Genomic DNA, 72089 nt, shown 5'->3' on the forward strand with positions numbered 1-72089 from the left:
TGCGAGCAGAATAACTTCAGAAGTAATTATTCAGACTCGACAGTGAGGGGAACAGACAGGAATTCTGTGACTGCAAATGGGAATCCAGGATGGTGTGTTTCCTCCCACGTCCCAGGGTCCAGGATGTCTCAGAGCGGCTGCAGAACGTTCTCACCGGGTGGGGGAGCAGCCAGAAGTCATTGTGCATGTTGGTACAAAATGACAGAGGTAGAAATAGTGAAGAGGTCCTGCAGAGTGATTACAGAGAGCTAGGAAAAAGGATAAAAGCCAGGACGATGGCAGTGGTAATCTTCGGTTTACGTCCAGTGCTATGTGCTAGTGAGGGTAAGCACAGGTCGTTATGGCAGATGAATGCGTGGCTAAAGAATTTGGACAGGGTAGGGATATAGACCTTTAGATTATTAAGAAGTTTTGTGGCGCAGAGGTGACCTGTTCAAGGGGGACACGTTATACCTGAACTGGAGGGAGGGGGCAATATCCTGGCAGGAAGAATTGCTAGTGCTACAAGGGAGGCTTTAAACTAGATTGGCTGGGTTTGGGGGTGGTATGGGATCATCAACAGCAGGGTGGCAAGTGTGAGGCTGGAAGGAGATGCAGTAATTAGAAACAGTAAAGTGAAGAGACAGGTCAGGCTGGAACATGACAGAGAGCAAGGAATGCCTGTTGGATTAAATTGCATCTGTTACAATGCAAGACGGCTTCCTTGTCGATGAACTCAGTACATGGATACGTACGGAGGACTGGGATGTTATAGCCATTACGGAAAATGGCTAAGGGAGAGATAGGACTGGCAGCTTAATGCACCAGGGTACAGCTGCTTTAGGTGGGATAGTGGTGGTGGAAGGAGCGGAGGGTGAATTGCATTTTTGATTAAGGCGAGTATCACAGCAGTGATCAGAGATAAAATACCTGGACGATCATCCATTGTGGCTTTGTGTGTGGAGCTAAGAAATATGAAGGGGATGATGACATTATTGGGGTTGTCAATGGGGGTTAGAGAAACAAAATATGTACAGAGATTGGGACACTTGCAGGGGCAATAGAATTCTCATAGTAGATTTTAATTTTATGAATATAGACTGGGACTGACAAATAACTAAGTCCTTAGATGGGGTGAACGTATTATGTGTGTTTAGAAAACTTTCATCATGCAGTATGGAGTAGGTCCTGTTCGGGAATTGGCAAACTCAACCTACTCTTGGGAAATAGAGCGGGACAGGTGATGGGGGTGACTATAGTTCTATTAATCTTTAAACAGTTATGGAGAGAGGCAAACCGGTACACAGTGCAAGTTCTAACTTGGGGCAAGGTCAATGTTGATGGAATTAGACAGGAACTTGCAGAGGTTATTCAGAGCAATTTTATTGCAGGCGAAAGGACCTCCAACAACTGGGAGGCCTTGAAAAGTGAGATGGCTGGAGTTCAAGGTTTATATGTTCCTATGAGGGTGAAGGACAAGGTTGACATGAGGAGGGAGCCCTGGAAGGCAATAAATATTGATGAGGTGTGGCTCAGGTCCAGGCAGATGGGATCAAAGGAATCCCTGGAGATATACAGGGATACAGGAATTTACTGAAGAAGGATCTCAAGAGGGCGAAAAGATGGCACGCGATAGCATTGGCTGAGAAGATCAGGATGAATCCAAACAGGGTGTTTAAGTATATTTAAGAAAAGAAAATAACCGCAGTGTGAATATGACCCTTCAAGGACCAAAGTGGATACGTATATGTGGAACTTCAGGAAATTCTCAAGGTTCTCAATGAATATTTCTCCTCTGTGTTTAACGTGAAGAAATACTTGAAGACTTGGCGTGGGAGCTTAGGGAAGTTAGTGGTGATATCTTGGGGACAGTCCATATCACAGCAGAGGATGGGTTGGATGTATTAGAATGTAGGAAGGTGAATAGAAATCTTGGTTCTGATCAGATGTATCAAAGAACACAGCAGGAAGCTACAGAAGACACTACAGGACCCTGGCTGCTATTTTGGCATCATCATTAGCCACAGGTGAGGTCCCAGCTGACTGGGTGGTAGCGAATGCTGTGCCCTTATTCAAGAAGGGAAGGAAAGAAATACCTGGGAAGTATAGACCAGTAAGCCTAACATAATTTGCTGATGACAGTGAGGGAAGTTTTCAGAAATTGCAGCAGGACCATGATTAGCTGGGGAAGTGGGCTGAGAAATAGGGAAACGTAGTTTAATATAGATAAGTGTGAGTTTTACATTTTGGAAAGTCAAATCAAGGCAGGAATTTCATTTTGAATTATATGACGTTAAATAGTGTAATGGAACAGAAGGACCTTGGAATACAGGTGCATGGTTCTCTGAAAGTAAAGTCACAGGGAGACAGGGAAGTGAAGAAGGTTTTTGGCACACTGGCATTCATCAGTCAGTGCATTGAGTATAGCAGTTGGGAAGTTATGTTGCAAGTTTCAGGACCAGGCCACACCTGCAGTGTTGTGTTCAGGTTTGGTCACTTTGCTGTTGGAAGGATTTCATTAAACTGGAAAGATTGCAGACGAAATATACAAGGATGTTCATATGACCCAACAGCGTGAGTTACAGAGAGAGCTTGGACAAGGAAGAACAGTTTTCTTTAGAGTAAAGGAGATTGAAAGGGTGGGAGCGGTGGGGTGGGTTCTTAAAAAAAAACTGTACAACATCATGAGAGGCATATACTGAATGAACTCAGTCTTTCTTTTTCCCAGAGTTTTGGAATCGAGGACTGGAGTGCATCAGTTTACGTTTAGTGGTGAAAAAATAAAAGAGACCAAGAGAGGCAAACTTTACACAGAAGGTAGTACGTATATGGAATGAACTGTCAGTGGAAGTAGTCCAGGCATTTGCATTAACAACGCTTAAAGGGCATTTCGACAAATGCATGGATAGGAAAGGTTCAGAAGCATATGGGCCAAGTGCAGAGAAATAGGTTTTGCGTGGATGGAAATTTATGTCAGCAGAGACCAGTATGGATCAAAGGGCCTGTCTTCATGCTGTAGGATTCTCTGACTCTACAAGTAGGATAACATTTGTGCCAAACTCTCAGTTTTCCTTTTATCATGAGTTCCAGTAATATTTGGACAAAGTTCTTTCAAGTTGACATTGCAGAGACTTTCATTTCCAGTCATGGAGAGGATGAATAAGTTGAGGCCTCTTCCCCTGAACTGGCGGAGGATGAATGGTGACATGAAATAATCTGAATGACCAATGTATTTTTCCCAGGGTAGCGAGTCCAGAACTATACAGCATAGGTTGAAGGTTTGGGGGAAAGATTTAGAGTGGACCTTAGCAGTTTCATTTTCATGCAGAAGATGGTGCGTGTATAGAAAGTGCTGTCAGAGAAAATGTTGACAGCGGGTCCAATTACACATTTAAAATACATATGGATAGGTACATAGGGATACGGTTCAGAGGGATATGGAGAAAATGATGGAAAATGGGACCAGATAAGTTTGGGATAACTGGTTGGCATGGGTAAGTTGGAATAAAGGATCTCTTTCCATGATGTATGACTCTCTGATTCTATCAGAGAGATGGGGAAAATTCTAAAAGGATCTTTCAAGTGGAAATTCTCTACCCCAGAAGTTTGACATTCCTCATTGTTTACATTTATACAAAGCTGAGTTAGTAGAGACGTAATAATGGGATACAGACAGGAAGGTGGAGCTGAGACCACAACCTGATCAGCCACAATCTTAGTGTCTGTTGGAGAAGCCTCAAAGTGTCTAATGACCAACTCAGTCCCATATCTCTGCGTTCCATTCAACTCCTCAAAACTGCCAGACAGGAACAGTTGATGTCCATTTACTGCTACAACCTAGTACACAGGAAAACGTAAGACCATTCAGTCCATGAAGACTGCCCCATACGGTTTGGGTGATCTGGAAAATACAATTGTAAAACTCAGGCTGGTTATGAAAGTCTCCACTCATCTCTCTTTCCAGAGCTTCCCCTCTCTGCAACGTGTGCTCCATTTGTTGTTCATGTTGTAGACCCAGATTCACGGTGAATACAGCCCCAGACCTCACCTAGAGATGGCTCACAGAATCCTCTGGTCTCTCTGACTGCAATATTAAATAACAGACCTTCCAGGAAAATAACACCCATTAACCTTCCAATGACAGAATGGGAGTACATGAGAAACAGGAGCACATCCTTCAAATCCCAACCCTGCCCTTCTGTAAAATCATGGCTGATCTGCTCTAGGCCACAAATCCTCTTTAATGTCCGATTCCTCATAGCCCTCACCTCTCTGACAGGTCAAAATAAATCTACCCCACTCGCTAAATACTTTCATAGTAGATAGAACATAGAACATTACAGCACAGTACAGGATCCTCTGCCCTCGATGTTGCATCTACCTTTTATCCTACTCTCAGATCAGACTAGCCTATATGCACTACACTGTACTATCCTCCCATGTGCCCATGTAAGAGTCGCTTACATGTCCCTAATATACCTGATTAAATACCACTGTAGGCAGTGCACTTCACGCACCCACCGCTCTCTGTGTAAGGAACCGATCTCTGAGATCTGCTTGAAACTTAGCTCCAAATGATGCCCCCTCCTGACAGCCATTTCTGCCTTGGGAAAAAAGTCTCTGGCTTGATATATCTATCAAATCACCTCTCATCCTTCTTCAAGCCAATGATAAAAGCCCTATCTCTCTCAACCTTTCTCCATAAGACCTGCCCTCCAGTCCAGGCAGCATTCTGGTAAATTTCCTCTGCAACCTTTCTAAATTTTCCTTATCCTTCCTGTAATTGGGTGACCAGAACTGGAGAAAATATGTCAAGTGTGGTCTAACCAGGCTCTATAGAGCTGCAGCATAACCTCGTGGCTCTTAAAAACAATACCCCTGTTCATGAAAGCTAACACACCATTTGCCTTCTTAACAACCCAGTCAATTTAGGTCACAACTGTGAAGGACCTAATGATATGGAACCAAAGGTCCCTCTATTCCTCCACGCTGCCAAGTATCCTACCTATAACCCTGTATTCTGCATTCAAATTCACTTTTCCAATTTGTACTCCACACTTTTCAAATTTGAACTCCATCTGTAGAATCGTTAACTCTTTCAGAATGAAGGTATTGTGACTACTGACAGGATTGTGTACAAAGTGACATTCAATACAGTGTCACACAGTAACTGTGCATTCAAGTGTCCAGAGTTCATTCAGAGCCTGTACCTTTCTGTCAATCGAAACGTGGGCTCTGCAGAGGCATATAAACTTTTGGGAATCAAAACATCCAATGAATAGTGTGGAATTTTGACCCTATTCAGATGTTTGGGATGTAATGAGTGTCTGTCCATAACCATCAAGTTTCAACTTCTTATTTTCTCACAGCACAACAAATTAAACACATAGATCCTGCACTCTCTCCACATGGTACGATCATGCCAAGGTTTAGTCTGGTGAAACTCCTTTACACTCTCTCTGTGACAAAGTGATCATTATTTATAAAACAGACCAAGTCTGTACACAATGCACCAAATGTTATCTCAACAAAACACTACCATTGGGAAAGATATACCAACTCTGGTGTTTCAATAATTTTTCATGAAGAGCTACATATTACTTATTTCCTGCAACGTTGGTGACTTATGATCAAGGTCATCCAGGTCCTTTTCAACAACAGCACTTCCCGATCTCTCACCATTGACAAACAAACATAAATGTGAATGAAGATGTTTGTTTACATCTGAATCATTTTTATACCTTGTGAACAGCTATTGCCAAAACACTGATCCACCTGATACCCAACAAACCTCCAGTCGAGAGAAAAATACTACTCCCTTCATTATCTCCAATATCCAATTTTTAATCCATGTGGTATATATTTCACACCTACATACCCAAGGAATTTAACATTCCCCACTCAACTGTATTCAACTGTGTCAAATGTCTGCTGAAAATTTAGATACTCCATTCCCATTGGTCCTCAATTGTTGATGTCACAGCGGACAATCTCCACAAATTACAATAAGTTTATCAAAGATCATTTCCCTTTCCTGAATCTAGGCCGACTCTACAAAATCAGATCACTATTCTCCAAGTGTTAGTTGTCACATTCCTTATAAAAGGTTACAATATTTTTCTCAATCTGACATCAAGCTATTTAGCTTTCTGTTTGCCCTGTCCATCCTGTCTTAAATATTTCAGTTTATAACAGCTGCTTTCCAGTCTGCAGGATCGTTTCCAGAATCTAACCAGCTTTGAAAAATATTCAGTAATTATTTCATTAGCTCTGTCAACACCTCCTCAATACTCTGGGATGCAGCTCAGCAGATTCAGTAACTCATGAAACTTCGATTTAATTAGATTTTCAAAAAGCATACTCTTCAATAATTCTAATTTCCTGCAGTTTCTCATTTTCACTAATCCTCCGTTCCCTAATATTTCTGGAAGTTAGTTTCTGTACCTTCCCCTGTGGAGATGGAACCAATGAATTCCTCTCAGCAGCCAGATGGCTTCTGTCAGCTCATGAATACATCAGAGGACTGCATTTCAGAGATGGTGGATGTATTACCCACTCCTGACTGGAAAGTTCCAGAATCAATCCAGCTCACTTCATGGTAAGTGTCAGTACAGTCCTGTCCCTGATGTGAGGCTACAGGTTATACTGAAGGAGAGGACACAGTTCAGTGACCACCTCATTTTTGAAACAAACTCTTTTGTCACTTTAAACTTGGAATGGATCCAGCTTAGACAAATGTTCCTCGAAATCCCCGGGAGGAATGTGCAGCTCCCAGCCCCACCCTGTTTACACAGCTTCCCTTCTCTGTAGTCTCAGCTCCACTTGTTTACCGTGGACACAGATACACTGAAAATGCAGTATCTGGAGTGGGGTCAAAAGGACCTCGGGTCTCCCTGAATGAACGCAGCAACTGACAATACAAACCTGAGAACATCATCCACAGAAATTCCACTGACTTTCCAATGACAACAGCAAGTCAGTTCCCCACACCAATGGTGCAACCATTCAGTGTTGAAAATGCCTCTGTCTATTCAGTTTCTCTTCCTAGCTGAGAAAGCCATTGCATCTCTGCACAGTCCCACAGTAACAGTTCCATTTTCCAAAGTAACAGTTGACGATATAATATTGTGTTTCTCTGTATCTCAGCACTACTATTGCCGATGGAGTTGATCACCACACTCAGAGAGACACGGGGAACATTACTCAATTCAAGCAGGGACATCCTGAAATGGATGTGATATTCAGGAATATGGGGAAAGGGAAATGTTCGAATAACCTCCCATCCTATTTTCCTTCCAGTCCATCATCAGCAATCCTTTTGTTTGCTTTTCCTTTCTCTTCCTCTCCATCATTCTCTCTCTCTCTTTCTCCCTCCCTCTTGGTGGACATTCCTCCACCCATTCAACACAAACCTCCCATTCATCCTTCCAACCAACCTGATATAAATAATATTCTTAATTTGTTGCATTTAGTTTTGATATGTTCAATGAACTCTAAATGTTATCTGTTTTTCTCCAGTCCGACAGACTGCCATACTTATTGAGAATCTCCAACACTTTTTCAGATGCTGGAGAATGTTATTTCACATCTCCAGCATCCACATTTCCTTGGTAATGTCATCTTTAATATTGTTGTTTCCCGGGATGCCAGCATCACTGGCACGGGCAGCATTTGTTAGCCATCAGTAACTGCCCTTGACCACGCAACATTTGTGGAGGCAATATGGAGCCAACTACATTGTTGTGGGTCTGAAATCACATTTAGTCCAAACAGGGCAAAACTTCTCAGTATCTTTAACAAAGATCATCATTCAAATAAGGAAAAAAATCCTGATGGTTTATGGTTGCCATGAGGGATATTAGGTTTCATTCCAACTTTTGTCATTCGAATTTAAGTTTAGACATCGGCTGTGGGAGGGTTCCAAACGATGTTTTTAGAGTCATAACCTATGCCTCTGAATTACATGGTCAGTGACACTTCTACTCGGATACAAAGTCCCTGTTGTGAAGTAACTGTAGAGACAAGAAAAAGCTTGTGGTCAGAATATTTACTGCTGGAAGAGTGGTCAAAAGAGAACTGGAGCCGTAAAATCTGTCATTAACGAAGGGGTAGATGATAGCTAATTTAGCAACGGCACTGAGGCATAGCTGGAGACTGGGTTGCGGGCAGATTTGATGACAGAGAGAATATAGAGAGATAAAACAGTTCAGGGCAAAAAGGAGATTCAAGGTTCCGAACAGTCTTGTCCCTTCTTAGATGTTTGTGAGTAAGGAGTTTGGATATGAAAGTATGGGACTGAAAGTTCATATATTTCTTAAATATAATTAACTGGAATATCAATAACCTTCACCATCGTTGATAGAATTGACAGAGATTGGCTTACCAGGAACACCAATAATAGCGAGGATGGGATAGTACCCAGCTTGAATAATCCTCAGTACGGCTTCTATCCGCAGCTCTAACCATGCCCAATCCAGAGAAAGCCAGTAAAGACCATCGGATAAACTCCTGTCCATTGTTGGGACATTCCAGTCTAATGTTCTCAGACTCTGATCCATTGTTGGAACATTGTAATGTTGTCAGATTTTGATCTCTTCCTCTCTCTAGCTGCTGATCCCAATCGTGTTGAGGATTACACTGCCCCAAATACTATGGCATAACAAATTGAAAGAATCCCCTAATTATGGACGAGGTAAAGCCTCTAGTGACCCAGTTAGATCCATGAAGACTGATATTAATCACAGTCACTGAACAAACAGCTCCAAGTAACCCATTTCATGATAACCCTGATATAACACAATAATACTTGGTGTGGGTGGGATGTTGACATCAGTGACTATTGGGTTAATGGCTCATCTCCAGTTGTAAAACTAGAGGAGAGGGAGAGAGATGATGCTTTCTCTTCATAAGCTTGATGATTCTACTGTGTTTTGGCAATGTAGAATTTGCTGGGGTCCCGAGACCGTCGGTGTCTGATCACCAGGCCAGCTGCATCCTTTCGTTTGATTTTTTTATGTTTAATTTGATATTTATCATCCCATAATTTAACTGCTTAGGTGGGGTTAGGCATTTTTGAGAGTTTCCGACAGTGCTATAGACAATGTAGATACGGCCCATTTCTTGTGGTACTTGCAGCCAAACGGTGTTTGACTAAATTGTGCTTTGCTTAATTTGAATATCGTGAACAAGCGAATTGTATCTGAAACACAGCACCTCACATTTAGCTTTAAAATATTTTTAAAAACGTGTGCGGTCCAAGGTCACCTTCTTCATTTACATAACAAGAGTTACAGATATTCACGTTTTACTCGGGTAATTACTTGATGGACAACATGTTGCAGATATATGGGGTTAAATAGCGGAATGGGCCGAGCTGGAGGAGTGATAGTTATATCAGGAATTATATCGGATAGTCAATCCACCTCACAGATCATGCCCACACATGTATAAGCCCAGATGAGGTATCTAATCATCATTAAGCGTAAACCAGACCAGTGTATTGCTTAGCAATAAGTCCAGGATTGATCAATGTTCAGAGCTCACCAGTCCACTTCTTATCCGTCCAAAAGTGCATTGATATATAAACCTACAGAGCACACAACTGCATTGTTTCATAAACATGCATGGGGAGCTGTGCAGTGAATAGCAATGAAGTTATCTGTTAATCGAGAGCAGTTATCTTCCCAGCATGTACAGCTGTCTACACTAACCATTGCATTGCTGAGTGCTCTACGTGAGGAAACTTGCAGCCCATGTTGGAAGTGACAGGATGTGCAGCTCACATCCATTTACAGCTCCATATCTCCATTGCGCCATGACAACAGTGTGCTATGGGCATGAAACTAACTGCCAGAAAGCGGCCATGAATCAGCTGAAATGCTGGCAAATGGGAGGAGCTTGGAAAAGGAAGGGGGAGATTGAGAGAGAATTTCAGAAAAGTATCTGATGGTAGGTTTAAAAACTGTGAAACTTAAAACATTTCGAAAACATCTTGCAATATGGGTCACTGTTTCCATGAATGATGGGTGAACAGGATATTGGTGTTAGTTAAGAAGGTGGAGAGTTTTAGATGAGTATTTGTTCTGCAGCTGGATAACTGGGAGCAGTGCCAGCACAGTCTGGATCTAGTTAGCCTGAATCTAATAATAATTTGTCTCAGTGCCATTTTCATTGAGTGTGACAGAGGGATTGTCTGTACGAGGCGGAGTTAGTTTCCTGGTGCTATCTTATCGAACTGACCTCATTAACTACCCACCCTACCCCACAGTGTCCCTCTCAATCAATGCCAGCCCGATTCTCCCACCCATCATTGCTGGAGGTACTCACCATCGTCCAGATGTCCCTGAATATGCCATGATACCTGACATTGGTTCCAACTTTAAAAGGCCAATGGGCACACTGTTGAGCTTTCTCAGTTTGGAGCTGCCCTGCACAGTTTACCCCGAGCATGGCAGACAAGGAGCAATTACACCACGGTTTGTCAACAGGGGCACAGAGGTCATGGTGGATGGGCTATTACAGAGGCGGACCGTTCTCTTCCAAAAGGGGGCCACAGCACCAGACCCACCAAGCATGGTTTGAGTTCACCACCCAGCTCAGTGCAATATCTGCGGACTCAAGAAATATCCAGCAAGACAGGACAAGCATCAATAACTTTCCCTGCTCTAGTAGATAAAGGTCGCCGTATTCTCTCTGCTCCCTCTGACTCACTGAATGTCTGTTATAACACCTTCCCCCGAATAAGGCTCCTTGACTCTCACTACTACATGCAGCACCTTCTCTCTCTCTCACTCAAACCTACGAAATACCCCTACATATTTAGAAAATGTTCTGGAGAATGCTGTTCCTACAATTCTCTGGATGATATCATTTGTACAATATTCCAGATACTTTTCAAAATTATTACCAACTTAAGCAAAATGTTCGTCTCCCAGTGTGTAACACATCAGAGGAAGGAGTAGAGTTGTTTTTTTTTTAATAGTCAGGGTGAAAGTGCATCATGGGATCGTTAAGCCTCTCAAATATGTTCCATTATTCAGATAATGGTAGCACCTAAACATTTGAAGACTCATCTCTTCTTGAAGACAGACGCCACTTTGGAGATTCTCCAGTTTTGCTGGAACACTCCAGTAATCCAGAGAGGTAGGGAATATTCCACACCATGCCACCAGTCACTCTGTAACCACTTCTATTAAAACCAGCTATGAATTGCTGATGACTTGTTTACCCTTGGTCTTATCTGTTTGAGAAAAGTCTTGTTCATTTTGTTAGACACAGTGCAAGCATTTCCATCCGACTACAATTTTGTTTATAATATTGAAACTCATTTTGACTTCCCCTGTGAGGGACGATGTAAAATACTGTTTTAAATTCTCTGCCTGTTCCCTGAAACCAGTTCCCCAGTCACATCCTACAGGTGTCCCACATATAATTTCCTTCCTTTCTTCCAATGGTCACACACACATCATCAACGGTTTTTTCAAATCGATTCGGAAAAAAAAACTATTGCGGCTAGTTTAAAAAATATATTTCTCGCCAGTTTTGGAATATTTTGGTTTATATTTTGCTTTATACTAACTGCGTCTGGTTCCAAAACTAAACATCCCAAATTTGGCGGATGCTAGAGCTCACCAATCTGAAGTCGTTAGCTTGTGATTGATTAGTTATCCTTCACACTAAATGCATCATTTGGGGGGTGGGGGGGGGGGGGTTCATCTGCACATCTTCATGCCATCTTCTTTTTGACCAGAGTCCAACATTGCTGAGCATTATGAAGTATCTGCTTACATGTCTCTCCCACACATCTACTGACCTTCAACTGTGTGTTTTTCAAACGTCTCGTCCAGTACGGAGCACCTGACACAGGGAAGTAAACAATAACACAAGGTGCACACATTCATTCGTTCTGAAAATACATAAGGGTGATACCACTGAGACTACAGAGCTCTTAAACATGATCAGGGAGAGAAAGAGAGGGGAACACATTCACTTCAAACTCAGATGATGGTATTACAGGAATGGATACGATTCAGATTAAATATGTTAAAGGTTTGAGTAATGTAACAAATTGGAGGCGTGGCACCAGGGAGAACTCTGTGCAGAATGAGAATATGAAAATGGAAGTGTTACCACGTCAGAAATCAGGTCAGGTCACTAAGTACAGGGCTGATCGGTGAATGGGTCTTGGTGTGAACAGGGGGATAGTCAGTAGAATTTAATTAAACATATTGGAGCTCAAACTGGGCATTCATGTGGTACTATAGAATCACAGCAGCAGCAGAACTGTATTCAATCAAAATAAGTAACCTTTTCACCAGGACAACGCTCAGTCCACTATTATCATCAAGCCAATCTATGTTTCAGTGATGAGTGTGGGTGAACATGTCAGGGTCAGAACCATTTGTACTGAATCCTGACAACAACCCATCCTGCACTTGACTGATTACATTCCAAACAGCAGAACTAACATCTGATACAGAGAGCGAAATGATCCCGAGACGAGACGATCATATCGAAGCTCTGCAGTCCTGCCACATCCAGACATAAATGTCGATGGACAATTTAACAACTCACTGGAGGAGAAGACTCCACAAATATCCTCATCCTACTTAACAGAATAGCCCCTTACATCAGTTTAAAAGACAAGGAACTTCACCGTCCTCAGCCAGAAGTGTTGAGTTGATGATCCACCTCACTCTCGCCATGATGCCCACAGAACCACAGACGCCAGTCATCAACCAATTTTATGTGCTGTACATGTGTAGCTGGTTAAAGCACAGCAGGTCAGGCAGCATCCAAGGAATAGGAAATTCGACGTTTCGGGCCAGAGCCCTTCATCAGGAATAGGGAGAGTGTGCCAGGCAGGCTAAGATAAAAGGTAGGGAGGAGGGACTTGGGGGAGGGGCGATGGAGATGTGATAGGTGGAAAGAGGTCAAGGTGAGGGTGATAGGCTGGAATGGGGTGGGAGCGGAGAGGTCAGGAAGAAGATTGCAGGTTAGGAGGGCGGTGCTGAGTTCGAGGGAATCGACTGAGACAAGGTGGGGGGAGGGGAAATGAGGAACCTGGAGAAATCTGAGTTCATCCCTTGTGGTTGGAGGGTTCCCAGGCGGAAGATGAGGCGCTCTTCCTCCAACCGTCGTGTTGTTATGTTCTGGCGATGGAGGAGTCCAAGGACCTGCATGTCCTCGGTGGAGTGGGAGGGAGAGTTACAGTGTTGAGCTACGGGGTGTTTGGGTTGGTTGGTCCGGGCGTCCCAGAGGTGTTCCCTGAAGCGTTCCTCAAGTAAGCGACCCGTCTCCCCAGTATAGAGGAGGCCACATCGGGTGCAGCAGATTCAATAGATGATGTGTGTGGAGGTGCAGGTGAATTTGTGGCAGATATGGAAGGATCCCTTGGGGCCTTGGAGAGAGGTAAGGGAGGTGTGGGCGCAAGTTTTGCATTTCCTGCGGTTGCAGGGGAAGGTGCGGGAGTGGAGGTTGGGTTGGTTGGGGTTGTGGACCTGACGAGGGATTCACAAAGGGAGTGGTCTTTGCGGAACACTAATAGGGGAGGGGAGGGAAATATATCTCTGGTGGTGGGGTCCTTTTGGAGGTGGCGGAAATGACGGCGGATGATACGCTGTACACGGAAGTTGGTGGGGTGGTAGGTGAGAACCAGTGGGGTTCTGTCTTGGTGGCGGTTGGAGGGGCGGGGCTCAAGGATGGAGGAGCGGGAAGTGGAGGAGATGCAGTGGAGGGCATCGTCGATCACGTCTGGGGGGAATCTGCGGTCCTTGTAGAAGGAGGCCATCTGGGCTGTGCGGTGTTGGAACTGGTCCTCCTGGGAGCAGATGTGGCGGAGACGAAGGAATTCGAATATGGGATGGCGTTTTAACAGGGGGCAGGGTGGGAGGAGGTGTAGTCCAGGTAGCTGTGTGAGTCAGTCAGTTTATAGTAGATGTCTGTGTGGATTTGTATCGGCGCTGCCTCGTGCTCCCACGAGGAGGTTGAACAGTTCATCAACTTTACCAACACCTTCCATCTCGAACTCAAATTCACCTGGACTGTCTCAGACTCCTCCCTCCCCTTCCTAGACCTTTCCATTTCTATCTCTGGCGACCGAATCAACACAGACATCTATAAAATACCACATTGTCTGACTGTATACAAATTGTATATTTTTGACAAAACATAATGTATCTGCAAATACAAATCGGCAAATGCAAATTCAGCCCAGATTTATGTGTGTGCGTGCGTGTGCATGTGTGTTTGCATATACGTGGATAAATGTGTTTGAGAACGAAGTGGAGTGTCTGCGTGAGGGGGAGAGAGACAGGGTGTGCCTGCAGGTGAGAGAGGGGAGTGAGTGCGTGTGCAGGGAAGAGAGGGAGAGATTGTATGGGTGTATTTAAGAGGGAGAGCGAGAGGATGCATGTATCCTTATTAAAACACAGACTGAATTGGCCGATCCACTTCCCCACACACACTCACACCATTCCCCTCTCTGCAAACTCTGCTCCATTTGTTGTTCATGTTACAGACCCAGATGCTGTCACTACACTCCCGTTGCTCCATCCAGAGTTTGGTTACCAAATCCTCAGGTCTCCCTGAATGTCTAAGGCAGCTCACAGCACAACAATGTGCAGCACCTCCAATAACATTTCAGTAACAGGAGTCAATCAGAAGCCCTCGGCTACAAGTTAGACGCCTGGTCGTTTACAATAATACCCGAGGGGCCTTCTCATGTTACTGACCACACGATCATCTGAGAGGGACAAACAGGCTTTCAGTGGACAGGCACAGACCAAGTGTCAAAGGCATGTCTCAAAGCTGCTGGACCCCACTGCACAACATGGAACAACAGCCCCCCACATACCATTTCATTGTTTCTGAGCTTCACAATACCAACACTTGATACATTCGGGAGCCACAAAACAACACCAGGGGAAAGGTACAGAAAAAACAAACATAACACGTTGTGAAAATATGGATAAGGAGACAGGGGAGTGGGATTAATTGGAGAAGTGAGACAATGGTGGGTCCAATCAAAAGAATTGAAGCATTCATTATAGCCAGATTATTGTAAAATTATTGCCACATCAGTTGAAATGGTTAGTTACATCAAATTCTGAATCTGCCTCACAGCACCATCCCAGACACCATAAACTGGGACAAGGTACCAGACAGAATGGAGAGCTGTGCAGACTATGCAAGTGGACTACACTATAAACTCGAATATCTGCCGGGCATAGGAAGCCTGGCAAATTTTTGCTAGTAAATTGCTACTATACGTGCACTGCATAAAAGTCTTGCATGGGAAGATTTGCAACCCATGCAGTGAGTGACAAATGTATGGTTCTGTACCTCTACTGCACCAGTATAAGGCGAGAGATGTGTGTGTGTGTGTGTGTGTGTGTGGTGTGTGTGTGTGTGTGTGTTGTGTGTGTGTGTGTGTGTGTGTGTGTGTGTGTGTGTGTGTGTGTGTGTGTGTGTGTTGGCGACAGTAGATATGACAACTATTGTTTGAGAGAGAAGAGACATGGAGGAACTCAGATTAAATGTGAAAATTAACAGAGGGAGACGGAGAACAGAGTCATAGACAGAGGTGACAACGTGCTTGTGAATATTAAAGGAAAGGCATTGCCAGATCCAAAAAAATATATATATCAATCCGTACAGGAATGATGGGATTGTGGTCTGCGTTTAGATACAAGCAATGGAGTATCAGACTCAAATCTGCTTTGGCAGGTTTGAAGCTGGGAGAGTCAGCAGCAGATTATTGGCTTCATTAAGACTGTATTTCAAAGTTAAAATAGCAGATGAGATGAACCAGTGAAGTATATTCTGCAGGTGTTGATAGCTAAAATTAGAAATGGTCAGGATATGGTGTCTGTAATCAGCTCGTGGCTAAAGCGATCACCATAGATGTGGCTCATCTGTTCCAACCTCAGTTATTGACCAGGGGGGTGAGATGGAGTCAGAGGAAGGAAATGGAATTTGTATCCAGAACAGAAGATAGTGTCCTCCAACCTTTCAATATTTAAATAGCAAGGGCAGTGATACATTGAATCCTGGTTCATAGTTGAAATTGAGTAGTTCACCCCACAAGGTGCAGTGTCAGAACAAAAGAAGGAGAGAAAGAATGAAAGAAGTTCACTGTTGTTGCTCCTGGTGATTTGGAGAGTGAATGTTTACAGAGTAGAGTAATTGAAAAGAAGAGTAATACAGTCGCACATGTTTAAGGCAAATAATAAATGGAAAGTGAAACTTACCAGGGACACCAACAATAGCCAGGATAGGATAATAAAAATATTGAATAATGTAACGCGCATATTTGATCCGCGGTGATAATTGCCACCAATAATATGTAGAAAGAATTGAAACATAACCGGATAAACTCCTGACCATTGTTGTAACATTCCAGTTTAATGTGCTCAGATTCTGATCTCTCTTCCCCTTCTCTCTGGAGCTGCTGATCCCTGTTAGTGTTGTCCGTGTTGCTCCGACTCACACCATGGGATGACATATTGAACAGAGCTCATTTATCATTAAAGGATGGACACCCTCCACTGGGATAATTATAATTCACGGAGACTAACATTAATCACAATCACCAAACAAACAGATTCAGTTAACCAATTCCATACATCATGTTATATATCACAATGAAAGGGAGAATCTACTCAGTTTGAATGCAATGGATAAGGTTTGCTGAGGTATTGATTATAAATCTTTCAATCTTTTTAATCTTTCTTCGCTGTATGTGAGGGAATTGCCAGAGCACTGCTGGATTGTATATGTTTTGCGCTGTTTCTTTAGGGGACAGGGAAAAAATAACGGACCAGTTGCAAAATAAGTCTGGTGGGGAAGTTTCTAGATACCTTTCTGTAATGCTGCTTCCAGATTGAAATGCCCTTAAATGAAGTCCTTGCATAACCTTGAGACATTATTTAGAGCATTGAAACTGCTGCTCAGAAACATGGAAAAACAGGAGGCAGTCATTCAACTGCTCGAGATTGGGTCACAGGAACAGGAGGCAGTCATTCAACTGCTCGAGACTGGGACACAGGAACAGGAGGGAGTCACTCAACTGCTCGAGATTGGGACACAGGAACAGGAGGCAGTCATTCATCTGCTCGATACTGGGACAGGGGGAAATCAGGGGGCGAGTGAGGCCCCAGGATCCTGTTACGCAGGAATATAAGGAGGTGGCTCACGCCCCATCAGTATGGGTCACTGGGAGAGAAGAGGAATTGACTTGTTACTGACAGAAATATCCGAATAAGTTACATGAGTGAGCCATTCAATCCTGCTCCAACATTCTCTTAGACCACGGCTGATCTGATTGTGATTTCCTCATTCCCCTCTCTGCAGCCTCCGATCCATTCGTTGTTCATGTTGCAGACCAGGTGCCCTAACTGCAGCCTCTATGACCCATCCAGAGTAGGTCAGCAAAGCGTCTGGTCTTCCTGAATGTCCCACATCAGCTTAAAGCACAGCCTCCAGGAAACCGTCCTCAACATTTCCACAAATGTACCAAAATTAGAGATAAGTCAAATGACATTTAAATACAAATAGGAAGCCTGGTCTGAATCAGTAACAGTTGAGGGGATTCCTCATGTCACTGAGCACACGATCAGCAGCGAGTAATTAATACAGGCCTTCAATGGATACGCACAGAGCAAGTTACAAAGATGTGCCTGAAAACTGCTGAAACCCCACTATCCAACATGGAACACAGGGCAGGATACTGGGAAGTCAAAGAAAATGCAAGCTATGTATTTTGAGCATTGTTTCTAAGCTTCTTAATGTTAGAAGCTGATGCTCTCGGGTGAGCAACATTCGAGGCAAGAGGAAGGTATGGAACAGTTATTCAAATTAAATATTGGGCAATTAAAATTGGATGTCAGGGTTTAAATACCAACAGTTTAAATAGCACTTAATGGGAGGGATTTGGGAAATAGACAGAGGTAGAGAGACTCTGATACAGTGTTATGGGAGGATGTGTTCACAGGTTTCAGGGTGCTGAAGTGAAGACATTACGATAGCATCTCACAACATTAACTGGTATTTCCGGGAATGAATAATTAATGGGATAATGGAGTGAGGTCATAGAGAATCATAGAGTCATGGAGATATGCAGCACGGAAACAGACCCTTGAGTCTAACTTGTCAATGCCGATCAGATAGCCCAAATTAAACAAGTCCTATTTGCTCAACATTTGGCCCATATCAATGTAAACCCTTCCTCTTCATGTACCCATTCAAATGTAATTTAAATGTTGTAAGTGTAACAGCCTCCACCACCTCCACTGGCAGCTCATTCCACACATGCACCACCTCTGTTGGAAAAAGTTGCTCCTTAGGTCATTTGTAAATCTTACCCCTCTCACTGGAAATCCATGCCCTCTAGTTTTGGGGAAAAGACCTTGGCGATTCATCCTATACATGCCTCTCACGCTCCAGGATAAATCACCCCAACCTACGCACCCTCTCCCTATAGCTCAAATCCTGGCAAAATCCTTGTAAATCTTTTCTGACTCCCTTCAAGATTCACAATATCTTTCCGATAGGAGGGAAATGAGAATTGAATGCAGTACTGCAAATGTGGCCAAACTAGGTGCTGTACAGCAGCAACGTGACCTCTCAATTCATACAGTCAAAGCACTGGCCAGTAAAGGTAAGCATACGAAATACCTTCTCCACTATCCTAACTACCTGCGATTCTACTTTCAACGAACAATGAACCTGGATTCCAAGGTCTCTTTGATCAGGAACACCCCTCAGGACCTTACCATTAAGTGCATATCTCCTTTCCTGATTTGCATTTCTAAAATGCATCACCTCACATTTACCTAGATTAAACACCATTTGCCACGCCTCAGCCCATCAGCCCATCTGATCAAGGTCCCATTTTACTCTGAAGAAAACCTTCTTTGCTATCCACTAAACCATCAATTTTGATGTTATCTGCAAACTTACCAACTACAGCTCTCAGTTCGCATCCAAGTGATTTATATAAATCGTGAAATGTAGTAGATCCAGCACTGATCTTTGTAGAACACCTTGGTCACAGACCTCCGTTGGAAAAGCATCCTTTCACCACGACACTCTGTCTACTAACTTTGAGCCAATTTTGTATCCATATGGCTAGTTCTCCCTGTATTCCATGTGAACTAAACTTGTTAACCAGTCTGCCATGTGGAAAGTTGTCAAATGTCTGACCGAAGTCCATATTGACAAGGAGCACATCTCAGCCTCAATGAGTCTTCTTAGTCAATTCTTCAAAAAAAAACTCAGTTTAGTGAGAGACGATTCCCCATGCTTCAAGCCATGTTGCCTATCCTTATCAGTCCTTGCCATTCAAAATACATGCAAACCTTGTGCCTCATAATCCTCACCAACAATTTGCCCTCCACTGACAGTTTTTCCTTACCATCCTTGTTAAATGGTTTTAGTAATTGCACCAAGTTAGCAAATCTCATATTTTCCGGTACCTCACCTGTGACAATTGACAATGCGAATATCTCAGCAAGGAGCCCAGCAATCACTTCCCTCGCTCCCAAAGAGCTCTAGGGTACACCTGATCAGGTCATGGGGATTTTCCCACCTTTACAGGCTTTACGAAGTCTAGCATCTCCTCCTCTGTCATGCAGACACTTTTCACGATACCACTGTTATTTGCATATCCTTCTGCACAGTCAAAATGCTTGTTCAGTGTCGCCTCCATCTCCTGTGGTTTCGCACATTGGCAGCTTTGCTAATCTTTAAGTGGCCCAGAACTCTTCGGAGTTATTCTTTTCTCCTTAATGTATGGGTAGAGTACATTTGGATTCTCCTTAACCCTATTTGCCAAAACTATCTCATGTCCCCATCATGGCCTCCTTATTTCCCACTTAAGTATACTCCGACTGGCTTTAGACTCACTGGACATTGACTTTAAATATGGAATTAAGAGGCTAATGATGATGATAAATACATTTTTGATTTTTGGAAAAACCCAACTGATGTGCTTGAAGTAAGTAAACTGTCATCCTCACCTGTCCTTGGTTACATGTGACTCCAGACCGACAATAATGTGTTTGACTCTTAACTGCCCTCTAGGCAATTAGTGATCGGCAATAAATGCAGGCCCAACCAGCGATACCCTCATCCCGTGAATGAATCCTGAAAAAATAACCTTGATTCCTACTCTCTACCTGACATATGTTTACTTCTTATCTGTGACCAGACCCTCAATTTCTCCAGTCCTCCAGCATTCCTCACACTTAGCAGCCTTACCCTTCAACCTGACAGGGACATACTGTCTCTGGGCTCTTGACATCTCATTTTTGAAGGCTTCCCTCTTCTCAGCTGGCCCTTTATTTGTGAATATCTGTCCCAGTTTGGAAGTTCTGGCTAATATCATCAAAATTGGCCTTCCTCCAATTTTGAACATTATCTTTTAGACCCGGTTCATTCTTTTCCAGTCTATTTTAAAACTAATGGAATTATGATTATTTGTCCGAAAGTGCTTCCCAGCTGATACCTCAGTCACCTTACCTGTCTTATTTCCCAAGCGTAGTTCATGTTTAGCTCGTTCTCTGTGATGGAGAGCATTGGATAAGCAAATTCAGCTTTGTAACTGTGAATGGGGTCAGCAGTGTATTCAACTCATTGGATTGAATCTAACTATAATTCGTCTCCTGTTAATTTTCACTGAGTGTGACAGAGGGAACGACTGCACAAAGCCAATCTAGTTTCCTGGTGCTATCTTATCAAACCTTTCTCATTAGCCTCCACCCCATGGTGCCCCTCTCATTCAATGCGAGCCCGATTCTCCCATTCATCATGTCTGGAGGTACACACCATCGCCCAGATACCCCTGGATATTCCGTGATCCCTGGCACTGGTGCCATCTTTAAAAGGCCAATGGACACATGGTTGAGCTTTCTCAGTTTGGAGCTGCCCTGCACAGTTTACCCCGAGTATGGTAGATAATGGGAAATTACACCACGGTTTGTCGACAGGGGCACGGAGGTCCTAGTGGGTGGGCTAGCACAGAGGGGGCCTTACACTTCCCAGAGGGGGGCCACACCACTAGACCCACCGAGCATGGTCTGACCTTTCCATCCAGATCAGTGCAGTATCTGCGGTCTGAAGAAATGTCCAGCAATACAGGACAAGCATCAATAACATGCCCGCTCTGTCAGGCTAGAGGTCACTCTATTCTCTCTGCTCCCTCACACTCACTGTATATCTGTTGCAGCAGCGACCCAGAATAATGTTCATGTTTCACCACTCTCACTGCTGCATGCAGCACCTTCCCCCGCCTCTCTGTCTCTCAACCCCTCTCTCTCTCCCCATTCTTCCCCCTCCCCGACACTAATAACAAGACATGGATACAACACTGTGGACTGACTCCCTTCAGACACCTCACCATATCTCCCCCCACCTCCGCCAACACTAACAACAGTGCCACACACTCCTTCCCTCCCCTCTCCCATTCCAGGAAAAACAGCCTGGAATAAGACACAAAGGGTCAAGCCGGGTGATGGAGTGCCCGATATCCAGTCCCTCACCCCCTCCCCCGGCCATGTGGGGAGGACCATGGTATGAGCCGGAGAGGATCTGGACGCCTCGTGTGGAAATTCTGAAACATCCACAACCCACTGACCAAGTAAGGAGCAATGTTCAGTGAAGGGAAGTTGTCACTTTAAACCCACTGGCAGCTCCGTTTCCTCTGGCACAACTTAGAAGCCTTGGCCCTAATGCCATCTCCCTTTTGTGGTGAGCTTATACAAATAGAATCCCCATGGTTTCGGTGGGCATGAGGGTGGACTCACACCACACCATCTCCACCACCTCTCGGGAAGTGAGCACGGAGACTCCTTCCTCCTGTAAACAGCTCAGATACTGACACTTATTTGTGAGATTTACCACTACCCCCACTTGTCCTGATGTCTTCGATAATCCGTGCTCATACATCCAGCACCCACTGCTTTTGCACCTCCTTTATAACAGTACAGCATGTTTAATGTTACCTTTCAATGTCCTTCCTACCAAAGAGCATCACCTAACACTGTTCTGCTTTGATCAGCATCTGCCATACACCTGAACTCGACACCAAAATATAACTTTCCTGTTGGAGTTCCACGCCGTCCTCAACAAACTTTACAATTCTTCCTGTTTTGAAATCTGCAAAGATTGAAATTGTTCTACAATTAAACTCCACACAGAAATACTGACACACACCAGACAGAACGATTGAAATATTGACAAGGAGCGAGTGAAATACTGACACTCTCCATGTCTGTGTTAGTGTCAATGAATGGTGAGTGCTTCTACGTGTGTGTATTCATGTGTTTATCTGTGTGTGGGGAGTCTGGAAGTCTCTTTCGTGTTTAAAGTGATGTAATGTCGCCAGACACGAGTTCTGAGTAAGGGTCACTCGATCCAAAATGACAACTTTCATTTCTGTCCAAAGATGCTTCCAGAGCTCTATCTCTCTCTCTCTCTCTCTCTCACACACACACACACACACACACACACACACACACACACACACACACACACACACAGTTGGTGTGGACAGGATTGTCATTGGACTGAAGCCCTCAGAGTGGAACGGTTCTGTGCACAAATGTCTGCTCTCCTTCTCTAATGTGGAAACGGTTTGTCACTGGGTAGTATTTCCAACACACAGTGTACTCATTAAAACATATTTCCATTGCAATTATATCCAAGCAAATCCGAGTGAGCCACATTGCAAGGCGATGAGATTAATTTTAATGCACATCCTGTAACTTGCAACTTTTAATGTCTTACTCTTACAAGTAACCTTATATGTGAGAAAGAATTGAAAAGACATAAACCAGACCAGCAGATTGTGGGATTGGATCACTTTAAAGTAAAGACGGAAAGGAAGAGGAAGGGAGAGCGGTTTTGACACCGTTTTAGTGATTCACACCAAAACAAGAAGATTGCACAGAGATGCAGAGACAGAGATCCACACACTAATGCAGGAACACATGTGCCTCACAGCGTCTGAGACCCGGGTTCAATTCCCGACTCAGGCGACTGACTGTGTGGAGTTTGCACATTCTCGCCGTGTCTGCGTGAGTTTCCTCCGGGTGCTCCGGTTTCCTCCCACAGTCCAAAGATGTGCGGGTCAGGTGAATTGGCCATGCTAAATTGCCCGTAGTGTTAGGTAAGGGGTAAATGTAGAGGTCTGGGCGGGTTGCGCTTCGGCGGGTCGGTGTGGACTTGTTGGGCTGAAGGGCCTGTTTCCACACTGTAAGTAATCTAATCTAATCTAAGCACAGAGAGATAGACATGCACACAATGGTACACAGCGACATATGTAGACACACGGGAATAGACAAACACGAACAGAAACATGCAGATACATACTTGGACATGTAAACACACATAGACTCATCGAGTTATACAGGGTATATGCAAACAGACCTATCGGCCCATAGAGTCCATGTTGGCAATAATTCCAAATTAAACGAGTCGCATCTGCTTGCGCTTGGTCTAGATTTGTCCAAACATTCGCTTATTCTTGTACTTAATCAAATGCATTTTAAATGCTGTAACGTTACCCACAAACCATCACTTCCTCAGGAAGTTCACTCCCTACGCGAACCACATGCTGTGTAAAAAAAAACCTCATGAGTCCTGATCAGGTGGACCCAAGAATTCTTTCGGAAGCTAAGGAAGTGATTGCTGGGCCCCTTGCTGAAAGGTTTTTAACATAAATTGCCACAGTTGAATGCTGGAATTCATGAGTTCAATTAAAGTTGTGCTAATAAACAAAATGGAAAGGAAGAGCGAGGGAACGATAGATTGGTGAACCTGATATCAGTGGTAGGCATGTTGTTGGACGGAATCATGAGGTACAGGATTTACATGTATTTGGAAAGATACATTAGGGATAGGCAAATGTGACGACTGTAAATGCTGGAGATGAGAGTCTAGATCAGAATGGTGCTGGAAAAGCACAGCAGGTCAGGCAGCATCTGAGGACCAGGAAAATAGATGTTTTGGGCAAAAGCGCTTTATCAGGATGGGCAAATTGGGTTGTGCCTGGAAAAAAAAATGTCTCATTAACTTGATTATTTTGGTTGAGAAATAATGGAGAGGATTAATGAAGGCTGAACGCCGGATGTCGGATCTATATAGACTTCAGTTAGGCATTCGACAAGGTTCCACATGGGAGACTGGTTAACAAGGTTAGGTCACATGGAATACAGGAGGAATTAGCCAGTTGGATACAGAACTGGCTTAAAAGTAGTGGACAGTGGGTTGTGGTGAAGAGTTGTTTTTCAGACTGGAGGCCTGTGACCAGTGGAGTGCCACAAGGATCGGTGCTGGTTCTGTTACTTTTCATCATATATATAAATGATTTGGATATGAACATAGGGTGGTATATTTCGTAAGTCTGCAGATGACACCAAAATTGGAGGTATAATAGCCAACGAATAAGGTTGCTTCAGATTCCGACGGGATCTTGATCAGACGGGCCAATGGACCGAGGAGTGGCAGACAGAGTTTAACTTCAATGAATGTCAGATGCTGCAAATGGGAAAGGCAAATCAGGGCAGGATTTAATACACTTAATGGTAAAGTAATGGGGAGTGTTGCTGAACAAAGTGACCTCAGAGTACAAGTTTATAGTTCCTTGAAAGTGGATTTGCAGGGAGATAGAATAGTGAAGAAAGTATTTGGTATGATATTGGTCAGTGCATTGTGTATATGAGTTATTAGACTTGATTACGTATGTACAGTAGATTGGTTAGACCACTTTTAGAATACTGTATGCAATTCTAATTTCCCTGCTGTGGAAGGATGTCATGAAACTTGAAAGGGCTCAGAAAAAGTTTACAACGATGTTGCCAGGATTGGAGGTTTTGAGCTACAGGGAGAGGCTGAATAGGCTGAGGCTGATTTCCCTGGAGCATCAGAGGATGACTGCTGACGTTAGAGGTTATTAAAATCATGGGTGCAATGGTTAGAGTGAATAGCCAAGGCCTTTTCCCAAGGGTAATGCAGTCGAAAACTAGTTGGCAAATATTTAAGGTGGGATGGGAATAACATAAAAGTTATCCAATGGGCAAAATCCTCATGTAGAGGGTCGTTGTGTGTATACGAGTGCCAGAGGAAGGTGTGGAGGCTGGCACAGTTACAACATTTAAAAGGCATCTGGATGGGCAGATGAATGGGAAGGTTTCAGATGGAAATGGGCAAAATGCTGGAAAATGGGAGGAGATTAATTTTGGCTATCTGGTCTGCATGGACGCGTTGGACCAAAGGGTCTGTTTCCATGCTATACAGCTCTATGACGCTATGTCTTTTTAGAAACGTGCTCCACTTATCTTAAAACAATCTCCTACTCGAGGGAAAAGACACCTACCATTATCGATACCCCTCATGATATTATAAACCTCTATAAGGTTACCTCTCAGTCTTCTATGCTCAAGTCGATAATGTCCGAGTCTATCAAGCCTGTCCTTATAACTCAAACACTCCATTCCCAGCAACATCCTGATAAATCTCATCTGAACTCTCCCGATCTTGATCATATCCTTCATATAACAGGACGACCAGAACTGTACACAGTCCTCCAGGACATGCCTCACGAATGTCCTATGCAACCTGAACATACCGTCCAAATTCCTGTACTCAAAGGACTGTCCACTCCTATTTGCCATGTATATAAATTATTTGGATATGAACATAGGAGATATAGTTGGTAAATTTGCAAGTGACACCAACATTGTAGGTGTAGTGGCCAATGAACAAGGTTACCTCAGATTAAAATGGGATCTTGATCAGATGGGCCAATGGAGATGGGCCAATTGGCAGATGGAGATATATTTAGATAAATGAGAGGTGCTGCATTTTGGAAAAGCAAATCAGAGCAGGACACATACACTTCATGGTAAAGTCCCGGGGAATGTTGCTGAACAAAGAGACCATGGAGTACGGGTTCATAGTTCCTTGAAAGTAGAGTCACAGGTAGATAGGACATTGAAGGTGTTTGGCATGTTTTCCTTTATTGCACTGAGTACAAGATTTGGGAGGTCGTGTGGCTGTAAAGGGCATTGGTTAGGCCATTTTTGGAATATTGTGTGCAATTCTGGTCTCATTCCTATTGGAAAGATGTAGTGAAACTTGGAGGGGTTCAGAACATATTTACAACGATGTTGTCAGAGCTGGTGGATTTGAGCTGTAGGGAGAGCCTAAATAGGCTGGAGCTGTTTTCTCTGAATCATCGGAGGCTGAGGGGTGAATTACAGAGTTTCATAAAATCATGAGAGGCATGCATATGGTAAATAGACAATGTATTTTCCCTGAGTTTGGCGAGTCCAAAACTAGACGGCATAGGTTTAGGGTGAGAGGGGAAAGATTTAAAAGGAACCTCAGGGGCAATTTTGTTTGCACTGAGGGTGGTGCACGTATGGAATTAGTTGCCAGAGGAAGTAGGGGAGGCTGGTCAAATTAAATTATAGTATTTAAAAGACGTTCAGATGAGGATATGAATAGGAAGGGTTCAGAGGGATATGGGCAACGTGTTGGCAAATTTAACGAGATTAGGTTAAGATATCTGGTTGACATGGACGAGTTAGACCAGAGGGTCTGTTTCCGTGCAGTCCCTCTCTATGACTCTATGTCTCTATTATGATGGCCAGCAAGCGAAACACCTTCATAACCACCCTGACTACACATGATGAAAACTTCAAAGAATTATGTCTGAAAGCTTACGTCGTCCTGTTCTACACCACTACCATTGGCTCAACGTTTCATTGCATATGTTTATTTGTTTTACCAAAGTACAATACCTTGCATTTATCAACGTTAAACTCCATCTGCCATTCTTTAGCCCAGTGAGTGATAGTACTGGAGAAGAAAGGATGGAAAGTAATCAGCTGTCTTGTATCATTTAATGGTTTTAGGAAGAGAACAGTCACACATTAGAGGTGGGAAACAGTGATCGGTGTTTGAGGTCAGAAAGTATGCGCTTTCTTTGTCTCTGATGTTCAGTATTGATATCTATTCAAGATCCTTCACAGTGCAGTGTGTGTCTGCAGGATTTCATTCCCTCATATTGCAGACTACAGACAATAGCCATTTAAGCTGGAAATAATAGCCAAGTATTTAAAGATGTTCATAGTTTATAGAGAAATAGATTTCATTGAATCTATACCGATCTGAAAGCTGTCACTTAAAATTAAAAATTTGGGCATGGTTTAGGACTTGTGTAGTCGGTAGTGTCCCTGCCTCTGATGCAGACCTCTGGATTCTATTTCAATTCCTGAACTTGGCTGAACGTGTCCCTGGCTCGAGACCAGACAGTCTGGATTCAGGTGCAGAGGTGTGTTACAGCATGTCAGAACAGGCTGATGAACAAACACACAGGAGAATAATGTGGGAAGTTTAGGGGCTAGTGTGGAGTGGTAGTAGAGTCCCTACCTCTGGCCACAAAGCTCTAAGTTCAAAGCCTACTAGAGGTGTTTTATAAAATGTTTGAACACGTTGACTAAAATGAGTTTAGTATTGTGATTTGATCGAGGTGGAAGAGGTTTCACTATTGAATTTCAGAATTTAAGCCCCGGATGACTGAAAGCACAGGCCTTCAGTTGGAGTCACATTTGGACCTTCTAGAAATTTATAAATTCATGAAGGGCATGGATAGGGTGAGTAGTGAAAGTCTTTTTCCCCACGTTTGGAAGTCCAAAATTAGAAGGCATAGATTTAATGTGAGAGGGGAAAAGATTTTAAAGGGAGCTCAAGGGCAACTTTTTTACTCAGAAATTGGAGCGTGTATATGATGTACTGCCGGAGGAAGTGGTGGAGGTTGGTATAATTACAACATTTAAACGGCACCCAGATGGGTATATTAATAGGAAGGATTTACAAGGATATGGGCAAGTTGCTGGTAAATAGATCTGATTCCCTACAGTGTAGAAACAGGCCCTTTTGCCCAACAAGTCCACACCAACCCTCTGAAGAGTTACCCACCCAGAACCATCTATCCACATTTACCCCTTACTTATTCACCTAACACTATGTGCAATTTAGCGTGGCCAAATCACCAAATCTGCGCATCTTTGGACTGTGGGAAGAAACCAACGCAGACACAGGGAGAATGTGCAGTCTCCACACAGTCAGTCACCTTGTACTATGAGGCAGCAGTGCTAACCACTGAGCCATCGCTCGACCCAAATAGGGCACGATTAGTTTAGGAAACAGTTTGGAGTTCAGCGGTGTGGTCAGGCTCTCTCTCTCTCTCTCTCTCTCTCTCTCTATCTCTCTCTCTCTCTTTTCTCTCCTTCTGCCCTTCTAAATTCAACCGGTAAGAATATGTCCCATTTTTTAGTTTTTAAGGGAGGTTTGCTTATTGGGACTGTTGTGTACATTCAGAACAGCTAATTATGTTTAGTTTGAATAGACTGACTTCTGTAGGGGTTCTTTATTCTGTTCTTTTTGTTTCATTGTGTAATTTTGTAAATTTTTTTTTGTCCATTTGCAAAACCTGATAGTCAACATAGCTAGGTTACTCCGGGTAATTTTCACTGTGCACTTACTGAAACAATTTGCAAATTTATGGTCTCCACTGCCTACTTAAGAATGTTTTGAATGAGCTGACGTAGTCCATAACAACAGGCCCCCAGTCTGAAAAACAACCATCCTCAATAATGCTGTCTCCTGCTATTAGGCAAACACACACACACACACAAGTACATTACCCACACTCGCACACACACAGAAACAAATACATACACATACACAGAGACACACACAGGTAGACAGAAACACACACAGACTCACGCACACACTCAAACACATGCACAGAGACACGCATATGCACACAGACACAAATACACAGATACACACACAAAGACACGCCCACAGAGTCACACAGCCATATGCACACGCACAGACACACACAGAGACAACACATGCACACAGACACACGTGGACACACAAAGAGAGACACACAGGGGCATATATATATATGTGTGTGTATATATATATACACACACACACACACACACACACACACGGACACGGACACATTAGCGACTTTAGGATATAACGAGATAAGTTATGCTTAAAGATGGGATCAAGGCTTGTTGTGAAAAGGCAGGAGAATTGGCTTGAAAAACATGACAGCCATGATCAATCGCTCAGTAGACTGCATGGGCTAAATTGCCTTTTTTTCTGGTCTAATATTTTACAGTCTATGGTACATGCATTTGTCTGTGTTTGTACTTATATTTGTACGTGCATGTGTCTGTGTGTGTGTCCGTGTTTTTGTGTCTGTGTTTTTGTGTGTTTCAGTGTGTCTGTGTGTACATGTCTGTGTGCGTGTTTGAGTGTGTCTGTGTATATGTCTGTGTATGTATTTCAGTGTGTCTGTGTGTGCTTACCTGTGTATGTATCTCTGTGTGTGTCTGTGTATGTTTGTGCTCCTCAGAATTTTTAGAGATGGAACTATCAATGTACATTTTTGTAATTTCTATTCTGTTTGACATTCACCTTTCCATCATACTTTGAGGAACTTTATTTTCGTCATGAACTTGTGATTTTAACAAATGAAAGAAATCAACCTGACCTCTTCCGAGGATGCCCCTGACCCAGTATGAGACCTAGATCATTGACCATATCCTCAGCCTGGTTGCACCGATAATTTGCTGTGACCAATGGAGGAGCGGCAGTAGAAAAGAAAACAGTTACCCAACAACACAAGGAACTCTGGCGCAGTGAGACTGACATCAGTGTTTGGTGAGTTGTTGGACGGGATTCTGAGGAATAGCCAACTGCATGCATTTTCAAAGGCAAGGATTGATTGGGGATAGTCACCGCGGCTTATTGCATGAGAAATCGTGTCGCACTAATTTGACTGAGTTTGTTAAAGAGGTGACAAAGCAGATTAATGAAGGCACTTGTTGTCGGTGGTTTCCATACAGACTGGAACAAGTTGTTCGACAAGATTCTGCATATTAGGCAAGTTAGTAAGGTTAGGTCACATGGGAACCAGCGCACCCAAGCCAATTGAATATAAAATTATATTGAAGGGAGGAGACAGAGGTGGTAGAGATTGCTTTTCAGAGTGGAGGCCTGTTTGAAGGTACGAGGGGAAATATCTTAGACGGAACTTAGAAGCAATGTTTTCAAACAGAGGCAGGTGTCCATATGGAATTATCTCCCAGAGGAAGTGGTGGAATCTGGCATCTTGATGGGTATCTGAATAAGGAGGTTTAGAGGAATATGAGCAAAATGCTGTCAAATCAGACTCTATCATAATGGCAAGTCTGGCCAGCATTACACATTTGCATGCTATATGACTCTATAAGATGGATGAGCAGAAATTCTAAACAAGCATTTCAAGTGGAAATTCTCTTCCCCAACGTTTGCGATGTCTATTTGCTTATATTTATTCAACACTGAGTTAGTTAAATATTGGACAGAGAAGTGCGTCATCGATAATGACACACAGAGACGAAAGTGGAGCTGAGACCACAACCTGATCAGCCACAATCTTAGTCCCTGGTAGAGAATGCTCAAAGTGTCTGATGACCCACTTCTGCTCCTCAGTTGCATGTTTCTGTGTTCCATTCAGCCCATCAAACCTGCTAGGCAGGAGCATTTAGAGGCTACTTACTCCTATCACCTGGTGCACAGACACAGAGGAGACCATTCAGCCCATCAAAACTGTCAAACACAGTTTGAGCTAGATTGGAAAATGTAATTAGAAAACCCAGGATGGGGTGTGAAAGAGGCTCCTCATCACTCCTAACCGAACTTCTCCTTTCTGCAATTTGTGCTTCATTTGTTGGTCAAATTGTAGACCCAGTTTCACTGTGAATACAGCCCCATTCTTCAACCAGAGGTGCTCCAGAAAATCTGGCAATATTCAGTAACAGAACTTCCAGGAAAATAATAGCCTCTACTTTCCAAAAACAGAACGTGAAAACATCACAAACAGGAGTATGTCATTCATCCACACCATCCACACACACCGACAACCCCCACCATCCCCACACCCGCAAACCTGCCTTGCCCCACAATAATATCATAGGGTCTGAAATCCTCTTTCATGTCCAATTCTTCACAGCTATCAACTCTCTGGCTGGTAATAAAGAGCTCCCTGCCCTCACACGGCAACCTGTTGATATGAGCAAAAAATGTGAACACAAGGGCCCAGGGAAGAGTGTCTGGCCCTGACATCGGGGCGGCATGGTGGCACAGTGGTTAGCGCTGCTGCCTCACAGCGCCAGGGACCCGGGTTCAATTCCTGCCTCGGCGACTGTCTGTGTGGAGTTTGCACATTCTCCACGTATCTGCGTGGGTTTCCTCCGGGTGCTCCGGTTTCCTCCCACAGTCCAAAAATGTGCAGGTCAGGTGAATTGGCCATGCTAAATTGCCCATAGTGTTAGGTGGATTAGTCAGGGGTAAATAGAGGGGGATATGGGTTTCTTGTCGGTGTGGACTTGTTGGGCCGAAGGGCCTGTTTCCACGCTGTAGGTAATCTAATCAAGGCAGTATTTAACTGAGGTCGATCTCAAGGAGTCTGAGCAGAATTTTACTTAATGGCAATGAGTTGTAAACTTCCCTGGTTAGAGAGATTTGAAGCATAACGCACAATGATTGTGCTTTTTGTACATAAATCCATGCAGTCCTGGACATGTCTGCAAAAGATCCTCAAGGACGCTTCCTCAGCACAAATATCTTCAACTGTTTCAAAAATGTCTTGTCCACACCATAAGATTACAAAGGGTGTGTGTGTTGTGGGGGCGGGGGGGGGGGGGTGAAATGGTTACAGAAAATCATGCAATATTCAGAAAAAAAGACTCCTTCAGCTCCTGAACCAGTCTGTGTCCATGTGCAGCAAGACCTGGACAACATTCAGGTTTGTTCTGTTGAAGTGTTGGTAACATTCATGTAACTGTACTGCTGGACACTGCACATTTCCACCGTTAAAAGGAGGACCTCATTCAGCCCCTGCCGCTATTTTCACAGGAATATGAGGAAGTCACTCAGCTCAATGAAATGATTGGAGAAGAGTAGAGATAGCCCATTTAGTGTCTCCAACCAATTACACAGGATGGGAAGGAGTCACGTGTTTCGGACCATAACAGAGCCCCTCAAAATAGTTGAAGGCGGTGGTCTAGACTCTGATGATTTCTTATTTTAAAGGAAACGTAAAGTGTCTGTTCCAAATGCAATGTGACTGGTTAAACTACAAGTCGTTAAGAAAAACACAACACAGGAAAATAATCCAGTATTCAGAAAAATAAGTCTTTTGGAAATCTTATCACTATGATAGATAGAGCAACCATTATTAATTAAGAGTTCTGATACAGTAATATCCCATAAACACATACTTGGCAAAAAGGAAAGTTCAGACACAGATTCTCAGATGCAGTTCTCCAGTCGAGGATGGAGAAAAAAAATCAAGTGAAAATTCAGACAGAGTTGCAGCCAGGAGACTTTTACTGAAGCTTCCAACTCCGCTGAGCCTCCAAGAGCTTCTGAAGTTACTGAGAAGCCAAAACCCTTCCTGTAATGTGGCTCCCAGAACTGCACACAGTATTCTATCTATGGCCTAACAAATGGCCTGTTTGTCTCATAGTATTTCACCTCAATGAATAAACTCTGCGCCTACAGTCCGTGTGTTTTCTTAACTAGCTATTTCACTGTCCAGTCACATTCAGGGACATGTGGAGAAACACTCTCTGAGCTTCCTAGTGTGCTGCCATTCCTTGAGTACTCCCCTGTGTTATTCCTTCTTCCACACTGCATCACCTCATATTTATCATTTTGCATTTCATCTGTCATTGATCTGGCCATCTGACCATTCCATCTGTCTCTTCCTGTAAAATAAGGCCTTCTTTCTCACTGCCAACTACCCGGCCAATCTTTGCATCAAACACAAAATTACTTATTACACTCGTCCTCCCACCCCCCACTCTCCCCTCAATATTCACATCTACATCATTTATGAATACACAAATAATAAGATACACTGCACTGCTCGCTGCTCACCACCAGACACTGGTCTAACTCAACCGCCTTTCAAGTAACTTCGAAACATATAGCTGTTCTCTAGTCCTCTGGAATCTCCTTTGTGGTCAGATTCGACATAAACATTTACGTCAGATAATTTCCTCTTTTGTCTCCAACAGCATCGTGAGATACAACTCATCTGTACTTTACATCATCCAGAACCATCAATCCCAACTTGCATCTTATATCAATCTGTTCGAGAGCTTCCCGATGCATCTTCTTGAATTCTGTATCTGCCTCCTTCTTCTACCAAGTAAAACAGATGTGAAGCTCTCGTGTCACAATCTATCAATGTTCACCAGCTTCACACACAGATAGCCCGCTTGGTTTCGAAATGGGTCCTTATTGTTCCCTGGTTATTCTGTTCTGGTTGATGTTTTTGTAAAATATCTTGGGATTCCCCGAATCTTACCTGATGCACTTCGCCATGTCCCTGTATTAGTCAGTCTGCTGCGCGTGAATTTTCTAAGATCCGCTGAGATCACCTCTCATTCTTTGAAACAGAACAGATCACAGGTATAATCTCATCTGCACTGCATGCAGCCCGTGCAGAACGCCTTTACTTCGATATTCCAATTGCCTTATAATGAAGGCCAACTTCACTTTTACCTTTCCATTTCCAAATGTCCCTCCTGAAATACTTTGGTTTAATTTTATTTACTATTCACGTTCTGAACTCTTAAACATCCAGCTGAACATCCAACGATATTACATCCAATGGTTCTCAATTGTCTCCATCTACAAGAAACATCTTCAAACCACTGTTTGTTAACACTGATTATTCGGGGGAGATCCATGATTGCAGCAATCCAGGAGACTGCCCTGCTGAGATCTGCACCAGAACCCAGACAAAGTCTGCGTTCATCCTCTATTTCTCCCCTACTGTCGTAAACATCTGTCATTTTTGACCCACAGCATTGCTCTCTGCCATTTTAAGTGAGTAAGGAAAATGATTAAGGGAAAATGACCACGAGGATCACAACCAGCAGGATACGCCTGCATCTGTGATGTCGGCCTCCGCGAGCACACCAGGGAACTTATTTGTGGAGCAGATTCTGGATTCGGAGTGCAGGAGCCTGAGAGAGAAGATTGATTCAGCAATGGAGGAGACCTGAACCATGCGGGAACTGATCTCAGCCAAGCTGCAGAAGCATGACCAGGAGATCCAGCGTCTCAGGCCACACGTCGGGGAGGTGGAAGGGCAGACGGCGGCTTCGGAAACTATGGCAGAATCCTCAGCTTGTCGGGTCCAAGGCCGGGAATGTTAGATACAGGCCTTAGTAGAGCAGGTCGAGGACCTCGAAAATCGGAGCCGTCAGAAGAACATCAGCTTGGTCGCGCAGCTGGAATGAGAAAAGAAAGCCAGCTCGTCAGCTTCTTGGAGCAATAGCTCACACAGTTTTTGAAGCTGGAAGTCAGAGCAGACTGGGTGCGGGTTGAGTGGGCCCAATGGGTCGCAGTGTACAGGCCCGGATTGGACCAGTGCACTGCCCGGTCCTTGTGCAACTCCAGCCCGATCGAGAAAAATAGGTGCTGGAAGCTTCTCGAGTTCTGCGGAAGTTTCCATAGGTTCTAATCTACAATGGATCACAAATTATGTTTTTCCAAGACCTTTCTACGGCTGTGATCCGCAAGAGGTAAGCCTTTAATAAGGCAAAAAGGACTCTGAGGGATGTGAATATTCTGTACTTGGTACGATATCAGCCATGGAGGGTCTGTGTTTAATTTTGACTCAAGAGAAAACGAAAAGGATTTCCTGTAAACATTAAAATAGACTGGCTGGTTCAAATAATATGGGCAAATGTGTTCCCTTTGTTTTCTCTGGGGTTTGCCTGGTTTACCTCGGTATGGGTTTTTTTAGTATGTGGAGGTCCCAATTTTCCTTTTTCTCACTCCTCCTTTCTTCCTCCTCTCCCATCATCCTTTGTTTTTTCTATATTTGCTTTTCATTTCTCTCTCTTAGTACGGAATAGGAAAGGGGGTTGGGGGAGGTGGAGTGGTTACATTTTGTTTCACCAGGACTGCCTCGGGTGAAGGTATGGATGGGGTGGGGTTGAATGACCACTTTTAATTTTCTTGTTGTAAAACCCGTGTAACGGTCTTTAACTTTGTTTTGTCCAGGTTGGGAGTGGTTTCAGCTAGGAGGAGCCATGGTGGATTAATGGGTTGTATGAGCGTCCCCTGTGGGCAAGGGGGAAGTCTCTCCATACTTGTGTTTTATTTTGGTTCATGGTAGAAGTAGTTGTTAGAAGTTTTGATTTGGTTGTTTTTGCAGTTATATTTTCCCGTTGATATGAACTGTTTACAGCTATCACTCGGTGTGCTATAAATGGAATTCTTCTCCCAGTGGGTCATGGGTTGCTTCGGATGGTTATGGCTAACCGTTCGTTTAAATGGTGCACCTGGAATGATAAAGGGGGGCATTCACGATTAAGAGAAAAATGTAGAAAAAAAGAAAATGGTTGATGTAACCTTGCTGCAAGAAACACATCTAATCGATAAGAAGCACTGAAAGTTACAACAGGGAAGGTTCAGCCGGGTGTTTTCTCATCCTTTAATACAACAAGTAGAGGAGTGGCTATACTCATTCATAAGAACCTTCCCCTTCTGCTGTTTGACCAAATTAAGAGTGAATGTTGGTGGTCTCTGATCCTTAAAGTTTTAATACATGGGAGGAATACTGGAGCTTGAGTAATATTGCCCCTAGCACACCCCCTCAAATTTCAAATAGAAGCACTCACCAGGTTGATGATCCTTGGGGCACGTCATACAATTAAGGGGAGACTTTAACTGACGTATGGACCCCAAGGTGGCGCGGGTATTTCCCGGCCGCCCAGGCAGCTAGTGGACCTGAACAGGTAGCTGGGTTGGTCAATGTGTGAGATGTCTTCACCCTGAAGATAGGGACTTCACCTTTCTTTCTAACTCACATAAATGCTATACTAGGACTGACATGTTCTTTGCCCCATTGGTCTTTTTACATTCGGTGCTGTCCTGTAGAATTGGGAACATAGCCATTTCTGATCATTTGGCAGTGTACATGGAGGGCAAGGATGGTGGTGATGGGACAGGCTCATGGCACTGGCACCTTCTGAAGGATAGCAAATTCATTGAGTATTTTTCGTGGGAATTTAATTTTTTTGGGACATTAACTTGTGTACGACCAGTAATCCGATGGTGATCTGGAAGACTGCCAAGGCCTATACAAGGGATGTGATTATTTCTTACGACTCAGAAGCGGCAGATGGGAGAGCTGCAGCATATGCTTGAGGCTCGGCTGAAGAGAGCTGAGACAACTTATTTTGTCAGACCGTCTGTAACTTAATTGCAGCAGATTACAGCCCTCCGGTCTGCTCCGAATGCTGCACTCGCCCAGACAGCAAAGAGAGAGATTTCCTTTGCAAAACAGAAGGTATTTGAGCATGGTGGTAACCAGGTAGATATTAGGTGTACTTGGTCAGAAAGAAGATTGCTGCTATTATCACCCGCAATTCCAAAGATCTTTAAGCTCTGACGACTGCAGCGAATGTTGTAAAGAATAAGCTCCAGGCCCACATCAAATGGAAATTGTGCAGGGCAAGGCGCCAAAAGCTAGTCCAAGGTTAATGATTTCCAAGACCTATGAATAATACATGCAGAGGGGCGGGGTATAAAAGCAGAATTCAGCTCCATGCCCCAAATAAAATTTGTGGCTCCCTCAGAAAAAGGTCATAACTGATTCACGCTGTAAATTCAACAAAATAGGAAAAACAAGAGTCTGGAATTCCCAATTCTGCAACAATATCTGTAGAACAGGAAGAAGATCAAGGTTTGCTTCTGAAATTAATAAATGATGATGATAAGAATGTGCCAGATGGTGGGGATATTGAACGATGATAAACCATGTTATAGATGACACAATGATTAACCGGGTGGATCACAGTGAGCAGGAACGTGTTAGGGTACAGGAGGGTACAAATGGATGGTCAGATGGCCAGATCAATGGCTGATAAAAGGTAAGACTGAAATATGTGAGAAGCTGCACTTTGGAAGACGGAACAAGACAAGAGAGAACTCAAACCATGAAGATAGGCTTGATTTGCTTTTGGAGCAGAGATGGGTGAGGGGTGAACCTGACAGAGGTGTATAAGAGCATGAGAGGTTTGGGCAGAATGAACAGACAACAGCTGTTCCCCTTAGTCAACTGGTCAAAAACAAGGGGATATATATTTGAAATGGAAGAGAAGATACTAAGAGTGGATTTGTAGAATCTGTTTTGACCCCAGAAGATGATATGTGTCAAGAATTCATTGCCTGGGAGGATGCTTTCGGAACGTAACCGCACAAACTTTATAAAACATTTGAGTCAGCACTGGATGGTGCAAACTCAATGGGCTTTTACTTTATTACATGATCCCATGTGGTGGCAGCCATGAAACCTTTGATATATTGTGAAACACGAGCCAATGGGACATTTTAATTCGTTCCATCAAACTGTGCTCAGTAAGTCGTGAGATTACAAACCAGCATCATCCCATGGAGTATCAGCACGTACTCAACCTAGGACAGCCCAGCCATCTCTGAAAACATTCAAGATAATTCACATGCTCAGTTCAAGCATCGTCCATCAAAAGCACTAACGTTATTCCAGCTGTTTGAAACATTATTTTAAGGAAACCAATAACATAAAAACAGACTTCCCTTCATTATTGCACAGACTTGTAATAATCCTATGCTCCTGATCTTTCTCCAAAACCATGAAACTTTCCTGAGTGCTTTTTCCAGGGCTGTTTAAAAGTCACATGTGGAAAGATGTGCCTAATAACCTGAAAGGAGCAGTCTGCATGTTCATGGGAATCGTCTCATAAATGTTCAGGATCTAAAAAACAACAGAAATGTCGAAACTAGCATCAGGTGTAAGTCACCAATACAGCTTCGTCATGCAATAAGATCGTGGATGATCTGATTCTGACCTCAATTACACATTCCTCCTTTGCCCTTACAATGTTAATGCATCATTCTTAGTCAAGACTCTGCCTGCCTCTGCCTTAGGAATATTCAATGTCTTATCCTTCATTGCTATCTGGGAAGAGAGTTCACAAATGCACGACACTTTGGGTGGGTTAAAACAGCCAACATCTTCTTTATTGAGATATTCTTCAGTTTTATTGTCCATTCACTCCTGGTAATCTCTCTCACAAGCTGAAAAATTGTTTCAGAGTTCAAACTGAAAGAACTACTTGGAATAATCTGGGGTTACCAAGATCACATGTTGTTCGCCTAAACTTTCTGGGCGGCACGGTGGCACAGTGGCACAGTGGTTAGCACTGCTGCCTCACAGCGTCACAGACCTGGGTTCAATTCCCACCTCAGACTGACTGTGTGGAGTTTACATTCTCCCCGTGTCTGCGTGGGTTTCCTCCGGGTGCTCCGGTTTCCTCCCACAGTCCAAAGATGTGCTCAGGTGAATTGGCCATGCTAAATTGCCTTGAGTGTTAGGTAAGGGGTATATGTAGGGGTATGGGTGGGTTGCGCTTCGGCGGGTCGACTTGTTGGGCCAAAGGGCCTGTTTCCACACTGTAAGTAATCTAATCCAGCAGATCCGGAGTCAGTCAGTTCAAGATTTCCTACTGAAATAAACATTCCTCACAGGAGTGAGTTGAATGAATCTTCTCTGAACTAATTTGCATGTCATTATGGCCATCACTCTCTCGATGTGGACTCACTACTACCCTGCAAAACTGCGGGAAATCTTCCCTAATTTTGAATGTATTCCGTTTGAGCAAGCTTCTACATTTATCTTACCTCCCTCAAAACTTTATGTACACCTAAAGGTTTTATTTTGTAATCCAAGTGCCCGGTTCCGCTGTGCCTCAACCCAATCTCTCACTTAAAATAATACACTGCCTTTAAATTCGTCCCACCAACATCTTCGCGCACAGACAGTTTTTCTTACGATGCTCCACACAACAACATTTGTCTGTTCACTTGACCTACCGTTATCTATTTATAGACTTATGTCCTCTTCATGCCTTGCTTTTCGAACAGTTTCAAATGTCTGCATTCTTCCCTGGTACAGACAGAACATTTGGCCTTATAAATAGATTGTGGCCAATGGAATTGACCATTTAATATTTTTAATCAATTGCTAAACAATGAATTTGTGATAATGCTATCAGGTTTAATATTTCCATCACTTTGTTCCCAAAACTCAAAGTAGGGACAGACGGTGTAGAATCTGTGTGGTTACAATTGAGAAACAGAAAAGGTGAAAAACCATAGTTGGAGTTATGTACAGGCCTACAAATCATAGTCAGGAGCTGGGGCGGAGGACACTCAGGAGATAGAAAAGATGTTTAGGAAATGCAAAGTTACAGTGATTGGGGGGATTTAAATGTGCAGGTAGACTGAGAAAATCAAGTTGGCAGTGGTTTGCAAGAAATGTAATTCGTGGAATGTCGATGAGATGGTTTTTTGGAGCAGCTTATGGTGTAGGAAACGAGGGAACGGGCAATACTGGATTTACAATTGCGCAATGAGGCAGACTTGATAAGGGAGCTTAAGGTAAAGAAAGCTTTATGATGCAGTGAGCATAATATCATTGAACCTGCTCTTCATTTTAATATGGTGAAGATAGAATCAGATTTCACAATATTACTGCTGAATAAAAGCAACTACAAAGGTATGAAGGAGGAACTGGGTTGAATTGACTGGGAGAGTAGGCCAGCAGGAAAGACAGTGGAACAGTAATGGGGGGACCTTCTGGGAGTAAGTCAGGAGACACAGAAGAGACTCATCCCAAGCTAAAAGAAGCATGGTATAGGGAGGATGAGGTAACAATGGCTGACATGGGAAATCAGGGTTAGCGTAAAAGCAAAAGAGAAATCAGATAACATGGCAAATGCCAGTGGGAAACCAGAGGATTTGAAAGCTTACAAATACTAATGCAGGGCAAAAAAATAAGAAATAGGAGGGAGAAGATTAAATATGAGGGTAAGCTAGCCAGTAGTATTAAAGAAGACTGGATGAGTTTCTTTAGATAAATAAAGGGCAGAAGAGAGGCAGAAATGGACATTGGGACACAGAAAATGATGCTGGAGATATAGCAATGGTGAACAAATAATGGATCAGAAACTGAACAATTATTTCACATCAGTTTTTTTCAGTGAAAGACACGAATAGTGTCACACAAATTCATGATAGCATGGGGGCAGAGCTTATTTGGAGAAGTTGCTCGAAAAACTAAATGGGTGAATGAACTGGACCAGATGGGCGATATCGCAGAGTGCAAAGGGAGATAGCTGAAGAAATAAACGAGACATTTGTGGTGATCTTTCATGAAGTTCTAGAATCAGGGAGATGCTCAGAAGCTGAGAAAGTTGATAATGTGGCATCCTCTTTAAGAAGGGAATAAGGCAAAAGGCAGAAAGTGACAGACAGTCATGTGTAAGAACCTGGAATCCATTCTGAAGGATGAGATTTCTGAATACTTGCCAAGTGAATTGTAAAATTGGGTAAAATTGATATGGTTTCATGAAGGGGAAGTCATGCCTCATAAATCTGTAAGAGTTATTTGAGGATGTATCAAGCAAGTGAGACAAAGGAAAGCCAGTGGATGTTATCCACCTAAACTTTAAGAAGGACTGTGACAAGGTGCCACACAGGAGGCTGCTGAGTACAATAAGGTCCCATTTTGTTAGAGGCAAGGTACTAGTGTGTGCAGAAGCTTAGCTGTCTGGCAGCAAGTATAGTGTGGGGATAAAAGGGTCCTTCTTGGGATAGCAGCTGATGACAACTGCTGTCCCACAAGGCTGAGAGTTGGGACCACAACTTTTCACTTTGTACATAAACGATCGATATTAAGGAACTGAGGGCATTCTGGGTAGGCTTTTAGATGAAACAAAGGTAGGTAGAGGGACAGGTAGCATTGAGGAGGCAGGGAGGCTGCAGAAGGATTTAGATAGAATAGGGGAGTGGGAAAAGAAGGGGCAGATGGAGTACATCTTGAGAAAGCATGAGGTGATGCACTTTGTGAGGAGGAAGAGAGGCATGAAATATTCCATAAGTGTAAAGAAAATTCAGAAATCTGAAGTGCAAACAGAGTTGTGAGTTCTCATGCAGGATTGTCTCAAGGTAAACTTGCAGGTTGAGGGAATAGTTAGAAAGGTGTTGTATCAGCCGCGCAGTGTGTTTAAAAGCTTCTATTCAGCAAAAGTACTGAACCAACTCTTACAAACAATAATATTTGTTTATTGAACACAGTCAGTGTTTGTACAATACAGTTTACTATAAAGTAATGAAAAATACTGCAAAGTGTATTATGCTTTTACTTAACTTTGGCTGAGAGTGTACCACCTCACTAGAACTTGGTCAGGCTCCACGTGGTGATGCCTTCTTATTCTTCCAATAGTCTTGGAGTTGTCTTCTTTCTCAGTGGTTATTCTCCAGTTACTACACGCTGTGGGGTTTTGAGGTGATTCTTATCCTTCCAAGTCTTCAAGCCCTTGGGAGGGTATGGAGGATCTGTCAATGGAATTATCAGGTTCATTTCCCCTCAAAGTTTGGGAGAAGATTTGTAGCTCGGGTGCTCGTTGTTGTGGTTCTGTTCGCCGAGCTGGGAATTTGTGTTGTAGACGTTTCGTCCCCTGTCTAGGCGACATCCTCAGTGCTTGGGAGCCTCCTGTGACGCGCTTCTGTGATCTTTCCTCCGGCGTTTGTATTGGTTTGAAAATTCCGGAGGAAAGATCACAGAAGCGCTTCACAGGAGGCTCCCAAGCACTGAAGATGTCACCTAGACAGGGGACGAAACATCTGCAACACAAATTCCCAGATCATTTACCCTGATCAATCAGACTCAACCAGGGTTTGGCATATTGCTGGCCCAAGGGCGACATTCTAATGTCCCATTAAAGTCCAGCTTCAGGAGGGTATTGCAGGGTCTGTACTGCAGCTGTCAGGATTATTTGCAAACTGTCTGGAGGGAGCTGCAGCCTGTCTGGATTCTTCAGCATGTGGATTAACACAGACAGTTTACTCAAGGCCGGGATCCACTTGCCAGCATGCTTTAATCACTGTTCATTTTTGTAACTCCATAAGAAGTTTGTTAATGTCCATCATACATTTTCATTGTTTCAGGTAGCCTAACCGGTCAGAAAGACAAATACAATTATGGCATTTATTTTGAGAGGACTTGAATATTAAAGCAGGGATGGAATTCTGACTCTCTACAAGACTCTGATCGGGGCACATTTGGAGTATTTTATGGGAGCATCATTTAAGGTATATCTAGACAGATACATGAATGGGCAGGTAACAAAGGGATACAGATCCTTGGAAAATAGGCAGCAGGTTTAGATAGAGGATCTGGATCGGTGCAGGCTTGAAGGGCAGAAGGGTCAGCTCCTGTACTGTAATTTTCCTTGTTCTTCTTTCTTTATTATTCATTCTAAAAATTGCAAGTCTTCAACTTAATGTTTGCTACAATTTAATAACATAAACATTTATTTATTTGACAGTGCATGTTAAATTATTGTCGTTTCTAAATTAGAGTCATAGAGATGTACAGCATGGAAACAGACCCTTTGATCCAATCTGTCCATGCCGACCATGTATTCCAACCCAATCTAGTCCCACCTGACCGGACCCGGTCCATATCCCTCCAAACCCTTCCTATTCATAGACCCATCCAGATGCCTTTTAAATGTTGCAATTGTACTTGCCTCCACCACTTGATCTGGCAGCTCATTCCATACACATAATACTCTTTGCATGAAAAAGGTGCTTCTTAGCTGTCTTTTATATCTTTCCCCGCTCACCCAAATATATGCCCTCTACTTCTGGATGGCCCCACACCAGGGAGAACAACTTGTCTGTTTACCCTATCTATGCCCTTCATGATTTTATACACCGTAATACGATCACCCCTCACCTCCGACGCTCCGCTGAAAACAGCCCTAGCCCATTTAGGCTCTCCCTACGTCTCAAATGCTCCAACCCTAGCAATATCCTTATAAATCTTTTCTGAACCCTTTCAAGTTTTACAACTTCCTTCTGATATGAAGGAGACCAGAATTGCATGCAATATTCCAAAAGTGGCCTAATTAACTTCCTGTAGACCCACAACATGACCTTCCAACTCCTGTACTCAATACTCTGACCAATAAAGGAAAGCACACCATTCGTCTAATTCACTTTCTTATCTATCTGCGACTCTACTTTCAAGGAACAATGAAACTTTACTCCAAGGTCTGTTTGTTCAGCAACACTCCCTTGGATCTCACCATTAAGAGTATAACTCCTGCTAAGACTTGCTTTCCCAAAATGCAGCACCTCGTATTTATGTAAATTGAACTCCATCTGCCTCTCCTAAGCCCATTGGTCCATTTGATCAAGGTCTTGTTGCAATTCGAGGTATCCTTCTTCGCTGTCCACTACACCTCCAATTTTGGTGTCATCTGCAAACTTACTAACTGTACCTTTTATGCTCACATTCAAATCATGCATATAAATAATGAAAGGTAGTGGATTCAGCACTGATCCTTATGGTACTCCACTGGTCACAGGCCTCCAGTCTGAAAAACAACCCTCCACCACCACACTCTGCCTTCTACCTTTGAGCCAGTTCTGTACCCAAATGGCTATTTCTCTCTGTATTTCATGACATCTAAGCTGGCTAACCAGGCTTCCATGGGGAACCTTGTCGAACGTCTTACTGAAGTTGAAATAAATGACGTCCAACTCTCTGCCCTCATCAATCCCCTTTGTTACTTCTGTAAAAATCTCAATCAAGTTTGTGAGACATTATTCTACACTCACAGAGCAATGTTGACTATCCCTAATGAGTCCTTGCCTTTCCAAATACATGTCCATCCTGTCCCTCAGGTTTCTCTGCAAGAACCTGCACACTACCGCTGTCAGGCTCACTGGTCTCTCGTTCCCTGCCTTGTCCTTACCGCCCTTCTTAAATAGTGGCAGCACAGTCGCCAACCTCCAATCCTTTGGGACCTCACCTGTGACTATTGATGATACAAATATCTCAGTAACAAGCCCAGCAATCACTTCCCTGACTTCCCACAAAGGTCGCGGTACACCTGATCTGGTCCTTGGGATTTATCCACTTTTATGTGTTTCAAGACAACCAGCACATCTTCCTCTGTAATATAAACATTTGGAAGATGTCACCATTTATTTCCCTACATTCAGTATCTTCCACGTAATTTTCCACAGTAAACATTGATGCAAAATGCTCATTTATTATGTCCCGTAGCTCCTGCGGCTGCACACAAATGCCTCGTTGCTGATCTTTGAGGGGAACCTATTCTCTCCCTACTTACTCTATTTTCCTTAATGTTTTTGTAAAATCCTTTTGGGTTCTCCTTAATTCGATTTTCAAATGTTATCTCATGTCCCCTTTTTGCCCTCCTGACTTTCCTCTTAAGTATACTCATACTGCCTTTGTACTCTTCTAAGGATTCACTCGATCTACTCAGACAACATGTTCTTTTGCGATACAAAACAAAACGTGCACTCTTTACTTTTGTATCATAAAACGTTGTTAGATGGTTATTTTAGTTCCATCAATATATAATCAACTTAGCAGTTTTCAGAGACGACACAATTATTGTTCAGTTGAATAGTTGTAGTTAATATTTCATCCTTGCCCAATTCACAAACATGGCAAACACCTGATTATTGTTCAGGTCAGTAAACCCACCTCGTTGCAATCATGACTGACATTAAAAATGGATTCCAAAAGGCTTCAATTCCGGCACAGTGCTACTGGACCTCATAGCTACCTCTGGCACTCGTGAGACACTGACCTGCTCCTGAATCTGTCCAGATAATTTCCAACCTGGGTCAGGGTAATCATTCAAACATTCCTTCAAAGGAAATCATTTGGATTCCACCTTGGGAAGAAGGAAACTAGCCAACAGGCTATCACTGTTCTCAGTGAAGTTACAAATACTGCCTAAATCAGATACCAATGATTGACCAGGAACTAGGTCTTACAATGTTATGGAGTAAAAAGTGAGGTCTGCAGATGCTGGAGATCAGAGCCGAAAATGTGCTGCTGGTCAAAGCACAGCAGGCCAGGCAGCATCCAAGGAACAGGAAATTCAACGTTTCGGGCCAGAGCCCTTTTCAGCCCTTTCCTGATGAAGGGCTCTGGCCCGAAACGTCGAATTTCCTGTTCCTTGGATGCTGCCTGGCCTGCTGTGCTTTGACCAGCAGCACATTTTCGGGTTACAATGTCATCCCCAGTCAAATCCAGACCCAGAGAGCAGTTGTATGGACATGGAGTGTCAGAATCAAATGGTGTTGCTTTTGGTGTTGGCATGTCCCCCATACTCCATATATCTGCTCCCTGGACCAGACACTGGGTGAAAATGTTCACAATTAAAAGTATATTGCAGCATCTTGTGTCTCACTGTGAATCCTCTGAAATTATATCCAATAAATGTACCTTCACATTCACCAGTATCAAAATAAATCTGTACATGCCTGTGGATGGCCAGATATTAATACATGGGTCACCCAACAGAATGTATCTGAAGAAACCAGGAGCTAACGGCAAATCAAAAATCAGTTTAATAATTGAACTTTGTGCATTTTGTCTGGTCTAGGTAACTGCACATATTGTGCGTACACTCAGGTGAATGTAACCATGCACACCATAACTGGAAGTCTTGGTCCAACGTCGTTCCTCAGCTTCCTGACCTCATACACCTCATTCCCTCACACACCTCACTCCCTCACACTTTCACCAACTGATGAGAATCCACAAATTGAGTGAAATTTGGAATATAGAACAGTACAGCCCAGGAAGACCCCTTCAGCCCTCAATGTTTTGTCGGCCTTTTATCCTACTCTAAGATCAGACTATCCCACATAACCTTCAATGTACTAACTTCCATGTACCTATCCAAGTGTCTTCTTAATTATCTCTAATGTATATGACTCTACTACCATCACTGGTGGTGCACTCTGCCCCCACCACTCTCTGTGTAAAGAACATACCTCTGGCATCCCCCCAAAATATTCCTCCAATCCCCCTAAAATTACGACCCTCGTTGAAAAGACTCTGGCTATCCAATCTTTGTCTCTGAACATCGTGTACACCTCTATCAAGTCAGCTGTCATTTTTTGTCGCTACAGGGAGAAAAGTCCTAGCTCCCTCAAACTTCCTTCCTAAGACATGCCCTCCAGTCCTGGTAGCACCCTGGTAAATCTCCTCTGCACAATCTCTGAGGCTTCCACGTGTTTCCTATAATGAAGCAACAAGAACTGAACACAATATTCCAAGTGTGGTTGAGCCATAGCTTTATAGAGCTAAGCATTAACCTCGCCGCTCTTAATCTCAACCACCCTGATAATGAAAGCCAACAGACCATTACGTTCTTAACAACCCTATCAACTTGGTGGTAACTTGGTGAGATTTATTGACATGAACCCCAAGATACTTCTGTTCCTCCACATTGCTGAGAATTCTGCCTTTAAGCCTATATTCTGTATGCAAATGAAACCTTCCAAAATAAATCACTTCACACTTTTTAAGTTTGAACAGTATCTGCCACTTTTCAGCCCTGCTCTGCATCCTGTCAAAGTCCTGTTGCAAACTACAGCATCCCTCCAGACTATTCACAACTCCATCAACCTTCATGTAATCGGCAAACTTACTAACCCACCATTGCACTTACTCAGCAAAGACATTTATAAAAGTCACGAAGAACACAGGTCCCAGAGCCGATCCTGTGGAACAGCATTGGTCACTGAGCTCCTGGTTGAATACTTTCCCTCTGTTACCATCCTCTGCCTTCTATGGGCCAGCCACGCCTGCATCCAGACCGCCAAATTTCCCTGCTTCCCATGCCTCTTTACTTTCTAAATGCGCCTACAATGGGGAATCTTATCAAATGCCTTTCTAAAATTCTTGTTCACCACATCTACTGGTCTACCTTCGTCAATGTGTTTTTTTCACATCTTCAAAGAATTAAATAAGGTTTGCGAGGCATGACCTGCTCCTCAAAAAACCATGCTGACTATTTCTAAGCAAACTATCGTTTCCTGTCTCTCAGAATTGCCTCCAATACTTAGCCCACCACTGGTGTAAGACTGACTGTTCTATAATTCGCAGGGTTATTCCTGTTCTCTTCCCTGAACAAGAGAATGAAATTTGCCACTCTCCAATCATCTGCCACTACTCCAGTAGAAGCGAGGATGCAAAGATTATCACCAAAGGCATGACAATCTCTTACATCATTTCCTGGAGTAACCTAGGGTATACCCCATCAGACACAAGGGATTTTCCTATCCTTAGGTTTGTACTTCAATCAGTCTGTACTACCCCTCAACCTGTCCACACCCTGTCCAACCAACTGATTGAATGTTTTCCAGTTCAGTGTTATGTACAGTGCTGCCTTCCTGACCAAGTATAGTTCCCAACGTCCTGTTAATCACGGAATCAAAGAAAAAGCAATGCACCAATTCCTTCCTGATAAAGAGCTCATGCCCGAACCGTCGACTCTCCTGCTCCTCAGATACTGCCTGATCTGCTGTGCTTTTCCAGTACCACACTTTTCGACTCTGATCTCCATCAACTGCAGTCCTCAGTTTCTCCATTACTGAGGGCTGTGCCCTCTGCACACTGAGGGTGGAATTAACCATCAGAAACTCATTGTATGTGCAGGTGACTGCTCAGTTCTGAGAAGTTGCACTTGATGAATACATTTTTCGAAAAAAAGAAATTACAATTCAACAGTTATTCATTCAGTCCCAGAGTTACAATTTTGGTTCATAGTTTGGGCAGCCTGATAACAAATACTGAATGATTGAGGAACTCTGAGGCACAGAATATTCCAGGTGTTATATTCCAGCTTACGTTAATACTGGCAGTATTATCAGACAGACAGATGTGATAATGGCATGAGTTGACATATGGAGGTGAAAAATTTTTGCCATCACAGAGACGTGTTTGAGAGAGGTCAGGGCTAACAACTCAGTATTCTGTTGTATTGGAACTATACGCAGGACAGGAGAGGGTGTTAGAGAGGAGGTGGTGCTGCATTATTAATTAAGGAACAGTTACTGCAGTGAGGAAGGATGATACCTTGGACATGTCTTTAAATGAGGCCTTGAGGATCGAGGTTAGGGTCCCAACGATGACAGACACACTGCTGGGGATATTTATAGAGCCCCAGAAAGATGGAAATGCAGGAACAAATATATAAACAATTCACTGAGGTGTGTAAAAAACAATTCACTGATGTGTGAAGGAAAGCCAGTCCGAAGATGTTACAGGGATAGGAAAGCAAGGCTGGAGATATTACGGAGAGATAGGAAAGCAAGGCTGGTGATGCAACAGAGTTAGGAATGAAAGGCTGGACATGTTACAGAGAGAGGAAAGCAAGGATGGAAATGTTACAGAGAGAGAGGAAAGCAAGGCTGGAGATGTTACACTGATAGGAAAGCAAGGCCTGGAAATGTAACAGAGATAGGAAAGCAAGACTGGATAAATAGTGTGGCCTGTACATGCTCGAATGGGTTAGTGAGATAATTTTGAACTCATTCACAGGATTTGGGGAAAGGTGAAGCAGCTGGAGTTTAGAGAGATAGGGAGGGGTGTTGGGGTTGGCGGAATTTACAGTGATAGATTGGGCTATAGTATGATATAAAGGTTGTAGTAATACGGAGGGTTGCTGAGATACAGATGGATGTAGCGGCTGAATGAGATGACAGGGAAAGATACAGAGATACATATATATAGTTTAAAATGGAATTGTGCAATGTCTCATAGAGAAACTATTGTAGAAATCTGTGGAATAAACGAGTCACTTGGAGGAACTGAAGGAGTGAGACCTTGGACTGTCCAATCAGAAGAGTTATAGAGTGAGTGCCATACAGCATAGAAGAGGCCCTTCGATTGACAGTGACAAAAAATTAAAAGCCCTGCAGGCACTGGAAATCCCTCCTTCCTAACACCTGGGTGCTAGGGCGAAATGTGAGAGAGACATCCTACAGACTCCTCAAGCAACAATGTGACATAACGAAGCCTCACGTGTCAGATCAAAGACAGACACGGAAACCTCCTGCTGACTCCCTTCCCTCAGCTGGATCAGTGTCCCTCTACATTGAACACTTGGAGGATGCACTGACAGAGTGAATGAACTGGAGAACGTATACTGGGTGAGCTATTTCAAAATCACCAAGAGGTGCTCAGCAGCAGTATTCCTGATCAAGATGGCCATGTTCAAAAGAACATAGCTGCGAGACTGGGTCTGCACCGGGTGGGGAGGGAACGACTGACAGCGAGAAACATACTTGACCTCATCTTCACCGCAGTTGCGGACACATTGATCGATGACCATGTTGGGAATAATGACTAACGTACACAGTATTTCTGGAGACAAAGACCCATTGTGAATAGTGTGCGTGTGTACACGCGTGAGCGCCCATGTCAGAGAAATTATCACGATGCTAAACGGGACAGAGTTCAAAGAGATCTAGAACTCAGCACTGGTCTATGTTAGGTGACATGGGTCATTACCAACAGCAGCAGAATAGTACTCCAGCACAATTTTCACTGTCACTGCCTGGCATATGGTCCACTTTACCCTGACCATCAGACCAGGGGATAAACCCTTGTTCAATGGAGAATACAGGAGGACCTGCCGCGGGCAGCACCAGGTACACCTCACAATGAGGTGACATTACCAAACAGGCCCACTTACTCACCAAATAGCATAAACAGCTCGTGACAGACAGATCTAACCAACAAATCTGACCTAATCTCCACAATCCTGTCACATGCAGTCAGGTTGAATGGTGGTGTCAATCAAACAACTCACTAGAGGAGGAGGATCCCCACATATCACCTTCCTGAATGATGGAAGAGCCCGACACAACAATCGAAAAGCTAAGGCTGAAACGACCACAACAATGTTCAGACAGAAGTATCGATAGGATGATCTATTTTAGTCTCCTCCAGATGGCAGTCTTCAGCTAATTCGATTCACTGTGTGTGGTAATTTCAAACAACTGGAGGGATGGGGAATGCAAAGGATGTGGGCCCTGATAACATTCCATTCATGCTGCTCCTGCTGGGATACAGCACTGGCATCGACCTGTCAATGTGGGAAACTATCCGTGTGTGTCCTGTACACACACAGACAAACCAGACAATCAATGACTGCCCCATTGCTCTCATCTCTATTATTAATAAAGGGATAGAAGATGTCATCCACAGTGGGATCAAGCAGCACTTCCTCAGCACCAACCTGCTCACTGAATCTCAGTTTGAGTTCTCATCCCTTGGGCTCATTGGATCCTTGGTTTAACGATGTACAACAAGGGGCCACACAGCTGAATTCTACAGGTGAGGTGACAGTGACTGCACTTAACATCATCATAACTGCATTTGACCAAGTGTCGTATCCAGGATTAACGGCAAAACTGGAGAAAATAGGAATCGTTTGCACTGGCTGGAGTTATACCTGGCACAAAGGAAGGTGGCTGGGGTTGTGGTGGGGAGCAGCCACTTCAGCTCCAGGACAGCTCCGCCGCAGTTCCCCAGGGGCGGGGTTTCTGGGTAAGCCTGGAGATCAGAAATGGAAAAGTAAGGCACCATACTCTTAGAGGATGAAAAGGCTGCTCTTTCGTTAGACAGAGACGACTGATGGTAGTTTAACTGGGCAGTCACCATGCCGCAAGTGAGGGAGAGATTGAGTAGCACAGCCCTTTTCAGTTACCGAAGAATTGAACCCATACTGTTCGCATTAATCTGCATTACAAATCAGATTGAGCTAACCAAGTCCTCGCTCAGCTCCTTGGGTTAGATACTGTAATATTATTTCATTCAGATATGTTGTTAGATACCTCTGGAGCAGGTGGAACTAGAAGCCAGCTTCCTAGCTCAGAGAAAGGGACAGCATCAGTGAGCTGTAGGAGTGCTCTCTGTCCTCGGCCCAATAATTTTCAGCTGCTTCATAAATGACTGTAAAATCACAAATGGGGATGTTTGCCAATGATTGGACAGTGTTCAACACCATTCGTGATTTACTCAGATACTGAAGCAGTCCTTGTCCAAATGTACCAGGACCTGGAACTATGCAGGTGTGTGTTTAACAATGACAATACCATTTCCATTACACATGTGCCAGACAACAATTACCTCTAACAATGGAAAATTGAACCACATCCTCTAACGTTCAATGCCACCACCATAACTGAACACACCCCAAGCAATATCGCGGGGCTTATCGTTAGCCTGAAAGGGACTGACCATATGATTTCATTACCCATTCCTGTGAAGGGCTTATGCTAAAGCATTGACTCTCCTGTACCTCAGATGCTCCCTGACCTGTTTTGCTTTTCCAGCGCCACGTTTGGAAGCATATAAATTCATTGGCTACAAGAATGTGTCATGGGTTAGAGATTCTGCAGGAATAACTCACCTCAACATTTCCTAAAGCCTGTTCCCTATTGCTAAGACTCATGTTGAATGAGTGTATGATTAAATACTTCCATTAGCCTGTGTGAGTGCAACTCCACCCCTCATCCACTGACGCTCAGTAGCAGCAATACCTGCCATCTACACCGTGCTCTGCAGAAATTTACCAAGTCTCCTTACAACGTACCTCTGAACCCCCGACCATCAAGAAGGACAAGAGAAGCAGATACACGGGACCCCCACTATGTTCGCATTCTTTCCAAGCCATCCACCATCCTTACTGGAAAGTATATTGCCAGTGTCACTGTTTCAAGTTCCCTATCCATCAACAAATGCTGTCCCAATCACATTTCATGACTAAATTAACATAAAAATATTGTCTAGACCTGTTCAATGCTGGAAATTTTTATTTTGGGTTTTGTGAGCTCAGGCTGGTTTGTCCAGCCAGTACCTTGCTTGTTGTGAACAGCTGAAGGAATATGCTGTTTGAAACAATCTGTCAGTCTCAGAGGCATGGCCTATATACCGAGCATCACAGACACTGGCATTCTCATCCCACCTTGCTGAGTTCTGAGATAGACAGAAGCAACTGAAAACGTACTCATATCTGACTGGGACATGTTTAAACACACAGTGATATTGTTGCCATGAAAATGATGATGAGTGGATATTAGCAGGGAGAAAGTGAGGACTGCAGATGCTGGAGATCAGAGTCAAAAAGTGTAGTTCTGACAAAAAAACTCAGACGTTCAGGCAGCATCTGAGGAGCAGGAGAATCGAGTATTAAGTAACAATATTAATACAAGGGAAAATAATTGTATATTTTCAAAGTCCTTGTACTTATTAATAGTTTGGTCTTGGGTGAGGCAATGCGACTCATCATTTCAATGCTACTTAATGTGAGTTTTCATCATATTGTTGTTATAACAGCGTACTGAATAAATGGGTGGATTTTGTGCTTATTGGACAATCTAAAAGTTGGTATTATGAAAGGATTTGGGACCTTCAGTAAAGAGACTTTACTTAATGGCTCTTAATGGTTCGAACAATGCTGCAAACATTTACACAGAGATTTCCAGCTTAAGTCACACACAAGGTCTTTGGGCTGGGATCATACTGGCCATCAGTGGAGCTGCACAATTCTGTTTGTATGCTGACATTGTGGGGCTAACATACACTGGATATTGTTTATGAGGGATTCAATGTAAGATGCCATGTGCTGCAGGAGCCCATCACCTTTATAACACCTTCATTCAGGATGAGGTACAAGGTGCAGAAATACAGAGTTTAGTAGCCACACAAAAAGAGATATACTTGCAAGACATGGCTGTTTACAGGTCGTTGTTATAAATATTGAACTGCGTCTGGACCAGCATCATGTGCTAGTCCATTGACCAGTTTGCCCCACACACATCTCGCTGTTGTTCAGGTATGTCTCTAACCAGACAGGGATTGTGTGAGTAACTGCCCAGCTCCAGTTTGGAAGCTCTCTGGACAGACTTTGGAGATGGCCAGTGTTTTGGAGGTCATGGTGAGGCCAGTAACACTGTGTCTGAACTCAGGCTTTTTCACAAAATCATTTCCAACAGCTTTGCTGCCTGCAAGATGGTGTGTTCACTGATCTGAACATGAATCAGCTGTTTACCTCAGTCACTGAACTGTAATAGTTAGGTGTGCGCTCTGGTATTTCAATTATTGCTCACTTCAATAGTTCTCAACTGAAAAACAATGATGTTTGGTTTATTTTTAAATTTGTAAGAAATAAAGTGGTATTAACTCTTCATTGCAGAAAATGTAAAACTGACCTGTTGTACATTTCCCACAGATTAATCAAGCAGCAGTCAGATATTGTCTGGAAAGCAGGATTCTGTGAACAGGACTATATCCCGGGCAACATCACCATCCTCTCTGGTAGGTTCTGTCCCACTGACAGGACACAGCCAGGCAAAGAGGGACAGCGCCTTGGTATATAGTCAATATAGGCTGGCATGGTGGCTTAGTGGTTAGCACTGCTGCCTCATAGAACCAGACTCCCAGCTTTGAGTCCAGGCTCAGGCAACTGCCTGTGTGGAGTTTGCACATGCTCCCTTTGTCTGCGTGGGTTTCCTCCCACAGTCCAAAGATGTGCAGCTCTGGTGAATTGGCCGTGGTACACTGGGCATAGTGTTCAGTGCATTAGTCAGAGAGGCGTGTGTTGCTCTTCGGAGGGTTGGTATAAACTGGTTGGGCCGAAGACCCAGTCCCCATACTGTATGGCAACCAATCTAATGATAGTGCTCAGCATTGATGCTGGATCCTGTGGCTGCTAGACTGCTCTGTGGCAGGTTATGGTGAAATCAATAAAAGGGAAACATATAATTGACCACATCGTCACCAATCTGCCTGCTGCAGATACACCTCCCTATTTCATATATCAGGAAGAATGGTCACTGCACAATGGGGAGCAAGGGCTACCTTCACATTTTGCAGACCCTCCTCGCCATGATATGTAGCCCCTTGAGTACTGAATGGGACAGACTTTAAACAGATTGAATAATTAATAGCGATACAGCCATGAGGTGAAGAAGGCCCGCAGCAGAATCATACTCTACTCATACAGTCTGCAAATTCACAGCCAGACATACCTCCCACTGTACAGTAATCATCAGATTAACATAGCTCCCACTGTACAGTAACCATCACGGCCTAACATACCTCCCACTGTACAGTAACCATAACGGCCCATCATATGTCCCACTCTAGAGGAGCCACCAAGAGCGGCATGGTGGCTCAGTGTTTACCACTGCTTCCTCCCCACGCCACGGTCCTGGGTTTGGTTCCAGCCTTGGGCAACTGTCTGTGTAGAGTTTGCACATTCACCCCGTGTCTGCATGGATTTTCTCTCATTGGCTATACTAAATTTTTAAGTGTTTTAGTCAGAGGGAAATGGGTGTGGGTGGGTTACTCTTCGCAGGGTTGATGTGGACTGGTTAGGCCAAAGGGCCTGTTTCCACACTGTAAGGAATCTAATCTCCTCTGCAAGGTTCATGTCAGGAATATGATGGAATAATCAATTGTCTGAGTGAGTGCAGCTCCAACAGGACTCTAGTATGGACTTACTAGCAACAGGCAACACCGTTGTGTGGGGAAGATCATGTTCACAAACTTGATTGAGTGTTTTGAAGAAGTGACAAAATTGATTGAGGAGGGCATGGGGCTGGATGTTTGCCGTTTGGACCTTAGCAAGTCCTTTGATATGGTTCCTTATGGCTGGCTCATACAGAAGGTGAAGTGAAATGGGATCAGCGGTCAGTTAGTAAGATGGATAGAGAACTGCTTGGCCATGGAAGACAGAGTAGTGGTGGAACAGTGTTTCGGTGACTGGAGATCTGTACATAGATAGGCGGAGTTGCAGATTGTGAGGATGATTGCCAAGTAATACAGCAGGATACAGGTCAGCTGCAGACTTGGACAGAGAAAACACAGATGTAACTTTGTTTGGACAATTTTGACGAGATGCATTTTGGAAGGTCTAATGCAGGAGAGGAGTATAAAGTACATATCATTGCGAGGAGGGTCTGCAATATATGAAGGTAGCCCTTGCTCCCCATTGTGCAGTGACCATTCTTCCTGATATATGAAATAGAGAGGTGTATCTGCATCAACATCTGAAGGGACCTTGGTGTACAGCTCCACAGTTCCCTGAAAGTGGTAACATGGGTGGATAGGGTGATCAAGAAGACTGATGGCAAACTTACAGACATGTATCAGAGCATGCAGTATGAAAATTAGCAGGTCATATTGCAGCTTTAGATAAAGTTAGTCCGAGTTACATTTAGAATATTGTGTGCAGTACTGGTTGCCACACAATGTTGAAGTGTTGGAGAGGGTATGGAAAAGGTTTACCAGCATGTTGCCTGGTTTGGAGGGTATTACCCAGAAGGAGAAATTGAACACACATGAATTGTTTGCACCTGGGCATCATTGGCTATGGGGATACCTGACAGATATTTACAAAATTATCAGAGGCATGGATAGAAGGACAGTTAGAGGCTTTTTTCCCCCAGAGTGTAAATATCAATTACTCAGGACCGTAGGTTTTAAGTTAAATGGAGTAAGTTCAGGAGATGTGATAGGTCCATTTTTTTTCTTGCTGTTCCAGACCGAATGTGAAAGTGCCTGGAATGCACTGATAGAGGGGAAGAAGCCAATATAGCAAGGTTTAAGAGGTATCTTGGCACAAGTATGAGTAAGTAGGGAATAGAATGACATTGAGGGTGTCGGAACAAAAACTTTTGTTTTATCTTAGAAGTGTCAGTGCGGAATTGCTGGGCTGAAGGGCCGGTTCCAGTACTGGACTGTTCTTTAAGACAAGAATTGAGCACGAGAGTGGCGAGATGCTCACTGAATGATTACCGTCTGGGCTGCTCACTCCGTGTTTGTACACATTCAATGCTGCTGCAAGGACACTGTGCTCAGGGACACCCACCCAGCTCATGGGCTGTCTCTCTGGGCCACTCACTCCATGTTTGTGCACACTCACTTTGAACTGAGTTGAATGATCACAGAATTATTGCCTTGCCTTACCCTGCCTTTATCAGAGTTACCCCTCAGCTAGAGCTACCAGGCTCACCCGTCTGCTGTGTTGTCTTGGTGTTTAGCACAGACACAAATCAAGGAAGCTTGATATCATTGTCCACCGTCAGTCAGAGTGCCCAGCACAGTGAGACAAGGGGAGTCTCAGATCCCAGTCCGGGAGATTGGACACGGTCAGTCAGCTTCTCGTGGTTGTTAGGGTCAGGATCCTTCCCCTGTGAGGGGGTGAGGAGTTGAATGTTAGGCTGCCACATTTTCCTCTTTGTTCTTTGTGCCCTAGGATGGGATGGTTCCTTCCAGAATGTGAGAATTACCAAGAAGGATTAGGGATTTGGAAGTAGTTGGTACAGCTGTTACTGCTGGGACAGTTTGGGGAAAGGTGTCGAGGTGTTCTGAGTGAGTGAGTGGGCAGCACAGACACCAGGCAGAGTTGGGCAGAGAAGAGATTACAGAGAGTCTGAGAGAAAGAGCTGCATTCACTGAAGGTGGGAGAACATGAGCCTTGGCGGGGGGGTAGGTGCAGTAACAGAGAGAATGAGGGTGAAGTCACGAATTGCAGATGGTGGCCCTTACCCAGGTAGAGGGGAGAAGGTCACTGACCTCCTTCCTACACTGCTGGGTGTTCACCCAGATGGCTGGCACCTCACTGACCCAGGGGTCAGCCTCGGACTAAGCTGGAAGGGTCTGGTGTCTGCCAGCCCTGGAGGAAGATAATGTTCTTCTCATGCACCATGTCATACACCAGAACCAGGGGCTTGGCCACAAAGTGGGGCCTCAGTTTTATCCCCTCTGCCATGTCCAGGCCAGTTTCGGATTCATTTTAAAATGACATTTTAAAGATGGCTCCTGGAAACAGGGAGGCTGGTGTATTCTGGGATATCAAGGCAGAGGGCAGTTGAGAGGAAGACCATGTGGGCAGGGAGGGTAGTTAATGAAGAAGATTGGGGATAGTATCATGAGAAAATGCAATTCACCTTGTGGAGAGAAACCCTCCATGAAACTGGACTAAAATGGGACTTGACCAAATCATAAGATGATTTCAGCCTCTGTCAAAATAGGGATGAAATATTGGAAGCAACAGACTTGGAGTGGAGAATTATACAGGAGATTTAAATCCTCAAAAAAAGTAACACAATGTTCCAGAATGTTAAAAGGAGCCGGGGAAAATCCCCTACATTATACAATTCTCATTGGATGCAGGGATGATGCCGGAGGTCAGGAGAATGGCTAATACTGCAACTTTGTTTAATGTGGACCAAGGGACTGACTGAATAGGTCGTGGCTGGAATTCGGAGACAGTGGATAAACGGTCACTGAGGAAGTCCCAGGGACTCCAGGACAGTCGGTCTGGATTTGGTCAAGGAAGTTCGTGTGTAATTAATCTGACTGCGTCGGTTTGAGGCAGTAACTTGTAATTGCATGGGACTTGCTTGGATTTGAAGAGAGATCCCATGGCAGGCTGCTTAAAAAACAGAAACTAAAGGGTCCAAGTGAATGGAGCAAACAACCCGGAGAAGTGCAAGGCAAGGCATTTGGGGACATCAACAATAGAGAGGAACGTACAATAAATGAGAGTATGGTCAGTGTGGGCAGATAAATGAAGGTAGCTGGAATCACCAATAGTCTCGTTAATGGAGCAAATGGCATCATTTCCACTTTCAGCCAAAGTGCAGAATTTCAGAGCAGGAAGCTCATGCAGGAACTGTATAAATAATGAGTTCAGTTACAGGTTGGGGGCTGTGTGCAGTCTGGTCACCCCATCACATGGAAGGATGGAATTGGACTGGAGAGGGTACAGAGGAGATTCTTCACCCTGTGACAGTGAAAGTGCAGTTGTGAAGAAAGATTGGAATGGAGGATGCTGAGAGGAGATTTGATTGAGGTGCACGTATTGTCAAGGGGCTGTGTAGAAAGGGAGAGAACCCTTTGTTCCTGTTGGAGAGCTCAGTTACCAGTGGCGAATATTTCATGTAATAAATTGAAATATTAGAGAAGTGATGGGGAAAGTTGTTATTTCACGCAGTTTATGGTCGGGATCTGGGAGTCACACATGGAAGTGGAGTATAGGCAGAAACTCTCAAACCATTTTACAAACGTGCCGGGAACCGCACCTGAAGTCCTTCACTGTCTGGGGGGACAGAACTAAGGCTTTAAAAAACAACGTTACATCTTGACCAATGCAGGCAGTGGCCAGAGTCATCTCCTCTATCCTGTGCTATTTTTGAAGGTTTCAAAGGTTAGCAACATCTGATAGGATCAATACGCAGGGATGAGGAGTGAGGGCAGGGACGAGCAGTGTGTGAATTGATTGGCATCACAATAATACTGATCCCATCCTTTATACACAACGCTACTTCACTGTGTTGGCCTGTTTCTCCTTCCTTTAGAAATGGGGAAAACCTGTGATTATCCCGGTCTGTCGTGGGCACACTGCAGCCCCATCTCCATAATGACAGCTCAATCTGTCCTGGTTCACGCTATTTAAAGCTACCATTTCATTGGCCTGGTTGAAAATTTCTCAGCTTTATCCTTGCCCTATTGAAGGCTGATGGCAGTCAACTAATGTTTCTCACTCTCAATTATTGCATATCTTTCTCTAAATCATCCTGATCTTTACAATAAAATGATCGCTGCACTGCAAAATCATCCCTTACTGACACTTGATCCACTTGCCCCATCTCTTTCCCAAAGACCAGGTCCAACAGCACATGCTCTCTTCGGCTGGATACATACTCCTGCAGTCAGCTCTCCTCCATGCAATCCAGGAATACTTGGCCCTCATGACCCTTCATCGCCAGTATCCCTCTCTATATCTGGAAACATTAAGTTTCTCAGTATAACTAATCTGTAGTATTGTCATTCATCTCAAATGACCCTGCATGTTTATTCTCTCCATCATTTCTTTGGTTGTTGGCAGACAGACTGGACCTCACAGTTTACTTGTATACGTTTCGTTCTGTAGCTCCAGCCAAATTCATTCTGTCCTTGGACCGATCCTCTTTCTTTTGGACTCCTTAACGAATGCTATCTAAACCAATACTTCTACCTTCATCCTTTCCCTTCTATCATTTCGGAATCCTTTCTACCCAACAATATTAAACACCCAGTCCTGACATCCGTGAGCCAGCTCTCGGTGATCAGTTCATCAGATTTCCAAACACCAATCTGCATCAGGAACTCCCCACACTCCGAGTATTCATGTCCATGCAGAGTACTTCAGATTAAGGCTTTCTTTCTCACTCCATCTTCCACTGATAAACTTGCTGTTGTATATTAATTGTAACTGCATCTCCCCTTATTTTGCGAATCCTGGTAGTCTCCTCTACTATTATTTGTTGTATCCTAAGCACACACCAAATTATTTTCAACCCCTCTCAAACCCCCGTAAGGAATTCAGTCCCAGCTCTGTCATGTCAGCCCATCCAGCTTGTACAGTTGCTGCCTTCTCCAGAACCAGTCCCAGTGTCCCAGGAATCTGAAGCACTTCCTGCTGCACCATCGTTCCAGTCACACTCCCATCTACCTAAAGCTCAGAGTCCTGTTTTCACTGGACACGGCACTGGGATTATTCCGGGGATTGCTACATTTGAGGTCCTGCTTGCTAACCATCCACCAAGCTCCCTAAATTCTGATTTCCAGACCACTTCACACTTCCTACCCAGGTCATTCCTACCAACATGGACATGACATTTAACAGCTCACTGTCCCCCAGACAAATGTCCTACAGTCACAGTGACATTCTTAACCCCACTATCCTGGAATTACAGACACGCTGACACCTTTTTCACTTTCCTGACTCCCCTGTGACTATTGCCCCTCTTTCCTTCTCCCTCCCCTCCGGTATAGTCAGGTTGCTTGTGGTGCCACAGGCATGGGTCTGACTGCCCTCCCTTGAGCAGCCCACACCTTCATCAGCTTCCAAATTGATTTGGGAGGGAGACACCAGGACATTCTTGTATTCCCTGACTGCTTCACTTCAATTGCTTCATCCCCCAGACCCTTCCTTGTTCCAGGCCGTCATGTCTGCAGGGTGATCTGCTGTGTGTGTGTGTGCTATCCACCTGTCAGCATCACAGATGTCCCATGGAGTCTCTAGTCCCTGTCTGAGCTCCATGACCCCGTGTTCATCTAGGACACGAGCAGGGGCTATGGCTTCCCAATGTAACTGAACACATTTTCCATCTGACAAATATGTGCTGCCATGTCTTAAGATGCAACATGTCTGGAGTAACTTAATTAATTGCTTAGAATGAAGTTAACTTCCAGGAAATAACAATATGGTTAAGTCCCTTATTCAACTGTGGCTTACTGAGGATAATTTATTATATTGGATCACAATTTCACTTCTCCCGCTTAATTCTCTGTTCAACCCTTATTTCAGAAGTAGAAAAAAATGCTAACTTACAATAATTAACTGACAGTCGCCAATAACGGTGCATTTATCAGCCAATGAACTTACAGCTTTTTCTGTGAAGGCTCTTGCACTTCTTTCAACCTCAGTGCAGCAGGTGGCAGCAACAGAAAGTTATGTCTGTGACTCCCAGGTACGTGTAATCCTCCAGCTTCCACCCCACTCTGCTCCCTCACAGGGTCACCGTCTCTGTGACACCCATGGATGTGTAATCCTCCAGCTGCCATTCCATTCTGCTCCCTCACAGGGTCACCGTCTCTGTGACACCCAGGGACGTGTAATCCTCCAGCTCTCACTCCACTCAGCTCCATCAAAGGGTCACCGACTCTGTGACACCCAGGTACATGTAATCCTCCAGCCCCCACTCCACTCTGCTCCCTCACAGCGTCACCGTCACTGTTACTCCCAGGGACATGTAATCCTCCATCTCCCACTCCAATCTGCTCCCTCACAGGGTCACCGTATCTGTGACTCCCAGGTATGTGTAATCCTCCAGCTCCCACTCCACTCTGCTCCCGCACAGGGTCACTGTCTCTGTGACTCGCAGGCATAACTAGGCCTCGATCCTCAGTGCTGATTTATATCCTCTCATTTTGGTGCTTTCACCTCCTAGGTGTGAGTTAGCCTCAAGCTCCTGCTCCAAGTTGCTCCCTCACATGGTCACTCCCTCTGTGACTTGGTGCTGATATCCAGCCTCCTGCTCTGCTGTTTCTCCAAGTCCAAGTTTCAGTCGGCCTCGATCCGTGGTGATTTATATTCTCCCGATCTGTGCTGCTGTCTCTCAGGTTCTCTCCCTTTGTGACTCCCAGGTAATGGTAGGCCTCAAGCCTCAACTGAGATTTATGACATCCCATTCCACACTGCCCTCTTACAGAATTGCTGTTGTAGCCGGAAGACAGTGGAAAAGAGGAGGATTAGACAGAACAGAGTGAGTTATAGTGATTGAGGTGAGCTATATGGGATGGAACAGGTTATCTGGGGAGCTAGGCAGACCTGCATCAACTCAAGAACATTACTGGAAGATACAGTGAGAGTTGCAGACTCTGAAAAAAAACAAAGAAAATAGAGAGATGGTGGCTTGTTCACGATCGAGCTTTGTAGAGTCTAAAGGGCTGTTTCTGAGCTGCTTAAAGAGACGTGTAGACTTCAACAAGTGCAAATTGACAGCCAGCAAGTGTTGTCTGGTACTGGAGACTGCTGGATGTTATAGAGTGAGAAGACTTGCAGTATCTGGGGGACTATAAACTTTTGGAGCACTGGTGGTGTTCAAGGACCCCCAGGACATGAGGAGGTGCAGAGAATGGGAGCATTCCAAATAGTGGGATTGTAGGGGCTGGAAGTCCTGAGATGGATAAAGAGGATGAAAATTGCCAATTTAACACATGCAACCATTGTAATTATAGAGATTAAGGAAGGGAACCTGTGCTGTCATTGATTACAGTTATATGGAGAGTTACAGAAGCTGAAGGGGGCACACATTTAAAAGGGGAGAGATTTTAGGTGATCAGAAGTTTAAACAAGAATAAATAAATTTTAGAGATCTCTAACACAGATGGGAATGGAGGAGGTGAGATATTGTGAGGAACTCTAAGAGTTATACGTCGGGGAGGATGTCCGATATAAAAGGGAGAGCTGCATTGTCTGTGTGCAGTTACAGACATGAGGAGTGTTGTAGTGCCTGCTGGAGGGGACACAGATAACAACAGTTCCAACGCTGGTGCAGGGGCTCAGGAAGGGAAGGTTGTTCGGACTGGCGATTACACAGATAGAGGCGAAATTGGAGCTGCAGGAGTTTATGGAGAAATGGAGGATTGGAGGGACTGGGGATTACACGGATTGGGGTGGTAGTTGGAGCTGCAGGAGTTTATGGAGGATTTTTGGTGCTGGAAATTACATTAACACAGACAATAATGGAGCTGCATGAGTGAGTGAGATAGGGAGGGTTGAAGGGGCTAGATCAGTTCACACAGCCAGGGAGAAGTGTAGGGATTGGACATACCAGAGATACTGAGGGTTGGAGAGCTGCAGGAGTTCAGAGAGTTAGTGAGGACTGTGAATGTAGGTTTGCAGCATTCCCATCAGTTACACAGAGATGTGGAGTATTGTTCTGGTGGAGGTTACAGATATCAACAGGGTTGCAGTTACTGGAAGATATTACAAAGATAGTGAGCTGTAGTATTTGAGGAGGTTACAGAGACAGGATGCATTGAGGAGTTGGAGACTGCTACAGGTGTTAAACATGCTGCAAGGGATCAATAACCTTACATCGATCAGGGGGATTGGAAGTTCTGGAGATAAAAAATGAGAATTGCAGGAACTGAAGAATATTACAGAAATGGGGAGTAACATATGATTTAGAAGAATTATGAAATGAGATGAGTTGTGTTCAATGGAGTCAGGAAAGATGCAGGGAGATCTGAAGGGAACAGAGATGATCAAAAGGAGAGTGAGTCTTCTCATTGTAGGATCGGGGCAGTTTACACAGACAGGGAGTATTTTATGGAATGGCGTTATTTACTGAGATTATGAAGTTGTATAGAATTGAGGACGAAAACAGATATGGGAGGCTGTAGTTAATGAAGACATTTGTTGATGTCGGATGCTGAGGTTCTGGAAATTATATGGACAGGAAAGCTGGGCAATCTGTCAGAGCTTACAGAGACAGGAACAGCAATAGAGCCTGGAAACACTAACACAGAGAGGGAGCATTGCAGACACTGGAGGAGGTTTCTGTGTTAGGGATGGTTGTAGGGGAATGTAACGTTTACACAGATAGGGGTGTAAGAGCTGGAGAAGGTTATAGAGATGATTAGATTGGTGGGGAGACTGGAGGAGCTTACATTGACAGGCTGGTGTTAGCGACGGGAGGATGTTACGTAGAGATTAAGTATTGTAGAAACTGATCGGGAGAGTCACAAGCATTGGAGTTGGTTCCACAGATCGGCGGTGTTGCAGGGACCTGAGAGGATTATGCAGATAGGGACGATTGTAGGATGTCCACATTTTCAGAGTGTTCCAGGATTAGGAAAGGTTACACAGTTAAGGAGGGATGTTGGAGCTGTGGGAGTTCACAGAGACTCGGAGGTTTGAAGAGTTTGGGGCTATTTATGGATAAAGGGATATATTTAGGGACAGTAATATGGAACGCAGAGGGAGAGTTTAGATTAGATTCCCTACAGCATGGGAACAGGTACTTCGGCCCAACAAGTCCACACCAACTCTCCAAAGAGTAACCCACCCAGATCCACTTCTCTCTGACAACTAACACTTTGAACAATTTAGCATGGTAAATTCACCTGACCTGTACATCTTTGGACTGTGGGAAGAAACCAGAACACCCGAAGGAAACTCATGCAGACACAGGGAGAATGTGCAAACTCCACACAGCGAGTCACCAAACGCTGGAATCGAACCTCGTTCCCTGGCGCTGTGAGGCACCATTGCTCACCACTGAGCCACCGTGCTGCCCCAAATTGCAGACTTATACAAAGAGAGAATGTTTGAGGTGCTGGGAGGGATGTAGGGAGTGGAGGAACAAACAGAGATGTGGAGTGCTGTTGTGGCTTGAAAACAGATAAGGAGCTCGGTAGGGATTGGAGAAGGTTACTGTGGTCGTGTGGTGCTATAGGCCAGGAGGCAGGAGTGTTATAGGGCCTGCAGAAGGTTTCAGTGACATCATGTTCTCCTGGGGCTTGAGGAAGGTACACAGGTGGGTGTTTTGGTCCGGGCTGGAGGATTTTAAAGAGACGGGGGCACTGTAAGTATTGTGCAAGCCTACCGAAGTAGGGAGCATTGGACTGAGTGCAGGATGGGATTATTGAGATTGGGCATGTTATCGACACTGGAGCAATTTACACACAGGGAGAGTCGTCAGCATTGGAGTAGGTTTCAAATACACAGACGGAATATGAGAAGGGTGGAGATTATAGTAACAGGAAATTTTCTGGGAATTACCAGCATTCAAGACACTGGCACAAACAAGTTGGATCGAAAGGAATGATTCCTTGCTGAATGACTCTATCCCATGACAAGAGACAGCGTGAGGGGGGAATATAGAACAGAAAGATTCCAGGTTTCATTGCCATCTCCTTGGTGGAGACCTGCTTTCCCCTCTGTTGTACTGATCCTCACTGAGACTGCACAGGCTTGGATTGATAACTGTGAACTTCCTATATTGACACAGTACAGAACTTCCTATATTGACACAGTTCAGTACAGCAGAGATGAAAATTAACAAGAGGGTGGGGTTTGAGCCTGGGACCACCATGCTCTGTGTTCGTTCTCCAACACTGTATCTATGTCATGTCTTCTGGACCAAAGTTCGACGTATTAAATACACTCTGTTCTGTGCACTGTGAGTGATCACTGCAGGATTTACTGAAGGCTCCAGATCTCACTCTCCATCTCTCTGGCTGACCAACTGTCTTCAATGTGGTGATGAACAAAACAGGAGTTGGGAATTCTGCTGAGTCAGGAGCATCCCGAGTACCTACAGGAGACAGAGAAACAGACAGAATGGGAAACTAGACTGATGCAGTTAGGTTTACACATGGAGAATGGCAATGAGTCCCACAGAGATCTGGAAAATCCCAGTCTCCATCCCTGGTGTGTGCTGCCCATCTCCCAGGAGTGGAGAACTCTGTTGGCTCAGGATCTGGAGTAGCTGCAAAAGGTGCATTCACCGGCAGCAATTAGACCCTCCAGTGAGGGATACCACATGGAGAGATACCGCGTGATATCACCAGAGTGCAGGAAGTATCACAATCAAATCACGGTCAGGAAGAAGGTGCACTGGGAGCAGTACTCAGAGATGAGGGAGCAATCAGTGGGCCAGGCAATGATCTCATGTTACTCTCACTCGACTGTTCATCCAGAATTTAATGCCGGTAGCAGGGATACCCATCTGACTGCTTAATACCCTTTAAGTAAGGAAATCTTTTATAGGCTGCCGGTCTGGCGTACATATGAATCCAGACCCAGAACAGGAGGTTGACTCTCAACTGTCCCCTGAAATGATCTGGCAAGCCACTCAGCTCATGGGCAGCTCGGGGGTGGGCATGAAATGCTGGCCAGCTAGAGACACCAATATGCAACGAGTGAATTAAAAACAACACTGCTGGGAGCAGTGTCCTGGCCAATCATGTCGTTAGGTTTATGGACAGGGCTTTAAACTGACAGAGTGGATGCAGGGACAGAGTTCAGGTGAAAGGAGCTTTCCAAATCCAAAGAGAAAAGGTGTCACATCAGAACAGCATGGGAATGTGACTGAAGACAAGCAGAAAGGAACAGGAATGGACAGTGAATTAGGCTCTGACAGGAAATTCTGGGAAAACGTCAATTACAGGTTTTTTTGGAATTGTCAAAGTATCGAAAAGATTTGGTCACTAGTAAGATGTGGTTACAGGAGAAACTGTGCTGTACTGTTCTGTGTTCCAAACAAGGAGGATTACAATGGCAGGAAGCGGTTTCAGGAGGCTGGAGAGGATGGGATCTGAATGAATAGACATAATTAGGAAGGTTTGCTCGGAGTGCCAGAGATAACAGAAACACCTGATCTGAAGCAGATGACACAGCCTGGGATGGGTGTGGGGATTGGAGGTGTTTTAACAGGGAGGGAGGACCAAACAGTCACAGGAGGGAACAGAGATGCGGAGAGCTGTATGGCCTGCAGGAGTTCATGGAGTTGGGGAGTTTAGGAGGGATGGGCCAGTTGACAGGGATAAGGATATTGGTTGGATGGAGCGGTGTACACAGGCAGGAATGTTTTAGGCGAATCGAGCAGATTACAGCAATAAAGTGGGTTGTATTGACTGGAGGAAGAAACAGAGATATGGAGGGTAGTCATGGCTGAAGATGTTTATAGATACAGGAAGGTTTAGACTCTGCAGATTATTTAGATATGGAGGGTGGAGTCTGACAGATTTTCCAGAACGGCAGTAATTTTGGTTGGAGACAGTTTTTCAGATAAGGGAGCATTAGTAACCTCCTCCAGAATGGTCAAAGTGGGAAGGGTTGTATGGGATTTTCCCTTCACACTAACAGGGACATACTGGATTCTTGAGGTCACACTTTTAAAAGTCTCCCATTTGCTAGTTATTCCTTTTCCTTCAAACAGACTGACCCATGATTTGGACGTGCCATTGTTGGACTGGGATGGGCAAAGTTAAAAATGACAACACCAGCTTATAGGTGCACTAGGTTCATTTGGACGCACTAGCTTTCCAAGTGCTGCATCTTCATCAGGTAGTTGTGGAGCACAGTCACAGAATTTATAGCAACAGGATGGCAGTGTCATGGAATGAAATATTAAACAAGTTTTGATTAAGTCTTTCATCTTTTAGAATGATCCCCAGCGCTTCTAAGTCTAGCACTTCTAAACACAGAGGGTCCTCGATTATCCAAATACCAATTATCCAAATATCTGATTATCCAAAGGAGATCTCGAGGTCCTGAGAGAAACATTATATCAACAAGATGTTTCAACCCTGATTGCGTTTTTTTTTTGTTCACACTGATTAAAACCGATCTCAGCTGACTGAACCGTTGCCATGAATAGTCCTGGACATCGAGCCCAGATACCATCTCCAATTGACTGACCTCCCACCCTCTCCCCACACTTAGCCTGAAGTTCTACACAGGGGTAAATCCTAAAGAACCCTTCCCCAGATATTCTCTCGAACATTTTCCTGTACAGTGCACAGATGGAACTTTTCGAAATGTTGCAGTATAAAGTGTGTACGTGTGTACGTGTGGCTGTGTGCTCATGTATGTGTACATGTGCGTGTGCGCTATTTGGAGACTTAACCACCAAAGGCAGCAGCTCTCTTACTGTTGGTGTCCACTCCGGCTGCCCAGGAGGGGGAGGAGATGATGGGGGCAGGGGCGCACAGATGGCAGGGCAGCTGGGAGTATGGGCGCGAATGGTGGGGGGCAGTGTTGGATGGGTTTGGGACCGGGTGGGTGCAGTGTTTGACGGGTTTGGAGGCGGGTGGAGGGTGGTGTTGGATGGGTTTGGCGGCAGTGGCAGGTGGTCAGTGGAGGGTGGTGTTGGACGGTTTTGTTGGCGGGGCGGGTGTGGGTCGGTGTTGGATGGGTTTTTGTGGCTGGCGGGGTGTGAGGGCTCACACATGGTTTGCTGCTGCCGAGTCACCTCAACGGGGTCTAGCCATTACCAAAAAATTCCGAGCTCCAGAGGAAAGGCATTGAATTGATTAATTGAATAATCAATTATCTGAATGAACTTTTGCCCGCCCATTTCATTCAGATAATCGAGGTTCCTGTGTAAACCAGCTGGATGATATCCTGGTGTTGTGTGATTTTTAACTGCACCCAATCAACCCCTGCTCGATCCTTCTGAATGGCCCCAGCATTGGCCCTCTTCCAGTTTAAGACCTTAATTTGTGGACCTGACTGATCATTTTCCCCTGGCGATGTTAAAACGAAGACAGTTGTGGTCACTGGACGCAATGTGCTCTCCGAATGAAATTTCAGTCACTTGGCCGACCTCGGTTTCTGAGGGGAGGTCTCGTGTTGCATCCGCCTGAGTAGCGTAGAGCACTCTACATCTTGGTTTAGGAAACTTTCTTAGACATATTTGACAAATTCCACCCCGTATGGACCTTTTACACTCTGGGTGACCCAGTCAATCCAGGGGAAGTTAAAATCTCCATCCAATACTACTCTATTATTTTTATAGGTACCTGCAATCTCACAATGCAATTGCTCCTCTCGTATCCTCTGGCTATGTGGGGATCTAGAACACCATCCCAGCAGACTGACCATCCCCTTTTGTTTCTAACTTGTAAAAATATGGCCTCATTCAAATACCACTTAACAATATTGTCCCTAAGCACTGTTGCTATGTCCTCCCTAATGAAAGGGACAACTTCCCCTCACTCACTTACTTGTCCTTCTGTCCAGCCTGTAGCTTCTGCATCCTGGAACACTGGTCTGCCAGTCCTGCCTGCCCTCTCTCAGCCATGTTTCTGTTATGGCTATAATATCCCAGTTCCCAGAGTCAATCCATGCTCTGAGCTCGTCTGCCTTACCAGTCAGGCTCGTGCGTTGTAATAAATACCCTTTAAACCAGAAGTCTCTTCCCTCCCTTTACTGTGTCCTGGATATCCTGAATAGGAAACTAGCTCTCGATGGCTGATGTATTTTCTCCTGACGAGTTGATGGCCCCTCTCTTATTCAGAGTCTCAACTCCCTGCCAGACTCGTTTAATTCCTGCCCGGTAACACGAGCAAATCTCCACTCAGGGATACTGGTACCCTGCTTCGAGTGCAAACCATCCCCCTGGTACAGGTCACCTCTACCCCAGAAGAGATCCCATTGACCTAAGAACTGAAAAATCTTGTCTGAATAAATCAGTTCAGTTTTTTTTTATTGGTGTCTGAAAATATTGATGAGTGCAGTGCAAATGATGTGAGTTCCATGGAGTTCATTAAGGTCTTTGACAAGGTCCCACATGGGAGGCTGGTCCAAAAGGGAAGAGCCCATGGGATCCAAAGCAAGTTGGCAAATTGGATCCACAATTGGTGGAGGGTTATCTTTTTGTTTGAAAGCCTTTGCCCGGCGGGTGTACCACAGGGGCCTGTGCAGGAGTCATTGCTGCTACTTATGGGCATTAATCACTTGGATATGAAAGCAGAAGGAATCATTAGTAGGTTTGCAAAGACTTGAAAGTGAGGGTGTTCTCACAGTGAGGAGGATGGTCTCAGGCTACAGTCTGAAGGTTGAGGCTGGGACGGGATTTCAACAGAGTAATTTCAATTGATAACCAGGCAAGAGCACAGCAGGCAATGAGGGAAAACTGATCAATTAAACTGCTTTTACTTTGATGTAAAATGCCTGACAGGTAAGGCTGATTAAAGCAAGGCATGGATGGGAACCTGGGACTGGGAAATCACAGGAGTTACAGAACACAGCTGAGGGAGGGACAGGACTCGCAGATCACTGTTCCAGGGGACAGTTTCAGCAGGAGGGATAGAAGGGAGGCAAGAGAATGGGGGAATGGAGTTTTTGATCAGTGAAAACATCACTGCAGCACTGAGAGAGGATATTCCTGGGGATCTCCCAGTGAAGCTATGTTAGTGGAACTGAGAAATAAGAATGAATAATCAGTTTGATATGACTGTACGACAGGCCCGCAGTAGTCAGTGGGAAATTGAGCAGCAAATATGTCGGAGATCTCAGATATCTGTAAGAATGATAGGGTTGTAATGGTCGGGGATTTTAACTTTCCAAAGCTAGACTCGGACTGCAAGAGTGTTCAGAGCTTGGATTGAAGGAATTTGTTCAGTGTGTTCAAGAAAACTGTCTCTATCTATGGAACTGGTCCGACTGGAGATAGGGATAAAATCTGACCTCCCTTGGGAGACAAGGTAGTGAAAGGGGCTGAAGTGTTTGTGGGGGAGCACATTTGCAAAGTCACCATAATTCCATTAGTTTGAAAATAGAGATGGAAAAGGACAGCCTGGTCCACAAGTCAAAGGTCAAAACTAACCTTGCCCCAATCCAGAAGGTATTAGACAAGACCGTCCAAAAGTTGATTCGTGGAGGCTATTTGCAAGTAAAGTGGGATTCTTTCAAAAGAGAGATAAATTAAGATTTCAGGGCCAGCATATTCCTTTTAGTGTGAAGGACAATGCAGACATAAGTGGGAAATACTGGATGACTGGGGATATTGAGGCTCTGGTCAAGACAAAGGGGATACATGTCATATACAGCCAGCTGATTAACTCAATCCCTTGAAGAACATTGTGGGTGTAGTAATACTCTTAAGGGGGAAACCATGAGGCCCAAAGGGGACCTGACAGAGCTTTGGCAGAGAAGGTTCAGAAAAATCCAGAGAGATTGTACAAGTATAATAACAACAGAAGATTACCTCGAGACATAATGTGACTCCTTAAAGTTCAGTGAAGCCATCCATGTCTGGAACAACAGAAAATGGCGAGATCAGAAACAAAATTTCATGTCAGAACTGACTGTGGAAAAAAACACTGGAGAAGCCGGGAAATAAACAGTGATGTACACAGGAGATGCTAAAGGTTTTAAAATGCATTAAAATTATACAACTCTTTGGAACTAGTCAAGTACATCCCAGGACATTGGGGTAAATTAGGAAACAAACTTACAAAGACATTTCTATCACTGACAGCCACGGGGAGTGAGTTGGAGCCTGGATTATGGCTAATGTTGTGCCAGCATTTAGGAAAGGCTGTGAGGCAAAGCCAGGACATAAACACAAATTAGCTTGATGTCAGTGGTGTGAGTGATGTTGGAAGTGATTCTGTGGGACAGGCGTAACATGCATTTGGAAAGGCAATGATTGATTAGAGATAGTCAGCATAGCTTTGTGCGTATAAAGGAGTGTCTCTCAAACTGATAGAGGTTGTTTAAGAGGTGACCAAGGAGGTGGATGAAGGCAGAGCAGTAGACGTTGTCTATCCTAACTTCAGCAAGGCCTTTGACAGGGTTTATCATGGTGCACTGGTTAGTAAAGTTAGATCACATGGGATCAGGGAGACCGAGACAAACAGACACAAAATGGGCTTGATAGTAGGAGACAGAGGATGGTGGCAGAGGGTTGTTGTGCAGACTGGGGCCTCTGACCAGCGGTGTGCCATAAGGATTGGTGTGGGCCACGCATGTGCATTATTGACATAAGCGAGAATATAGGAATTAATTAGTAAGTTTGTGGATAGTAAAATAAGTGTTATAGTGGGCATGAATACAGTTATCAAAGGTGATCTTAACCCACTGAGCAGTTGGTCAAGAAATGAAAGGTGGAGTTGAATTCAGGAGCTGGATTTTGTTATAACAAACCAGAGACAACTAAAACAATCAATGGAATAGCTCTGGGCCGTGTTGTCAAACAGAGAGAGAGAGAGAGAGAGAGAGAGAAAGTCCAAGAGCTTCAGTTACATTGTTCCTTGGAAGTGGCATCGCAGGTGGACAGGCCAGGGAAAGCAGCATGTGACACATTTTCCCTCATGGAACAGAGTTGAGTACATGATGATATAGCAGTTTCAGACATTGCTGGGTCTCCAGATGGAGTACTGTGTAGAATTCTGATCCTCCTGCTTTGGGAAGCATATTCTCAAACTGAAAATGGAGGAAATTGACAAAGATGTTACTGATACTGGAGGGTTTGACTAAAGGAGAGGATGGATAAGTTGGAAAACAAAACGTTGGGATGAGATATATTTGACAGATAAGGTTAAGAGTATGCAAAGAGATCCTACAGCATACACGTACAAAAGAGCAACTGGAGAGACAACAGATCAACGAGGCCATCCATGCGTGGAACCACAGGAGGTGGCGAGAGCCTAAATGAACATTTCATGTCAGAACGTACTATGGACAAAGACTTGGAAACAAAGGGAATAAACAGTGATGCCTTATAAAAGTCCCCATTACAGAAGAGGTGGTGCTGGAGATCTTAGAACACAAAGGTAGAGAAAGCCCCAGGTCCTGAACAAGTGTATCCCAGAACATTGTGGCAAAGTTGCAGCAGAGACAGTGGCAGAGATATTTGTGTCGTCCTTCATATTTCCCTGGGCGTAGGTGGCTGAGGGTTGAGCTTATAAAGGATTATAAAACCACAGGGTGTATACGTAGGGTGAATAGTGAAGGTCTCTATCCCCGGTAGGGGATCCC

This window comes from Hemiscyllium ocellatum, unplaced genomic scaffold, assembly GCF_020745735.1.
Source record: "Hemiscyllium ocellatum isolate sHemOce1 unplaced genomic scaffold, sHemOce1.pat.X.cur. scaffold_495_pat_ctg1, whole genome shotgun sequence".
In the NCBI taxonomy this organism is placed as follows: Eukaryota; Metazoa; Chordata; class Chondrichthyes; order Orectolobiformes; family Hemiscylliidae; genus Hemiscyllium; species Hemiscyllium ocellatum.